This window comes from Callospermophilus lateralis, chromosome 4 (assembly GCF_048772815.1).
Source record: "Callospermophilus lateralis isolate mCalLat2 chromosome 4, mCalLat2.hap1, whole genome shotgun sequence".
Taxonomy (NCBI): domain Eukaryota; kingdom Metazoa; phylum Chordata; class Mammalia; order Rodentia; family Sciuridae; genus Callospermophilus; species Callospermophilus lateralis.
The window spans coordinates 77,267,447-77,322,495 of NC_135308.1; the positions used below are offsets into that span (position 1 = coordinate 77,267,447).

Consider the following 55,049-nt stretch of genomic DNA (forward strand, 5'->3'; position numbering starts at 1 on the left):
ACTATGTGTGGATTAGATATAGAATTATAAGGCAAAATCCTTAGAAAATTAAGAGAATATTTCCACAGCTTTAAGTAAAAGGATTTCTTACACAAGACATTAAAAATAAAATGATAAAATTGCCTTTTTTATATTGAGAACTTTTTATCAAAAAATCATAAAACTATTAAAACCAACAAATCAGAAAATATATTTGCAACACTTAACAATATACAATATACTAGCATCAAGTATATTAAAAAAAAAAACACCAACAAACTACAGGAAGTAGTCAACTCACAAGCAAAATGAGTAAAAACTTGTAGTCTTTCACAAAAAGAGAGTCCAAATGAATAGTGCACATTTTAAAAGATGATTGTCTTCATTCATAATTAGAAAAATATGAAAATTTTAACCAACCTATAATAGCATTAAATACTTTTTGGCACAGTTTAACACATCCTGGTACTACCAAATGTCAATGGAATTGTTGAAGCAATAGGAACAATGGGCCATAATAGTGAGACTAGACAATCATTTTCAAGGACAGTTTAATATCACCTAGTAAAGTAAGAAAGTAGAGAAGAATTTTCAAGAAATATGCAATTCTACTCTTAGGTTGTCTTCTTCTTAGAAATGCTAGAATATGACTAATGATTATATTTACCAGGATACACACATAAGAATGTTATTGTAGTTGTTTCTTTTAAAGACCTGAACAATAGAAAACACCTGATTTATCTATAAAAAGAAGAAGGCTAGAAAACTATTGGAATAATTGAAATTAATCATATATCCAGCTACCTATGATATGGTTGGATCTCATAAACAAAATAATCATGTGAAAGAAGAAAGCTACTGCATAGACAGATAAATGGCAGATCAATAGACAGATATATAATAAGTGCAACCATAATATATAATGAATAAAGTTAAAAATAAATCATTTAAGAGCTGAGTGGTAAAGGGAAATCAGTAGAAGAAAGGAACCAAGTGGTCAGAGATAGGCAGGAAGGAGGTAAATGCTGGAGAGTGATGTTGACCAAATCACATTGTTAATTTTTGTGAATATATAAATATGTCAAAAAAATCCTGTCAATATGTAGAACTATAATGCACCAATAAAAATGTGGAAAAACATAAATAAAATAAAAGAGTTAAGCTGCCAAGCTATACAAAAATCAAGATAAAAAACCTATTAAGATAAGAATAAAATTCAGAAGAGTGCTAAATAAGAGAGGAGGCAGACAGTTTAAGGAACATGTATTAAATTATGGTGGAGTATTTTAGCAGTTCTTAAGTCTGATTTTATTTTTCCTTAATAAGTTACCTTAATATGTAGAGGAGCTCTTCATTGTGTAATTGGAACTGGAAAGAGGTTTCATATATAAACCCAACATTAATAATGTTAATAATATTATTAATAGTTAATAATAATTTATACTATTAACAATATTGTTTATTCTATATGTGGGGAAGAGGAGTTAGTTTTCATCTTAAAAAATACAAAAAAGGGGTTGGGGATGTGGCTTAAGCGATAGCGAGCTCGCCTGGCATGTGCAGGGTGCTGGGTTCAATCCTCAGCACCACATAAAAATAAAATAATAAAAGATGTTGTGTCCACCAAAAACTAAAAAATAAATTTTAAAAAATTCTCTCTCTCTCTCTCTCTTTAAAAAATACAAAAAAATAAAAACAAGTTTATTTTATGCTTAAAATTTAAGATACAATTTTTTTAAATGTAACAATTCTTAGAGAGAAGGAAAAAATGGTGAGATTTTTATGGGGTCATTATTTTTCCATAAATTTTTTAGCACAACAGCAAAACTGTGCTTTGTTTTTGACTTAATTCATCCATCTATGAAACATGTTTCATTCTTTGATTCTTCTTTTGATTTTCTATTTTTGAACTAAACTTCATCAGTGAATGATTTTGTTTCTATTGCTTTTAATGTTTATTGCTTTCTTTTTGAAAAATTGTATTTATTTATTCTAATTTGTTATACCTGATAGCAGAATGCATTTCAATTCATAGTACATCCTAGAGCACAATTTTTCATGTCTATGGTTGTACACAAAGTAGAGTCACATCATTTGTGTCTTCATACATGTACTTAGGGTAATGATGTCCATCTTATTCAACCATCTTTCTGACAACCTTGCCCCCTCCCTTCCCATTCCTACCCTTACCCCTATTTAAAGTTCCTGCCTTCCTCACATGTTCCTCCCCATCCCCATTGTGGATCAGCATCCACATATCAGAGAAAACATTCGACATTTGGTTTTTGGGGATTAGCTTTCTTCACTTTGTATGATATTCTTCTACTCCATCAATTTACCTGCAAATACCATGATTTTAACTGCATATAATCTTCCATGATTCTGTAAATGAAAGTTTGGAGAATAAGAACATTTGGAATGAGAATATGTTGAAGTAGAAGATATTGTAACACAGTTTTTAAGTGATTCTTAAAGTTCTCATGAAATGTAGTCAAGATAGACAGTGTTATTTCCACTTGATACTAATTTAAAAAATTTACTTGATTTGTTTCAAGTCACAGAGTTAATAACATTAAATAAATTTGTACTCAAATCCTTAATGTGTCAAAGTCCTGTTTTCTCTAATGTATTCTGCTTCCCCCAAGTGACATCAACTTATATTTTCGAGTGCCTGAAACATAACTATTTCCCCTTTCTTGGGGATTTAAGAAGATTAAAGACCTATTTATTTCTTCTTCATTAAAGTAGTTTTTTTTTCCTTGTAGGCAATGGTGAACACTAAACCTCTTCAATGCATATGTTGGTAAGAGATACAAACATTAATATCCAAGTGAAGTTAGACTAAATGGGATGACAGTGTTTAAGGAGAATCTGAAAATATTCCTCTTTTCACAAGTGTGGTCATATATGGATCTTTTTTTTATTGGTTGCTCAAAACATTACAATGATCTTGACATATCATATTTCATACATTTGATTCAAGTGGGTAATGAATTCTTATTTTTGCCACGTGTACAGATTGCAGCATCACATTGGTTACACATCCACGTTTATGCATACTTCCATACTAGTGTCTGTTGTATTCTGCTGCCTTTCCTATCCCATTCCTAAACCCCTCCCCTATAATCCCCTCCCATCTTTTCTCTCTACCCCATCTACTGTAATTCATTTCTCTCTTTCTTTCCCTTTCCACTCATATCCTCTTATATGTAATTTTGTATAACAATAAGGGTCTCCTTCCATTTCCATGCAATTCCCCTTCTCTCTCCCTTCCCTCCCACCTCTCATCCCTGCTTAATGGTAATCTTCTTCTCATGCTCTTCCTCTCTGCTGTTTTGAGTCACCCTCCTTATATCAAAGAAGACATTTGGCATTTGTTTTTTAGGGAATGGCTAACTTCACTTAGCATAATCTGCTCTAATGCCATCCATTTCCCTGCAAATGCCATGGTTTTGTTATTTTTTAGTGCTAAGTAATATTCCATTATGTACAAATGCCACATTTTTTTTTATCTATTCATCTATTGATGGGCATTTAGGTTGGTTCCACAATCTAGCTATTGTGAATTGTGCTGCTATGAACAATGATGTAGCTGTATCTCTATAGTATGCTCTTTTTAGGTCTTTGGGGAATAGTCCGAGAAGGGGAATAGCTTTTTTCTCATCAAGGGAAACAATAAGAGAGGTAAATAGGGAGCCTACGTCCTTGGAACAAATTTTTACTCCTTATACTTCAGATAGAGCCCTAATATCTAGAGTATACAAAGAACTCAAAAAATTAAACAATAAGAAAACAAATAACCCAATCAACAAATGGGCCAAGGACCTGAACAGACACTTCTCAGAGAAGGATGTACAATTAATCAACAAATACATGAAAAAATGCTCACCATCTCTAGCAGTCAGAGAAATGCAAATTAAAACCACTCTAGGATACCATCTCACTCCAGTAAGAATGGCAGCCATTATGAAGTCAAACAACAATAAGTGCTGGCGAGGATGTGGGGAAAAGGGTACACTTGTACATTGCTGGTGGGACTGCAAATTGGTGCGGCCAATATGGAAAGCAGTATGGAGATTCCTTGGAAAGCTGGGAATGGAACCACCATTTGACCCAGCTGTTCCCCTTCTCGGACTATATATGGATCTTAATACCTGAGATCAAGTAAATAACTTTAAAGGCAAATGACAGTATACATTTAAAATGACAAAGATTTCCAAAGATTTGCTTACCCTTCAAAACTCTCATTAAAATATATCTCTATACATATTACTTGGGTAAAGTCCATAATGGTATCGTAAATTATAAAATGTGTATATGTCAGAATATGGAAAAAGATTCCTACAGCTGTATTAAAATTGATGGGATAGAATTAAAACATTTTCTTGTAGTCAGTAAGAATTCTACTACTTGTAGGGAATTAAAAAATAACTTTGACCTCTTCTAATGACAGTCTCTAAAATAGGCACTGAGAACAGAAGAAGCAAGGTACAAATGTTAAAGCCATATTAATTTAAGAAACTGCACCAGGAACAGTACAGGCAGACAAAAGGATCCTCTGCTTGAGGTGAGGATTCCTTTCACTTGTGCACACTGGCTGCAACACAACTCTATAAATGGGAAAAAGAAGCTGTAGAATTATAACTAAGGTTAGAAGATAGCCCTCACCTCCATCTAGAGGGCTGGTATTACAAGCTCAGCAAAAAGCCCTATTGCATCACTTTGGGTTTGGAGAATCCACCTTCTTAGAGTCCTGCAAGAGCAGTAATACAAGGATTGGACCTGTTGCCCCACATACCTTCTTGTACTTTAAATTGAGTGGGCTTTGTGGTCCTCTTCCACTGGCCTCCAGAGTTTACATACTGGGTGAAAACAGCAGTATTTGGCAAAACTGACAGGAACTAGAAATTGTAGTATCACCAATCTACCCTCTAGATTTATACTAGAGGTCTGTGTTCTGAAAGTTGCCAGTTCTTTAATGAACATGCCTAGAAACCAAGGACTATGCCTTTAGATTTAATGATAGCTTGTTTCATGTCAGGCTCTATCTCCACTCAAGGATGAGAAGACAAAAAGATATGCATTTTATAAATACACTCCTCTGTGCAAAAGAGAAATGATGTTAGGAGACAAAACAGAAGAAATGTAATCTGAAAAGTTCTTACTTTAGCTAACTCCAAATTTGCAAACAAAGTGAACAAGAAGTATTCATAATAATTGAGATAACAAGAATAAAGAGCAAACATTTAAAAGATAATTCAGGAAGGAATAAGTGAACTAAAAATTCTCATCATGTGTTAAACATATTTTAAAACTTAGACAATTTGTACAATGCAAATCTGAAAAAACAGATGAATGAAACCACATAGGGAATCTATAAATATATAATTTGATGTGAAAGTATTAAATGTTCTTCAACTATGTCATAAAAAGTTAATGAAAAATGAACGTATTGCTCAGTGTATGTATTGAGCTGAGTGTAAATTCTAAGGAATATATTATACACCAAAATGAAATATTTATGTGTGTATGAATCTAAGTGAACACTATGAATACAAATACTGTATGTATATAAACTAAAAAAAAACCAGATTTTAGTGGAAAAAATTCTTAAGTTTAACATATTTAACTCTCTAGATGAAAATCTCTAAATATAAAATATAAATATGTTTTCCACAACTATTTCACAAAATGAACACATTTATTATACAAAGAACTAATATAGGAAACTAGAAGGCTCTGACCATAATGCAGCCAAGTCATTGCTTGCCAAGGTTCATTTTGGCCAGCCTGGATGCCCAAGAAATTGCTCTTTTTATCTATCACTGCTCCACAATATCCTTCTCAAAAACATATGTAGTAAAGATTCTTCTTTAAACTTAATGTTATTTTCTTCTACTTCAGCATTTCCCTGTTGGAACTTGAACACGAGATTCTGATGTTTTAATAGACTTAGAGAAAATAATGTGAGCAAATATTCATAAGTATAAAGATAAGTAATAATTCAATATATGAGGTTCTGCTCAACCAAACCATAAATCAAATAAACTAAAATAATTTCTACAACAAAGGTACATTATTATTTTTTCTTTCTCAGATAGACATAAAAATATTAAGTAGTGTTTTCATACATGTTCTAAAATGCCATTACATAGTTTGTAGTCATGAAAATTTTTTAGAAACAATATGATAGTAGTTAAAAAGCTAACATATCATTTAAGTATTATTTAGGTGATAAAAGGTAACTACTTATTTATATTTTAAAATATTTTAATAATTTGACCAAACAGTTTTATTCCCAAGACTATATATTTTTAAAAATTTGAGTGCAGAAAACACTAGAAATACTATCAGTATCCAACAGTAGAATTTAGTAAACCATGAAAAACTTGAATGATAAAATATGATGTAGCCAATAAGATTATAACTATACTAAAATATGACTTAATTTTTTTTTCATTTGTTAATGGCAAGTAATGAAATTTGAGACAGAATATCCTATGATATAACTTCTGGACCTGCCAAAAGATAACATGTGTCCAAAGATGAGCTGAAACTCACCAACAATTAAATAAAAGTACTTTATTTCTCCTTGTAGTAATAAAGATTCTGTTACTTGGGGAATCACAGGGCTTCTTAGAAAGGGATATTTTAAAAAAGACTACCACATTTGGGCTTATAGAGGTGATTTGGGAGAGGATTCAAGAAAGTGAGGCTTTGTGTTATATTGGGTCCTGTCTGGAAGCAAGGCTAATTCAATGACAGAAATTTAGGAAGCTTCCTTAAAGAAGCTTATCTCAAAATAGGAAAAAGTAAAGTGAGGTTAAAGCTGTTGCTATTATCTGAAAGAAATAGCATCAGTCATATTAGTAGGTATAGGAGGCATGAATGAGGGACAGAAATCAGTATTTTTGAGTTTTGTGATTTGGTTTTGTCTTGTTTTGAGATCATTATGAGACAGTCTTAGCTTTTATTTTGTTGTCTTGTTCTGTTAGGAGGGGCTACTGGTATCACTTTATCATAGTCATAACATGACCTGACATAGTGTTCTCTGATAGTCTTTGTGTTCAACCAGAAAAACTAGCAACATCAAATCTAGCTGTTAGTGCTGGGTCAGTGTCTGGGGTGGTTTGTTTTCCTCCTCCTTCTTCTTCCATTTTATTGGAGCCTTGCTTTGACTGAACTGGATATCCAAATCAAAATTGTGACCCTTTGATTTGAAGATGCAGAAGTTTTCTTTGCCCAGGAAATCAACTTAAACAATCTAAAATAAATCAAAGATCAGGTACACCTAGGAATGCAACTATATTGATTTACAGTGATGTACCATCACAGAAACCAAAAGCACACATCTTCCTTACTGTGAATTCTCTTCCTGTGCTGAATCAGAGGAGGACATAAATGAGGCAAGCTTACTAAAAATCCCCCAAATTCTGTGTACAGAGAAAACCAATGAGGATCAGACAAAATAGTTTAATACTGCTTTACCATTTGTTAAATTTATATTTATTCTTACTTTATCACTAGACTATTACCCTTTTCTGTTTTATATTTCAACTACACAATAGCTTTAGCACAATATTTTTATGAAAAAGTTCAAAAATGCTTACAGCTACATCTGATCACGAGGTTCTTTTTCAAACTACTAGTTATAATTTTTGCTTCTGTTAATAATATTGCCAACACAGTCCAACTCTCAAAGAATAAACTTTTATTTTTTATTTTAATTTTAAAAAGTCATTAGGATTAATCAAAAATAAAAAAAACTATTAATTTGCTTTATCTGGGTAATTAATTACTATAAAATAGGTATTTGAATGTCAAGAAATAGTAATGATATTCATGTTTCGATAGAATTAGATTTTCAACTTGAATGAAGTTAAATGCAAAGTAGCCATTACATATCATTACAGGATTCTGAGTCATCTAGCCAAATACATTAGGCTGGAGTTTAGGCAATGGGCTAGGACTGGAAAATACAAATGTGACTGTCATCAACTATGAGAAGAACCAGGTAAACTAATCTCAAGGGCTAAAGTGCTACATATTTTAGAAACCAGAAAGTAGAAAAGGTATCAGCAGAGGAAGCTGAGAAGCAAACGATGAAAGAAGAATCTACAAAGAAATATATTGGCTTGTAAAGAAAGAATTTCACCAGGTGCAGTGGTGCACACCTATAATCCAGGGGCCCAGGAGACTGAGACATGAGGATAGTGAGTTCAAAGCCAGCCTCAGCAAAAGCAAGGTGCTAAACAACTCAATGAGACCCTGTCTCTAAATAAAACACAAAATAGGGCTAAAATAGGGCTGGGGATGTGACTCAGTTGTTAAGTGCCCCTGAGTTCAATCTCTGGAAGCAAAAAAAAAAAAAATTCAAAGAGGAACTAATTAAGCATGTCAAATGCTGCTGATGGTTGACTAAGTGATCTTTTTTCTTTTCTTAATATCTTGCTTTTGTTAAATCAGAAAGAAACTTTTTCAAAATGGCTTAGTATAATTAAGTAGTTCAGTTCTCAGTAGGTTTAATGAAATCCAACTTAACTGCCCAGCCTGTTTGATCAAAGCTCTGAGATTAAGTAATCAATTCGATCTGCAAGGCATGAACAAGAAGCCAGAATAATTATGAACCAACAAATTAGGATTGTTTTTCTTTATTTTTGTTTTGTTTTCTTTTTCCTTATTTTTTTAAAAAGCTATTTTTAGTTATAGATGGACACGATATCTTTATTTATTTATTTTCATGTTGTGCTGATCATTGAACTCAGTGCTTCAGTCATGTTAAGCAAGCATTCCATCACTGAGCCACAGCCCCATCCCAGGATCATTTTTCTTAACAGTCCTGCCTTTACTGAATGTCTGTAAGTATGTTTCAAAAATCCTGCTTTAAATTCTAATGAAGTGATAAAATAAAATTATTATGTAAGACCAGATGGTAATATTTAAAAAATTATTTTGCAAAACATTTATTTTCTTTGTCCTTCATAATATCTAGATTTGTGCTATTTGCCAGGACTCTCATCTGATGTTCAATGCATATGCACATAATGATTTTATTTTATTATTTTACTAGAATAAGCACCAGAATTTCTGAAACTCCAAATAGTTTTGCATTTTTTTTCATATGGATAAAAATTAATCCTTATTCTTTTCTTCATATCAACTGTGAAATAATTATCATAATATAGTAATGTTCACAAAAATTTCTTTAAGGCTTCTTGACATAGAATTTATGAATAAGAACATCAAATACAGAAAATATTTGTTTAAAATTCAGCTCTTGGACAAGCGTGAGAGCTAAACATAACTGTCTGTAGGTGATAGTTGGTTCATTTTTATAGAAGACAAAAATGTAATTCAAAGTAGTTGAGTAGCATCCCAGGGTCAAAGAGGTAATATGCAGAGAGCTGAGGATTCCCTCCAGGCAGCCTGTGCCCTCCACCATAATTCCCAGGCCTTTGTGCTGGATGTTCTTGGCAAAGTCACTTCCTTTCTGAGCAAAGTCAGAGGAGGCCTGCCAGTCTTAAGTGGAGCTTGTATAATCAACCACCCCCATGACCCTTTCACAGTTTATTGTGCCATTATTTAGGCACCCACTTCAAGTAAACTTCAGGAGCCTATGATTTGCAGGTGTCTTGTCAGATAGTACTGAAGAGAATTGGATCCTTGCTTCCTGTGGACTCTGAGAGTTGGGGGGAAGATCTCTTCTACCCTTGTGGTTTCCTTTGTACAAATGAGACAAAGCACCCCTGGATGCCTGTGTGCATATTGGGAGGGTACTTCTGTAAAATAAGGTACAATCCTATGTTGAATTACAGAAGGTGTCCCTTCTCCTGGATAAAGGCAGCTCCATCTCAATCCACCCAAGAGGCAGACCTCTGTGTTTTCTTAAAAATAGTTTTCTACTATTATAGGGCTAGATTTTTATTTGTTCCATTAGTTTTCATCTTGAAAATTATATTCTCCACTTCAACAGGACAATTTGGTTTAGAAGTAATGGTATTATCTTTACAGCTGACTGCAGATTAACCTTGCAGCTTGATGGATTTTAGGGTATTGTACACACAAAAATATTAAGGGCAGCAGAAGGTTACCTCAGATGGTGGTAGATATGAACCCCTCTTCCCACGAGTAACATCCTTATCGTGCTTCTTTCTGTTCCATGATGAAAGTAGAGGTTTCTGAAAAACAGTCAACTGAAGAAACATTCAGTTTAAGCTGGAGGAAGTGGTGCACAGTTGTAGTTGTTTTTTTTTCTCAGTGCTTCATCTCCCCGCAGCACAAACACAGTGAGCTGTGTGCCCTCGCACGTGTTTTGTCCTACCCCATCCTTACCATCTCAGTGCACTGGCAGTTGGACCATTAGGCCAGGACTAGAATAGAGAAAATGGTATCATCACAGCCCAGTGCCTCCTCCTCACCTGCAAGTGGGGTTTCCCAAGTGTTGAGCTGTGAATTCTTTCCCCAACTCTGACCCATTTTCCTTCCTGGAGTACAGACCTCTTGCTACCTCCTCCCAACCTTCATGGGGAAGTGGTGATGAGGCTGGCTGCATGTCAGTGAGGGAGGCAGAGACCAGAGAGAGGTTGAGATAGGAGGCACTCTGATTCTTATTTTGACTAAATGGAGAACATTGGTGACTTTGACAGGAGTAATTTTGAGGAAGTGGTAGAAAGAAAAAAACACAATTATCCAGGTGGGTTCAACAAAGAATGGAAGGAAGCTGGTGCCGTGGTGAATACCAGTAATCTCAGCAACTTTGGAGACTGAGGCAGGAGTTGGATGCCAGACTCAGCAATTTAGTAAGATCCTGTCTTAAAAAGGACCAGGAATATAGCTCAATGGTAAAGTGGCTATCCTCCCCCAAAACACACACACACACACACACACACACACACACACACACAATGAAAGGAGAGTAAATGAAAAGCAGAATATTATAGACAACTCTTTTGAAGATGTTTGCTGTAAAAGGAGCATAGAAATGGCTGATACTTGAAAACATTGAAATGTAGTTATGACTGAAGCTTGTATATCTTTAACTCAGAGGAATCCTTATCTAGACACTTCTTTATATTGATTTAGTTAGAATTTAAATTATCCTGAAAACCTTGATTGTTTTATTCCCATCAGCTTTTAGATAAAAGGACACAAGACTAGTGAGGTTGGGTGGAATAACTAATGATAAAGAAAAATATGAGATGTGTGACATTGTGAAAAAAGATAAGCCTGGCAGAGGACAACAACAGGTCAGGAGTCTCAGATTTTCAAGTCTGAACCAGGAGGTGGAGAGAACCCCAAAAGGTGGTGGAGAGGGCTGTAGAAACACAACATTCTTTGCAGTTTCACCCAAGGTACACCATGCTGACACCCTTCTCATTGTCTTATTTACCTTTTTCCACCAGAGGTCTCTAGAGCGCAATTTTGTCCAACAGAGATAAAGCCTTATGAGAAGTCCCATAATGATTTTCAAAGAGATGAAATAAAACCCAAGAGCAGAACAATCTGTAAAGAAAAACTTGCAGATGCAATGACTACCTAGCATCCAAATGAGATAGGAGGCACTCTGATTCTTATTTTGACTAAATGGAGAACATTGGTGACTTTGACAGGAGTAATTTTGAGGAAGTGGTAGAAAGAAAAAAAATACAATTGGTAAAGACTTGAATACATGAAAAAAAATGCCCATAATCTTCATTTACTAATTAGAAGAGGAATTTTCTTTGCAATTATATTCTAATGTTATTCCTTTCTGTGACATTAAAAGAACACACATTTTTAAAAGGTATAGGGAGACAGCTTGATATGACTCTAGCCATAGTGGTTATAATCAGCATTTGGCCCTCTAATTGACCCGGGCACATATCCCAAGCCCTACAAAGCAAACAAAGTCATTAAAAGAGTCCAGGAAGCATGATGGTCTAGGCACTAATATCTGAAATGTTTCTTAACTGACTTTTGAATCCATTAATAACTTTTGAAAAAGGCCAGATACATCCTAGTTGGCCAGCTCACCTATGTTTGGCTCAGCTTATAAACTCCTCCCACTTGGCTTGAGGTGCAGAAATCTGCTTGTCTTATCCCATGTCCAGACATGCCTCTCTCTGTAAATCCCCAATAAATTGGACTTTCAGCAGTTCCAGATCTGTCTGCCTCTTTCTTAAGTCATAAAGCACCCTCTGGCTGTGTCAACTGGTTCTTACTCCCCAGGACCATGTTTTTCCTAAAACAGAATGGTGTTTTGAGTCATTCTGTAAGCAATTTATATGCTTGCCACTCTTTTGGTTTTTGGGAAACCAAACAGACAGGTTCCTCCAGCCAACTGAATAATGGCCACAGAATAATTTGTGAGGCAGATCAGGGTGTAGAGGAAGTGGATGAGGGTTTTCTGAGTATAGAAAAGTGAATTTCTGTATTATCACTCATAGTCTGGCTTGAGTAGTTTTTTTAAACATTTTTTTTTAGTTGTAGATGGACACAATACCTTTATTTTATTTTTATGTGGTACTGAGTATCGAGCCCAGTACCTTCTGAATGCTAGGTAAGTGCTCTTTCCTCTGAGCCACAAACCCCCTGCCTTTTTTTTTAATAATGAAAAATTTAAAAAGCTGTGAGAAGAGTCTGGAAGTAATTTTCAGTCAGAAGGAAGTCAAATAGTTTCCAAAAAAAATTCAGCTATGATTTGAGTCTTAAATGTTTCTAAAAGACCCAAGTGCTAAAAGCTTAGTCCTCTTCCTGTGGCTTAATGGGGAAGTGAAGTGGTAGAAACATTAATATGTAGGCCAAATGGAAGAAAGTTAGATCATTGGAGGCACACCCCTGAAGGAGGTTGTGTGATTAGAATCTCATGCTGTCTCTCTTTTACTTCTTGGTTACCATCAGGTGAGCAGCTTTGCTCCACCACAAGCACCCAGCCCCAATGTTTTGCCTCAACAAAAGCCCTAAAGCAAAGAAGCCAACCAACCATAATCTAAAAGCTCTGAAACCATGGATCAAAATAAACTTTTCCCCTCTTAAGGTGATTGTCTCAGGAATCTTGTTAAAGTAATAGAAAGCTAATCCAACTTTCTTTTCCAAATAACCTTACCCATATTCCTCTGCCAAAAATTCCCTATCTCCCTGTCTTATTGCTTTCTCTAGAACTATCTTCTTCATTTCATTTTTTTGACATGAAATTCTTAGGCTTTTTACTCCATAGATGTATTAAACAGAGGTATAATAAAGGTTAATTTCCTAGGTCTTCTAGGGTTCTATTAGCAGGAAGTTAAATGACTTTTACTTTAAAAAAAACTGTCAAAAATTTGCTTTCAAAAAACTGTCAGAAAATCTGTTATTCAAAAGGAAAACAAAGTATCACTTTACTAGGAGATTTTTCTTGTTTGTTTTCTTTCTCAAGCAGGGAGTAACCTGCTTTTCACACAGGGCATATAGCTGTATCTTCTTGGTCCTATGACAAAATACTGACTGAAATTGGTTCTTAACTATTCCTATAAGTAGTTCTTACTTTAACCCTGTGACATCTTTGAAGCAGGACTCAACACCATTCTGATTGCCCATAAAAAATAGATTCATTCCAGAGCATTAGTAGCACATGTGCTCACACACATGCTACATGCTATATCTGGAGAAGTTTGAAGGGGAAGCTCACAGTGCACAGAATGCATCATTTCTCTAAAAATATCTTCCATGTGGCATTCTGTGTTTCTTCACTACAAAGCAACAACTGTTTCCTTAATTTCCCCTCCACCCTCTGGAACTCAGCCTTAGAGATTTCTCTGTCCCCATTTCTGTATCTTCTCCCAGTTTTTCAATTTCTCCCCATTTCCACCAAGAAAAAACTTAGCTTTTTTGAAGCTTTTATTTTTATTCATAAAGAATCCTCCCACATCTCAAACATGAAAGTCTTCAGATAATATTACAAAGATACTGTGTTACCTTGCTTGAGGGCAATGGATATTATGAATAGGAACCATTGTTCTGGATAAAGCAAGCTATTTATTTTCTCTTTTGATTTTCATAATTTTTAGTTCAAAATTTTAAGATGCTTATTTAAATGGCAAGTCATATATTTACTGAAGTGATTTCTCTGACATTTTTCAGAACTTTTTGTTTTCTCTATGACTATTTCTCTTAGCCTATTTTCAGAGATTCAAATGTACTGCAGTTCAAGGTAAACACTGTTTAGATTGAACTTTCTCCTTCATCAGTGAAGACTTGGATCTGAATAAACAGAGCTTACATTCTCTATAGTTGTGAGCATTTCTCAAAAAAATTGACCTTTAATAAAGTATTTCTATCCATACAACCAAAAGCTGGAAATACCCTAGAACTGGCAGCAGGAGAATATTTACAAGGGACTGCCTCAAACCATACTGATATGGGATTGCTAGGGATTCCAAAGGAGAAAGCACTGAACCCCAGGGTGAAAAGCCAGGGCACTTATTAGGGGAACTTAAAGAGCACTGCAGCCTGTACTTGCAATGGATGGCAAGAGAAAACTGATCTTCTGCCTGGCTACACCAAGGGAGTGGAGTATGGAGTTTATATGAAGAAATAAAGAATTTGAGCTCTGGCCAGGAGCAGTGCCTTTCAGTATTTTGGGTAACAACTTAAAGATCTTATCAGTGCCTGGGATGTCCATGACCCCTGGAGAACAGAAAGCCAATTGATGCACTTGCCATAAAGAGGGGGTTATTGGAGAAGGGAAACATTCCTGATGCTTCCAAGGGAAGCCACATGGCCAGCAAGATCTGGACCCATCCTAGAGCAAATGGCACTGGCAGAACTAATAAATTGTTCTCAAGTTCCCCCAAGAGTGACTCCCATGGAAACTCAACTGACTCTTAATAGTATATAGAAATTGAAAGAGAGAGAGAAAGGAAATTGCATGGTAAAGGAAGAAGACCCTCATTGTTATACAAAAATTACATATTAGAGGAAGTGAGGGGAAAGGGGAAAAAAACAAGAGAGAGAAATGAATTACAGTAGATGGGGGTAGAGAAAGAAGATGGGAGTGGAGGGGAGGGGAGGGGAGGGGGGATAGTAGAAGATAGTAAAGGCAGAAGAATACAACATACACTAGTATGGCAGTATGCCAAAAGGTGGATGTGTAACCGATGTGAATCTGCAATATGTGTACGGGGTAAAAATGGAAGTTCATAATCCGTTTGAATCAAATGTATGAAATATGATATGTCAAGAGCTTTGTAATGTTTTGAACAACTAATAAAAAAGTCTTATTTATAAAAAAAAAGAAAGAAAAGTCAGTTTGACTTGCTTCATCCTAAAACCCAGAAAAAACAGTTAAAACAAAAAACCTAGCCACTCCTGGGCATTTAAAGATAAATAATAATAATAAGATATAACTTAATATATACAGTTATGTTAGCCCCCAAAATAAGTAAGACTGGAGGCTACAAAGAGGGGATCTCAGGCAGAAATCCCTTATAATTATCAAAAGAAATTATCAAGAGGAACTGCCAGAGTCAGAAGTTTTTAGGTAATTTAAGGTCTACAGATATTCCTAATTTACCCAGTAGGCTTGATGTTTGCTAGTATGATTATCCATCCCTAATCAACAAAAATAAAGGGATCTCTACTAGACATGGAGGTTATACCAGCAAAATCTTACAAGATCAGATGACATTTTTTGAATAGCTTAAATATATCTCATGGAAATGAACATCTGCAACATTAAAAGTTAAATGTTGTGTTTACAAATAATAACTCTAAAGATCTTGAAGATTTTCATTCCTGTATAAAGGATTTGTCCACTCTGGCCTTATTATGGGGACAGCCGGACAGCTTCTCAATCTTTACACCTCCTGTTAAAAAATAAATAAATAAATAAATAAATGAACTTCTGCCATCTTCATGATATTCATTGACATGTCCCAGAGGTGGCAATATTTATTTAGTACTCATATATTTTGTTTCTCTTTCATAGAAGCACCCATCTGCACAGGACTTTATAACCTGTTTTTCCCCAACCAGACTTCAATCTGACCTGAACTCCCACATTGCCCCCCTCTCAGCTCAAAAGAAGCCTAAATGAGTGCTGCCCCTTTTCTTACAACAATGGAGCCATAAATAGATACACAGTCAATATAAATGAGTAAATTGAGTCAGGTCGGATCAGGGAGACCAGTTTTGGGTGAGTTTGAGAAGTTGGGTACTGTTACCTGAGGGATTAAAATTCCCTCAGTGCTCTTCCCCTATCCTATCAAAGATTTGAAAGGGACACATAAGACAAGGGGGAAATAATAAACCCAGCCTAATTTCCTCTTATGATTGGGAACCATCTCACCACAAAGGTATGAAAAGCTAATTTTGGCTTTAGTATAAATTACTGTGATTTCTAAATTTTCTTGTAGTGCCTGCCCATGACTTGGACTCATCCAGGCTTGGCTTTCCCTGACCAGATAACAACCTTCTCCAAAACTTTAGTGGCACCTCATAAATTCTGGCTTTCCCGGGCCAGATAATGACCCTCTCTGAAGTTCTAATGTCACCTCATGAATTTTGATGTTGGAATCTAATTTACTCCCCAAGTGCTGACAGTAGACCATTAACTAGCCTTGTGTTATACTTGTCAAAATTCTGTTATCTGCAAGTTCTCAAGACACCCGCCCCATTTTGTAACTTGCTGTGCTATAAAGCTATGCTCCTAGAGAGCTGCTGGGCTGTCTTCTGTTTCCGAGGTTTTCGGGAGAGACAGCCCTGGCCAGTCAGAATTACAAGCTTGAATTTTGATTTCAATTGGAGTTGGTAGTCTTTTCTTTGCATCGTGGTGTAACAATGGAAGGGTTGATTTAAAAATGCCTCCCTCTGGCAGCTTAAAGAGAACACAGCACATTTTTAAACATCAGAATGGTAATGGGAAATTTTAAAACAGACTAGTGAAAGTTACCTATGCACATGAGGGGAACCTGGGCACCTTTTTACTAATTTTTCCATGTCTTTCCCTCAGTCCTACAACCTGAATTGCTAGTGTTTCTGGCCAGTGAAGGAAGGAGAGCATCCAGGAGGGAATGGATGCAGCGTTGGGAGTATTGTGTAGCCCACAAGGAGGCAAATGCAACTGGGGCTTTCCCTCAGTGCCACTCATCTATCAATGACCCTAGATACCCCTTAGGGCTGTTGGGAGAGGGTTCGAGGGAAAAGAACCTTAGGCATTCATCTGAGTGTAGCCCAGACCTGAATTCAGCAGTTGTCCCAAACACCTTCTGCCACATACACACACAAAGGCAAATCAGGACTTAGGGACACTGTGTACTCATGCCAATTGTTCACTGGGCCCAAACAAAAAACTGGGAAGTCACTTTGGCAGAACCCAACATGCCTGCTCTGTATCAAACAGGTGATTGAGAGCTGCCTAGGCCAAGAAACCTCTCACATGAGTCTTAAGAGTGGCGGCTGCACTTGTTGTATTTAAATAGCTGTCATGTGCTCACATCATCCTCCAGAAAGAAAGAAATTCACCTCAGACAGATGTGGGGTGCATGGAGGAGAGCTTACCTCGGTGTAGATCTCAGTGGGAACCTCCAATCTGTTACCACTATTTACCAGTGACAAATCCTTGCTTCCCTGAATGCTGAAGTATAACACCAGAGAAGTACACGGAGGCAAGTGTAGAGAGGAAAGTGGAAGGCTTTATTAAAGGGCAGCAGAAAAGACTTCCCCCCCCCAGAGGAAGAAGAGGACCCAGAAGAAGAGGACCCAAAAGGTGGAATCTGTGGAAGAGTGAGGTATTCCCTGTTTTATAGCTAAGATCTTTTAGTCTTCCCACATTCCTGTCCTTTGTTTCCCTTTATTCTGCAGTGATAGAATGCAGGTGTGAATGCCAAAAGGTGGGACATAGGGGGACTGGAGGAGTAGTCTGAGGAGGAAGGTCTAACGTGGTTTGATTAGCACCTCTCTGTTTGCTGGAAGCTGCTTCATTAACAGGTCCTTAGGATGGGTTCCAGGCCTTGGGGACATTAACACTTCAATTTCCCCAAGTGTTGTTCTGATTTCCTGGACTCAGTTCTCCATAATGGTCTCCATTTTCTTTATCTTACTCATATTAGCCCTGATTTACCTAACTACACTAAATATCTATCTTTGAATCTGGCTTCAGTATCCTGGTATCCCAAGAAGCAAGAAGATGTTCTGCCCTTTTTATATGTCCTAGAATTCCTTTATTCTCCTGCTTTACCACCCATATCTTTCTCATTCCTGCATACATGACTAGGCCCAGAAATGCTTGGTGGGATGCCCAAAATGTGGGAAATAGGTGGGTTAAAGGGAGAAGGGCAGGGCAGAGTAGCCAAAGACACATTAACAACCTTATAGCTCCCTGTAGGGAGGGGAAATTCCTGGGACAGTTTACCTTGGCAAGAGATTGGAGCAGGGGCATATTCTTATAAGGTCCCTTTGGGGACAGTCTCCAACTTCACAGAATCACTCAAAATTAGCATCCTTGACCCAATCTGACTCTGTCTACCTATCTACAATGACTGTCTGTTTAATTCTGGCTTCTCTTTCTCCAACTTTCAGCACCACTTGTGGACTGTAGTGGTGGGATTTGTTCTAGACTGGGTTCTCCCTACCCAGGGACAGTCTTGGCCAGACTTTTATAAAAATGCAAATGTCTCTGTGAAAGCCTTGGATAAGTCTTATCTCACTATGATTCTGCAAACATACCTTCACCTGAGAATTCTTTTGGAGAGATTTTTGCTAACAGTCTAAGAACATTTATGGTGAGGGTTTCTGTAGAAGCTTAATTAAAATTTTTTGTGGAGGAGAGGGTGCAACTACACTATCTGTGTAGTTCCTAGCACTGCTGATTCCATTTTCATTCAGGTAGACACATTCTCCAAGTCCTTTGATGGAAAACCTAAAATCAGACACAAAAAATATTATTATTATTTTTTAATTGTTGTGGTGTTTTATATGATATAAAGCTTTTTTATATACATTGTCTCATTAAGCCCTCAGAAAAGCAGTGAGTTTAAGGGACTAACTCAAGGTCATTGCACACAAAATCCAGAACTCAAGTCCAGGTCTTCTCATTCCAAGTCTGTGTTGTTCCCTCATCTTCAGTGATTGAGAAGAGGGCCAGAGACTTCTGAGCAACAAGATCTCCCAGGTTTGACCTAAGTTTGCTGCTTCAAAAAATGAGAGTCAAATCCATTACTAGTTCCTAGCACTGTCTTAGAAGTGCTGGCACTAGCCTTTGTGGATCATAGCCCTCAGTGACAGAGGATGACAGTGGCCTCACTCCTGGTGACCCTTCCTCTCTATATTATTGCATTCAGTGACTTGAAGCAGCTGGTCTTTCTGCTGATTATGGTAACTCCTAGTTGCTCTTGTCAACATCTCTTAGAATGTCATGTGGGTCATTCCAGTCTCTTCTTTCTGGAATAGTTACTTTTCAGGCAGACAGCTCAGTGTCACAATCTCAATAACACCTGAAAGAGCAGATCACAGCTCTAGTGCTCAACTGCTCAACTGCTCTTATTAAAACTTCTTCAGATTGTATGCATATGCTGGACATGCACATTTGCTTCTCCACTACACTGTCCAGCATCAACCCTCCATGTTTTTTAATGTGAACAAGAGATACGTGTCAGTCATTGATAATATATACTATTTCTGCATTCAGTTTTCTTTACATTCTCAAGGTTTTTGCTTGGATAACACAAGTTTATCATTCATCTATCCCAAACCCACTTATTTTATTGATTAGGTATTGAACTAGTGCTTGTTGCTGTCTCCACACTGTTGTCATTAGTGGCCTTTTCTTAAGATTATTTTTAGTTTGATCTCCACTTGTTTCATAAATGTCTGAAAATACTTAAAAATCACTTACTACCAAATTCCTAAGAGTTTAACATTTTTGATGGAAATGATTGTGCCCCTGTATTTTACCTGTTCTGATAGATGATTACTTTACCACCATTGAAACTTTTATAATAATTTAAAGGAGGTAAGATTTCTTTTGGCTCATTGTTTCAGTCCATGGTCAGCTAAGTCCAGTGCTTTGAGCCTGATGTGTGTTAAGAGCCATCCGTGGGCTGTGTAGACTAAATTGCACTCCGCAGACTAGTGAATAGGATAATATGGAGTCTGGAAACTTCCAGTAGACATTTCCTCTGTGTAAGACTTCCCAGACACATTTTGAGCCCTATTCAAGCTCTGTCAAAGATCCCACAGAGCACTGGAGATGGGGTAACCTACTGTAGCCACACAGCCCTTCTGAGATGGGTGTGACCTTCCAAGATGCCAATCAACATGCTGACTATGAGACATCATGAAGCATGGCTCTACTCCTGAAACCTGTTCCTGCCTTTGGTGTACACATGTGAATAAACCTCAGGAATCATTTTCTAATTGTCTAGCTCCAGCTCCTGTGTAGACTGGACCCATCAGAGGCTCCAATTTTATCAAAATAGCTTTCTGACTTTGTCTTTTGTTCTTTATTAATTCTTATAGATTTTCATTTCTTTGGAGGCTTATCCCTCTAAACCAGCAAGAATTCATTGGTGAGGTCTGGGCCACCACAATAGATGTGAGGATGAGCATCATGGTAGAAGAGCATGGCAGAGGTGACCTTTTCAGCTCATGGCACTCAGAAAGCAGGGACAGGCATAGCAGAAGTGACTAGAATCTAGGACGAGTTTCTAAGGGCATACCCCCAGTGTGTGTCATATATATATGTAAGGGTTCTGTGTTTGGGAATGAGGTCTCTAATAGCTTCATGACTGTGGCATGCTGGGTGGCTAGGAAGTTTTTGTGCAAAGACACAGAAGGCCTGGCTGCTGGAAAAACTTCTGTGCAAAGACACAGGATGCCTAGCTACTGTAACAATGCCCTTCAGGAGGAGGTTCTGAGTTAGTGTCTTAGCAGCCTTGACAGTGATCTCAGGCACACAGCTCCTGGGAATAAAGGAACTCTCTTGTTAGACAACTATAATGTTTCACTGTGCCTAAACCTGTCCACATACTAGTAACTTTTATACAATGAACTTTCTTGGGAGCTACACAAAGCTCCCAACATTTCACATTGCAGATTAGTATGTAACTGAGGAATAACAGCATGATGTTGCTGAATCTGTAACCTGCCTAGTAATACAATAATAATATGTACCAGTGATCTAAAGTATCCTATGGATATAAATAAAGCTAGCAGCCTGGGTGAGCAGCTTTTGCTTTTGCCTATTCACTTTGCTTCTGTCTCCTTTTATTTTTCTTACACATCAATATTTTAAAATTTGGGAAAGTATCAGCCTATGTTTGTCATTCCAGCACAATGTTTTTAACGCCCACATTCAATATGCTACATGTGCCATGTGGATGACAAATTATCTGATTACTATATTTCAAAATAGAAGGCGAAGAGTGTATCTGATGTTTCAGGTTATTCTGTCAATGTACCTACTTCCTCTAGCCATGCTCCAACTGACTATAGTTACCAAGAATCCATTAAAATTGTTAACCCATCAAATGAAATTATTCACTGATTTCCTTTTGATAATGAAATGTTGGAAGAGATTTCCAATGTTTCTCTGGAAACTTCGCTTTTATGAACGGATGTAGCAGTGTAAAGAGTGGACATATGAGTCTTACAGACATCAGTCCTTCACTGGCTAGATATTACAGTCTTTGTTTATCAGCAAAGCTCTAAATCAGTGTATGCATGAGATGACAAGAACTAATCTGGATGTCATCATCCTGCTAACGATGTCATGCAAAATCACCATAATATAAGTTCTTTCTAAAGACACAGGTAGTAAATGGAAAAACATAAAAATATTCAGATTTTTGGAGCTGTGTGTAATTTAATGGGGATTGAATCTGTGGCTTTGAGCATACTAAGCACACTGATGACTACAGAGTCCAGGATTCATATTTTTTTGTATCTGCTATTGGAATGCACTTTACATGTGGATAACTTTCTCATCTCAAACACACAAATTACATACATGAATACAATGAAAAAAAAGAACTCTGAAAACTTACCAGGCTTTACATTCAGTGTTCTCTGTCCACTTCCAAATGTGATATGATGCTTCTCTGTTAAGGCCAATCCAATAATCAGAAAGACCATTATGTCTTTTCAGGAAATTCTGCTATACAACACAGAAAGTGAAAACATGTGTTCATGTTTTTAAAAAGATCTTGAGTTTATCTTCCTACAGCCTTCTCTTTTAGAGGTGATATCATGGTATAATTGAGAAGCATAGATTTTGGAGTTAGACCAGTCCTCAATTCTCATTTAAGTCATTTAATATCTGTGATACTAAATTACTTCATAAGGGACCATATATTCTTGGCTGTCATTCCAGCACAATATTTTTAGTGCACACCTTCAATATTCAACATGTGTCAGTGCAGATGACAAATTATCTAATTAGCATATTTCTGAGTAGAAGGAGAAAAATATGTCTAATTTTGCAGGTTACTATGTCAACATATCTGAAATGACTCACAGAATTTCAGGCTAAGTATATACCTCAACAAATGGCACACACTAAAATATGTCTCATGCCCCCAATTCTGTTTGAGATGTGATTCTTTCTCATATTTGAGCTTTAAGTTTATGCAGCCCAAACCACTCAGGGGGCAAAGAATTCTAAAGAGAAAAGTGATCCAAAACCTTTGCTTACCAGTTCCTCCTTGCTGTCAAACTGAGTGAGACTGGCTTCTAAGGTAGCGCAAAAGGTCTGGCTGAATGTCCAATTCCCCATGTCTTCAGCAAAATATAAACATTTGCTTCCAAATATTATCCAATCTTTTGGGCAGGCAGCAAACACAGAGTTCTCTAAGGCCTGCTCCTTATTTTTTTCTAAAATTGAAACAACCAGAAGGAATGCTAATTAGCAAACTTTTTAATCTCTTTTATTTAATTTTTTTCTGTTTAGAATTCTGAGTTCCATTTTGAAGTATGCATATGGATTGTTGCTTTCCTGACTCATTACCAAGTCTTATCCCAAATGTAATCATCATCTGCCCAGTGACCTTCAAGTTAGGTATCTGCTCCCCTTTCAGTGGACAACCTCCATGCTTTTAACAACAGAAAGGGAATCTCTTTACCTGTCCTTGACTTTACTATCATGAATTTCTTGAGGGATGCAAGCTCCAGTATGCACATACAGTGTCTGACACAATTCAAAATACTGTTTTTGATACCAAAAGTATGATCAAGGACTTCCTAAATTTTCTGGGGTGTATGTGTGTGTGTGTGTGTGTGTGTGAATATATGATGTTAAAGGTGTTCAAAAATATTTTGACCTTTGGTCACTGTTAGATGTCCTGAAACAAACAAGATTTCAGAGTATGGCTTATTGGAAGAACACATATTTTTATTCCTTAGCTCTAACATTTCCCTCCCTTAACATCTAAAAATTTTGTATTGCTTTTTGGAATGTTTATTGAAAGCAAAATGAAAAGAGATCAGGCAAAACTATCAAATACAAAGAATGACTTCTTTTCCTCTAGACTAAATATAGGAAATTCTTTATAGCTCTTCCTAACTCTTACCACTAGAATAAGTCATTAGGTAAGAAGATAGAAACAAAGAGCTGTAAAGATTATTATCACTGATTCATTTTAAATTAACAGAATTATTTTCAGAGAATGTTAAATATTTTAGGCAACATTAAATAAAACTCTTTGGTAAAATATTTATCTGACTTTTTAGACTTGTGCATTATTAATTGAGCTAGTTAAAGCTAATTTAATGAAATAATGTTTTTCATATTATGTAGTTTTATGAAACAGTTACTCTAACTATAGTCAATTCTCATCTTATTTCCTCATGTAAAATGCTTAATATATTCTTTTGTTATTACCAAAAATTAAAGTATATGATAAATGCTGGATGAATTAAATGTTGAGGGAGAGAATTAGCAAATTATACAACTCTCATATTTACAGAAAAAAAATTCATCAGAGGATAAGTTTCTTAATGGAAAAGTCTCTGAGTTTTAGAAATCATTTATTTTAATTACTGTGGCAGGCTAAGACCAGAATCAAATACTATGTGCAGGTATTTACTGAAGAATTAGTATTCTTTTTATCATACTCTCCAACTAATACATACTCATAATTTGAGCTACACATAATAGTACATTATGGCAAGTTTTTGAGAGCAGGATATGCATTAAATAACAATTTAAATTTTGATAATAAATAAATTGCATTTCTTTTGATAATTTTCAAAATTAATATTGAATAGCTTTTTTAATATTTTAATTATATTAAATATTGAACATACATGCAGTATCTTTATTGTGGTGCTGAGGATCACACCCAGTGCCTCACACATGGGAGGCAATCACTACTGCTGTGCCACATCCCAACCATCTCTAATTGTTTTTAAATATAAAATATTACTAAAATTATAATTATAAATAACCTGAAACAAATATTTTAAAAGAGGAGTCTTCCATGATTTTTTAAATGAAACTTCAACATATTGAAAATATTAAACATGAAGAAATAAACAACTTTAAACAATACACAAGCATCTCATATTATACTATGATAAAATTCTAGAATAAAAATACATTTGAAGAAACAAATCAACCAAAATTTTCAAACATTAGGAACATTTCGGTTCATGTGCTTTTTATTATTAATTTTTATTAATTATTTAATTCATTCATTTACTCATCCAATCATTCATTCATTTATTGATTTTGTGGTGGGGGAATCAATCCCAAATCTTTATGCAGGCTAGGCAAGCACTCTACCACTGAGTCACACTCCCAGACTCATGGTTCATGCATATAAAAAAAAAAAAACAGTTAATTTGTTTTTTTTTTGGGGGGGGCATTTGGGTTTCAAATCATGACAAAATTTATATTTCAATAGATATATTTAAGATGACAATACAAAGATAAATTTTAATATAACAACATTTTTGATGTGCTAGAAATTACATCATTTATGACTATTTAAATATCTGATGAAAAATGTCAGGTAATATGTAGTTTTTCAAATTATTTTAGGTCATGTTTTAGAAGTGTAGATGGCTTGGGAGGTCAAGGCAGAAGGCCTATGAGTTCAAAGTCAGTCTCAGTAACTAAGCAAGGCCCTAAGAAACTTAGTGAGACCCTACCTCTAAATTAAAATATAAAAAGATCTGGGAATGTGGCTCAGTGGTTAAGCACTCTTGCCTGAGTTCAATCCCCCTTCCAAAAGTGTGGATAGTAGAAGTTGTAGAAACATCAAAAATTTGAAGACCACTTTTATAAATCAAAATACACATATCTTCTCATGAGAAGTCATCTCTACCTGAGCAGTTCTTTAATAGATCCCAAGCAAAGCTGGTGATGTATTGCTTCTATGTACAAAGAATGAATATTTTTAGAGAGATTTGTAGTTCTTCTACACTTTCTTGCAATCGCAATCTTCTTAATTATAAAATATAAAGATTTAAGGTCAAGGATGAGCCTTTACCAGAGCATATTTGAAGTACACACTCTACTTTATTCTTTAATGGGATGACTGACAATTCTGATTGGGACAGGTCAGGAAATAGTTACCTAAGTGGAATTTCTATACCCATAGTTTGCTCATATCAGTGAATAATCGCAATTGTATTCTTTCAAGCTCAAAAGAAAATGCTTAAAATCATCATTGACTTTTCTCTTCCTATTACTCTATATCCCATCTAGTATGAAATACTGTTAGCTTAACTTCCAAAATATCCACCCTGCCCACAACTCCACATTGTTATCATCAGGCCTAGGCATCATCATTTCAAGTTGATTTCTATAAGAATTTTCTAAAAAGTCTTCCTGCTTTTATCCTGGTCTCCTAAAAGTTGATTCTTGGTATGCAAATCAATTATTCAGCCATTAAAGTTCACTGCTTCCACCTCTTTCTTTCTATTGCATTCAGAATGAAAGGCAGCTTTTAAATAGCTTTCTGTTATGTGTTAGTGACACATAAGAGTAGAATATATTTTGACATATCATACACACATGGAGTAGAACTCCCCCTTCTTGTGGTTGTATATGATGTAGAGTTAAAGTGATCAAGAACATAGGAAATGTTCTATGAACATCACAGCTCCTGCTATCCATGGAAAATATCCTCAGTGGATGCATGAAACTGTGGATAATACCAAACCCTATGTATACTATGATTTTTTTTCCTATACATACATGCAACCCACTGATAAAGTTTGACCTTTTTACTTAAAAGGCAGACTTTATGGCTTCTCTTTGTTATATCTGAATTGCCAACATATTACTTTTGTGCTTTGGGGTACTGTTAAGTAAAATAAAAATTATTAGAACACAGATACCATGACAGTCAATCTGATAACGGAGGTAGCTCCAGTATCAGATGAATGGGCAGGTTGTGGATGCATTAGACAAAGGGATGATTCAAATTTGGGGCAGGATGACAAAAAATGACACAAGACTTTGTTACCTTATTCAGAGCAGTGTGTAATTTAAAATTTATAAATTGATAATTTGTAATTTTTATTTAATATATTTGAAAAATAGTTGACCATGTGTAACTGAAACCACAGGTAATGGGGGGATGCTTGTACCTTCCCCTATTATATTCCTCTTCTCCATTCTTACTCGGCTTTATCTACAGCACACTCCCAAAGTCTGAGGGTTTTGCTTTACTTTTTCTGTCTGGAACAGTTCCCCAGAAAACCATGACTTTTCCATTCCCTAAAAAATGTTGCTAAATACCTTCCCAAAGAAGATCACATTGCTACCCTATGTATATTTCAACCTGTTCCACTCTTACCCTTATTTAGTCTTATCTTTATCCACCTGCTAGAAATTAACTTTGAAGACAGCAGGAATTGTTTTGTGTCTGTTTTATTTACTGATATACCTCAAGCACTTTACACAGTACCAGATGCATAATAGAGCTCAAAAATAATTAAATATTTATTGGCAACATAAATTTGTACAAAATATTGTATAGTTTGGAGAAAAAGTAACTTACCTGACAAAATAATGGAAAGTGCAATGACACTTAAAATTAGGACTAAGATAGTGAAGAAGCACAAATAAATTTTGATAGGAGTTACAGGATATATAACTGCTAAAAATGTTCCTTGAAGACTTTTGCCTGCAAAACATAAATACCAAAATACAATCTCATGAAACTCTTAGGGAGGAAAAAATTTAATGAGTCACAGAATCAACTCTATGTTTAGTTTCTATTATCCTACTGCAAGCCTTCTACACAAAGTCCTGTCCATCAATAATATCCATGAAAGAGGGTTACACACAAGGGAACTGAAACATTTCTTCTACAGGATTTTCCAGTTATTGGAAAAAAGAGCAATGGAAGTACTGGACAAAAAAGAGTACAAATCAGGATGAAAAAGAGACATAAACAATCCAGATTTTCCTCCATAATAAATGCCCTGGATAGAAGTACTAAGGGATACATTGGAACATAAACAAATGTAATTTACTTTATTTTCATTTAAAAAGTTGGATTTATTTAAAGAAGCAGAATAAGAAATTTTCTTTCCACATGCCTTTAATTTTAAGTAAAATAACTCATGGCCTAATTTTTTAAATCATCCTAACTTGTTCTTTTTAGTTACACATAACAGTAGAATATATTTGACATATCATGCATAAATGAAGTAGAACTTCCCATTCTAGTAGATGTATATGATGTGCAGTTACAGTGATCATGAAAACAGAAAATTTGTGTCCAATTCATTTTACTGTCTTTCCCATTCTCATCTCCCCTCCCTTCCTGCCATTCCTCTCTGTCCAATTTGGTGAAATTCCACTTCCCACCACCACCTATTGTGGTCATTTGCATATTAGAGAGGACATTTGGCCTTTGTTTTTGAGGGGTTTGGCTTACTTTGCTTAGCATGATATTCTCTAGCTCTAATCATTTACCTGCAAATGCCATAATTTTATTCTCTTTTAATGCTGAGTAATATTCCATTGTGTACACATACCACAGTTTCTTTATCCACTCATCTACTGATGGGCATCTAGGTTGGTTCCACAGTCTAGCTATTGTGAAGGTGGTATAAATATTGATGTGGCTGTGATACTTTAGTATGCTGATTTTAAGTCTTTTGGGTATATGCCAAAGAATAGGATAACTGGGTCAAATGGTAGTTCCATTCCAAGTTTTCTGAGAAATCTCCATTCTGCTTTTCAGAGTGGTTGCACCAGTTTGCAGTCCCACCAGCAATGTATGACTGTACCCTTTTCCCAACATCTTTGCCAACTTTTATTGTTACTTGTATTCTTCATAACTGTCATTCTGACTGGATGTAATGCACCATTTTAACAGAATGAGAAATGAGAGGACATAGGAGAATCCCAAGAAATGCAGCAAAAAAAATATTTAATGAGTAAATTCATCTTAGCAAATATGAAATTGCCACAGAGAGGAAGAGAGGGTGAGGGCTATGGGACTAGTCCCATGTCAGAAAGAGTCAGGAAAGGTTAAAGAGAACCAACTATTTAAGAAATAAGGAGAAACAGGGTGAGTACCAGGGAGGACTAAAGGACCAGTGCTGTGGTCCTGCAAAGGGGTGAGGGCAGGGCACTAAGGGCTAGTCAACAAAATTCAAAATAGTTTGGCCATAAAATATAAACACAGTGTGTTCCTACCTACCATAGGAAAGGGGAGGAGAAAAGGGGTCTAAGGGAGAAAAGGCTATTTTGAGAAGGTCTGTGGGGGTCCTACCTGTCCTGCTGTGCACCCCTCCCAATCCCAATTCATTTCCTCTGTCTGTGTGGGCCTGTGTGCACTTCCTAAGTCCTTTCCTTGCCTAACTTCCCAACACCCCACCCCCCATACTTAATTGCTGTCATTCCATTTTCTGCTGGCTGTCAGGCATTCATTCAACTTTCACTCATCTTCTGAGGGGGACAAGGGGATACAAGTGGAGAGAGAAGCCTCCAGCCTGCCATGCCCTAACCATCCCAGAACACCTCTGCCAGATGTCTCAGCAGTGGTTAAGAGTTGAGGGTCACAATATTTTGGGACAACCACTGAATTGACAAATTTTCAAAGTTCTTGCATGGACTTCTGGCAATCAGACACAGAGTTGAACTCCACAAGGATGCTGCTGAAATCAGGCACCTGGACACCATCTGCAGGCCTGGGATCTCAATGGACTTGAGGAGCTGTACTTGCTGCACTCATCCCATGGGTCCTACACAATCTCTTGTACTCCTCATCAGTCAGGTGATCCTCTGGCAGCACCACATTCATGACGCACAGGACCTCAGTAGGGTGGGCACCTTTCTGCACCAGCAAGCTCATCAGGCCAGGCACCAGCAGCATCACTGGTGTCTGATTGCTGGTGCTCAGCTTGATGTTCTTGGATCCTATGCTGGCCCTCTGGAGGAACAGCTTTTTATCCCCACAGCTGTATCTCATTCAACCTAGCAATGACCTGATCCATGATGATGATATCAAGAAATCTACCATAAGGCTATTAGATATAATAAATTAATCTGTACAAAGCTGTAGGATACAATCCTGATCTTTAAAAATAACTTCTGTTTTCATATGCTAGAATTACCAAATGCAAATTAAAATACAAGAACAGGTCCATTTATAGTAACACCAGTTAAGATAAAATACTTAACTATAAACCTATAAAAATATACTCAAAAAACTATATGCAGAAACAATAAACATCTCAAAGAAGATCTAACTCAACAGAGAAATAAAAAATATTCATGGATTGGAATATTCAATTCATGGATTACATATTCAAACTATTTCCAAACAGGTTTATAAATCTAGTGCTATTCCAGTAACATTGCAGTCCGATTTATTTTATTTTATTTTTGGTAGAAATCAAGAAGGTCACTTTTTAATTATGTGAAAAGATAAAAGAAGTAAAGTAGCCAAAATAACTTTGGAAAAAAAAGATCAGTTTTGGAGAAATCAGAGTTTTAGATTTCATGACTTACAAAGTAACAATAATAAAACAATACCATAATGGTAAATAAACACATAAAATATGCTTGATGTTCACAGACTCTTGAGAAATACAAATTAAAACCATATTGGTAATCACCATATGATTATTAGAGTAGCAAACAAAACTAAACAAAGTCACACCAGCACATGTTGGTGAAGAACAGACACAAATGAAATGTTCTTGTATTGTGTTTAGCAAGGAAAAATGGTAAACATACATATGCCATATGCCCTGTTCAGGTGCCCCTAGGTATTCTACACAAAGGGAAAAAACTTGAGTTTATATTAAAACATGTACATGAACATTTATAGTTGTTTTATTTTTTATTGTTAATTATTAAAAATAAAAAATTGCAAAAATTCAAATATTCTACAGTTGAAGAATTGGTTAAAAAACAAAAACAAAAACACTACTCAGGACTTATGAAAAAACAAAAAAAGAGGAAAAGTTAAAAAATGGAGAGGAGGTAAGAAAGAGCAATGAAAATGAAAAAAAAAAAGTTTTTACAAACTTCTTACAAGTTTGTACAGATTTTGACCAAATCTGTGTCTAATTTCAAGTTTCTCTCCCAGGATCCCCTAAACAGAGACTTGCTCAAAAGAATAAATAATTGCCAGAATCCCAACTCTCAAAAGCTCCTCTATAGCTCATTTTGATCATCTTGCCCACAAAGAATCTGCAAACTCGAAGTCCCAGTTTCTGCAGGGTAAATTTTCTTAGTAGGTATATTACAGAGTCATTGGCATTGGAGTCTGCCATTACCCCAGAATATAAACAATATATTACTGAAAGTCACAGTATGACCTACAAGTGTGCAAATTGCTAGAGACAAAGACAAAAGAGAGTAATAGTGCTCTGAACACAAGGAACAGTTTTCTTTCTCCTCCTCTTGCAACCAAATTCACTATTCCTTTGTCTTGCTCCATAAATATTTAAGTAACATATATCATAATACAATAACTAATGTAGCAATTCTATATCTATCCTCATACCTAGTCTATTCCCCTCTCTCCAAACTTCTTCAGAGATTGTAAGGTACTAACATGTCTAAATTCAGCTCCCTTTGCAATTCAGGGGCTGGGGAGTAAAAATTCTCCCCTTATAATTTTTCTAATTTCATCAATTACTTTACCAGGTTCAGCTTTTTCCAGGACATCTGTGAATCTAAGGTCTGTCTTTAACATTTCCACTGAAGTCTCTGCAGCTGTCATCTTGGTGCTCAGACAGTGGAGGAGTTCTCTGGTGATCTCTAGTTCTCTAGTGAAGATGGTTTGCTGGTGGAGCACAGCTCCTCACCTCCTGGCTGAGCAGGAAGCTGAAAAGCACTGTGAAACCTAAAACCCGCCCTGGGAGGAACTTTGAAACCACTTATTCAAGCAAATTATCAGAATGATTTACTGACTGACAAGATTCTTGCCCTAAGAGAAGGAACATTTCAAAATAGAGGTATTAAAGAACCAAATTAAGGGGAGCATAAACAAAATAAGTTAAGATTTAAAAATGCTTTTTAAACTTTTCTATAATGTTATTTTTAATTTAAATTTTATTTTTTAACTTAAGAGACCTCTCTCCTTCCAAGATGAAACAAAAAAGGCCAGTTTTAATCTTCTACTGAAATCAGCTTTTAGAGGAAAGGATAAAATGTATTTAAATATCCTTTCAAGCTCAGATATCATGCAATCAAGGAAGGTGATCTTCACACACAGGGGGAGTAGGTAAGCCTAAGGTGTCCAAGTCACTCATCCTGACCTTTCTCTTGGTCCACACTCCTGCTACAGGTCTCTGAGAAGGTTATGCATGGATTTCTGGCAGTCACACAGAAGTGAACTCCACAAGGATCTTGATGCAGTCAGGCACCTGGATACCATCTGTAGGCAGGGGACCTCGATGGACTTGAGGAGCTGTACTTGCTGCACTCATCCTGCAGGTCCCCCACAACCTCCTGTACTCCTGGTTGGCCAGGCCGCCTCTGGCAGCACCATGTTCAGGAGGCATAGGACCTCAGTAGGGTGGCCGCCCATCTGCACCTGGGAGCTCATCAGGCCCCGCACCTGCAGCACCATGGGTGTCTGGTTAATGGTGCTCATCATGGCCCTCTGCAAGAGCAGCATTTTTTTCCCTGCAGCTGTATCCCATTCAGCCTGGTCTGTGACGATGACGTCAAGGAATCGAACAAAATGCTATTAGATGTAATAAATGAAATTTATTACATTGTATCCAAAACTGTAGGATACAATGCCAATCTTTAAAAAATATTTCAATTTTCGTATACTAGCAATTTTCAAATGCAAATTAAAATACAAAATTAGTACCATTTGTAGTGACACCAGTTAAGATAAAATACTTAATTGTAAGCCTATCAAAATATGTTCATAATCAGTATAATAAAAACTATATTAAAAAATAATAAACAGCTCAAAGAAGATCTAAATCAATAAAGAAATAAAAGATGTTCATAGATTGGAATATTCAACTCATGGATGGAATATTCAAACTATTTCCAAACAGGTTTATAAATCCAGTGCAATTCCAGTAAACACTTCAGCATGATTTACTTTATTTTTCGTAGAAATCAAGAAGGTCACTTTTTAATTATGTGAAAAGGTAAAAGAACCAATAGCCAAATTATTTTGAAAAAAAAAAAAAAGATCAAATTTGCAGAAATCAGAGTTCTAGATTTCATGACTTACAAAGTAACAACAATGAAGACAATATCATAGTGGTAAATAAACACATAAAATATGATTGATGTTAAGACTTTTGAGAAATGCTTGATGAAAGACTTTTGAGAATCACCACATGATTCTCAGAGTGGCAAACAAAACTAAACAAAGTCACAACAGCAAGTGTTGGTGAAGAACAGATGCAAATGGAATGTCCTTCTACTGTGTTTAGAAAGGCAAAATGGTAAACAGTCATTTGCCATATGCCCTGTGCAGCTTGCCCCTAGGTATTCTACACAAGGGGAAAAAACTTGACTTTACATAAAAACCTATATATAAATATTTATTGAAGTTTTATTATTTTATTGATAATCATTAAAAACTGAAAAATTTGCAATGATTCAAATATTTTTCAGCTGCAGAGAGATAAAAAAAATCACCAGGATTTATGGGGAAAAAATGAGGAAAAGTTAAAAATAAAGGGGGGAGGGCGGTAAGAAAAAGCAAAGAAAAAAAAAAACTTTATTACAACCTTGTACAGACTTGACCAAATCTGTGTCAAGTTTCAAGTTTCTTTCCCAGGGGCTCCTAAAGTCAGACTTGCTCAAGAGATTAAACAAGCACCAGAGCCGCAATGTGCAAAATCCTTTAGAAGCTCACTTGGATGATCTTAACCACAAAGCTGCTCTTTTTCATCTCATGCTCTCTCCCACACATTTTTTTTGCTAACATTTTTAACCTCTTTTATAAAACCAAGGCCTCTTCCTGTTTGATTATTGAGACACTGCATGTTTTGAAATAAGAGTATTATTCCTATATCATTGATCCTTTTGATTAAAGTCCCTCCTTTTCTAAATACAAATTTGTTTGTAGATGACAAACTATCCATCCATACCATAGTGTGGATCAATCTCAAATGCATTACTACAGACTCTACTGCAGGATTCTATTTATGTAACATTCTGGAAAAGCAAACAGAAAACAGACCAGCAGTTGGTAAGGACTGGAAGTAGAGGAGGGGAATGTCTATAAAGGGGCCTGAGGGAATTGGGAGTGGATGATGGATCTTTACCTTGATTGTGACAGTGACTTCATGATTATATGTGTTTGTCAAAACTCAAAATCCATACACCAAAAAAGTTAGTTTTACTGAATATAAGTCATGCTTTTAGAAAAGTTCCTAATGAGTTCCATTTCTCTATTACATTATACTCATTCTGTAAACATCTCCAAAGAAACCAGGGATCCTCAGCTTAAACCATACACAAGGACAAAGATATGTAGGATATCTGATTTTAAGCATGGTGTTATGTCATTTGGATTTTAGGTTGACATAAAAATCTCAACATTCATTATTTTTAGTTCTATAGTAAAAGTATCTTAACAACTCAGTGCATCCTAATTTTTGTATATTTTTCATTGTCATTAAGATAGTATAAAAATCCCTTGAATTTCCATAAAGCTCCAGCTTGCCCCTCTGACTAGTCTTCTAAAAGTTCCTCCTTTCTCTTCTCCTTTTCCTTATAACGTATCTCTTCTTGCTTTTTTTACTTACTTTTTTGACATTAAAAAAAACCTCAAGCATATACAAAAAGAAAAAAATAATAAGTGCCTAAGTATCTATTACCTTTTCAACAATTTTCAAAATTATCAACATATAAGCAAACTTGTTTCATATGCATTTCTTATTCACCCCATCATCCCCCCCCACAAACATAGTCCTTGAATTAATTTAACGCAACTCATTCAAATTTGAAAAGAATGGAGTTGATTATGACTGCTGGGTTTTGCATTGTGTTTAAATATTCTCTCCAAATCCAAGAAAGTAATACTGGCTCTTAATTTTTTTTCTAGCTAGTCCTTGTATCATCCATTTCTTTGGTTGTAATCTAAAGAGTTTAAAGTCTATTATTTTAAAATACAAAACTTCCATGATATTACACATATGTTCAAAGTCTTGCAGTGTTTATCTTCCTGGGCTTGACATTTCACATAAAATAATGTTTTCTAGGTTCCTCTATGTTGTCACCAATTACATTATTTCATCCTTTTTGTTGGTGTATAGTTGTGTATATGTCACATTTTCTTTAACAGTTCATCCCTTGATGTATGTTTAAGCTGATTCCATATCTGAGCTATTGTGAATAATGCTGCAATAACTTTGAAATGCTCATGTCTCTTACCAGAGACTGGGGAGAGTGGTGGGAAGAAGATGGAAAATGTACAGTGTTACAGATAGGAGCAAGAACTGCTGGTGTTCAATGGCAGAGCAGAGGGGATATAGTTAACAAAAACACAGTATATGTCTCAATAGCTAGAAGAGAGAACTTTTAATATATTCATCACAAAGAACACAAAAGTTTAAAGTGATGGGTATGCTAATTGTGCTGACTTTATTATTACCAATGTATACAAGAATTAAACAACACAGTGCACCTTGTAAGTGCATATAATTATTATGGATCAATCAAAAAGCTAAAAGTAAAAAAGCTGGAGACTTTGAGGGTAATGCTAAAAAACAGGTACCTGAAATGTCTTCTACCAGATATTTCAAATATCCAATAGGACTCAACACTAGAACTTTCTTACATATTACTAACAGCTGGAAAGTGATAATCTTCAAATTCTTAGTTAGAAAACAGAAAATAATTTATCTCTCAGAGGAAAAAAATGAACCATATTACTGGTTTAATTTTAACTTTATAGTTTTATGATCCAAACAACTTACTTAGCTTATAAAAACAGTTAAGTTTTAGTAATGGGGAAATTACAAATTAGTAGCAATTTTGTAACATTTGTATTTATAAACATAAGTTTCACATTTGAAATAGATAATACTGGTCAATATTTGACCAATTTGATAGTTAATGAAATACTTAGTTCTACTTATGGAAACACTTATGGGCTTAGCTGATAAACATTAATATTCCTCAAGAATTTTTTTTTTTTTGTTAAGTTTGAACCCACCTCATTTTCCAGGAAATCCAAAATCCTGTGCACTCAAACAAAAGAAGAAAATAAACTAATAAACTAACAGGAGGGAAGGGACTACATATGTTTAGTTCATTTTCTTCTTTTAGAAAAACAGGTATTTTACTTAATTTTTTGCTAGGTTCACTTCCCTTTTTCTGGACTGCAATAGAAGTATCCATTATGTTGTTCTTCTTTCTCTATACATCTCATATATTTTACCATAAAGTGAAAATGACAAAGATTTTTTTGTTGGAACATTTCAGATTCCCTCCCTCACCCTGAAATCCCTACATTTCTCTTTAATTATAATGCATCAGCAAACTTAATGTCCCAGCTTTCGCAGGGTAAATTGTCTTGGTAAGTGTATTACAGTCATTGGCATTGGAGTCTGCCATCACCCTGGGATATAAAGAGCATATTACTGAAAGTCACAGTGTGACTTGACAGTGTGTAAATTGCCAGAGACATAGGCAAACGTGAATACTAGAGATCTGAACACAAGGAACAGTTTCCTCCTCCTCTTGTAATCAACTTCACTCTTCATTTATCTTGCTTCAGAAATATTTAAGTAACATATACCATGATACACTAACTAATGTAACAATTCTATATCTATCTTCCCACCCACCCTGTCCCCCCTGCAACCTATCACCTTCTATGGAGTCTGTAAAGTACTAACATGCCTGAGGTTCAGCTCCCTTTGTGATTTGGAGGCTGGAGAGTAAAAATAACCCCGTTAGTATTTTTCAAATGTCATCTATTACTTTACCAGGTCCTGCTTTCTCCAGGCCATCCGTGAATCTAAGGTCTGTCTTTAACATTTCCACTGAAGCCTCTGCAGTTTTCATCTTGGTGCTCAGACAGGGGAGGAGATCTCTAGTGATCTCTTGGTGAAGACAGTATGCTGGTGGAGCACAGCTGCTCAGAGCAGGAACTGAAGAGCATTGTGAAACCTAAAGCCCGCCCTGGGAGGAACTTTGAAACCAGTTATTCAAGCAAATTATCAGAATAATTTACTAACTGACAAGTTTCTGGCTCTGAGAGAAGGAAAATTTCAAAAGAGAGGAACTAGGGAACCAAATTAAGAGGAACATAAACAAAATAAGTTAAACTGATGAAGGCTTTAAGATTTTAAAATGCTTTTTTAACTTTTCTAAAATGTTTTTTTTAAATTTTTATTTATTTATTTATTTTAACTTTAGAGACCTCTCTCCTTCCAAGATTAAATAAAAAGGGCCAGTTTTAATCTTCTGAAATCAGCTTTTAGAGAAAGGATAAGATGTATCTAAATATCCTTTAAGCTCAGGTATCATGCAATCAAGGAAAGTGATCTTCAGACACAGGGGGAATAGGTAAGCCTAAGGTGTCCAAGTCACTCATCCTGACCTTTCTCTTGGTCCACACTCCTGCTACAGGTCTCTGCCCTCTGGGCTGAACCTGCCAGTCTCACCAGCACTGTGGTGGGTTTGCTTTCGGTTTCCATATTTTTGTGTTTCATGCCTCTGGATGAGGAGAAAACCCTGGAAACTGGAAAACAAGGAGGCAAGGCTTTGTAGGCTGGCCAAGGACACTTAACCCTCCTCTGTCTGGCAGCTCCTGTTCCTAGATCTGCTGGACCCCTAAGTCTGTGATGAGGAATGGTGGGGGGACACCCCTGACCCAATTTGGGGGCAGACCCTGGGGAATCAGGGAAACCAAGCAGAGGCTTGGATCCAGGCTGGATTTCTGAACTGGTAGCAGAGAAAGATGTGTATGTGGAGCACAAGGGATTACATTTTAGACGGTGAAGCTATTCATCTAAAGGAGGAAAATTTTATTTTAGCTTAGGTTTTCAGAGGTTTCAGTCTGTGGTCACTTACCCCCATGACTGTGGGCCTTTGATGAAGCCAGACTGCTGGTGGAGCACAGCTATTCACCTTGAGACTGAGAGAGAGAGCCACCAATGGTCATCTCTTCTATGGTTTTACCCACTTCTTAATAGCATTAACTGATCACTGATCCGATGAGGTCAGAGCCCTCATGATCCAATCACTTCCTGGACTCTGAAAATTGCTGCCCTAGGGACAATTTGACACAGGAGCCTGTCTGTATCCAAATTGTAGCACTACTCTAAAATAAAGCCTAATACACTTTTAAAAAAGAAAGAAAAGCAGATGTCTTTCAGTGAGTTGTTTTCAGCCCAGTGACATAGGAACCTCTAATCATCTTCCACTTTGTAGTTTGCTGCTGCTTGTAAATAGAAAAGACAGATGTCCTCTGCCATAGGATACAGTCAGACTACAATTTCATTCAGTGGCAATGCACTGGTTTCTGTCACATTTCAGAAGTAGCACCTCAATGACTTGCTGTAATTTTTTATTCTCTTGGGAGGTAAAGGAAAGTAAATATGATGTTAAAAACTAAATTTATTAGTTTATTCCCTATGAAATATTTTACTATTTATATGTATGTATAATATCAATTTTATCCAATAGTTGAACTCATTAGCTATTTGGAACATAGACTTTTGTCCCCATTTTTGAAAATCTAAGGATCTAAGATAATACAAGGAGCTAATGAACCTTATGCTGAATTTGTAGATAGGCTTATTCAAACAGCTACCAGAGTTTTTGGGGACACAGAACAAGCAATGCCATTAATTAAACAGCTAGCCTTTGAGCAAGCAAACAGATGTGCAAGGAGGCCATTAGACCATGGAAACATGGAGATTTAAACACATATATTAAATTATGTAGAGACATTAACGAACAAGGGCAAGTCTTGGCAGCTGCAGTACAACAAGCTTTAGATGCCAGGCTGAAAATATGCTACAATTGTGAAAAAACAGAACATTTTAAAAGGAGTTGCCCCATAGGAGGAGGGTTTAACAAAGCTAGGTATCAAAGGAGTAGAATACCGGGTATTTGCCCACGATGAAGAAGCTACAAATTTTCATAAAATGTTCCATGTCAATGCTAATACTTTACAAAAGCATTTTAAAATAACTAAGGAACAAGCTAGACAAATAATAAAACAATGTCAAAATTGTGTGACCTTTTTACCACAAGTTAATCTTGGAGTCAATCCTAGAGGACTGATACCTAACCATATTTGGCAGATGGACATCACACACTTGCCAGTAATTGGAAAACTAAAATATTTGCATGTTACAGTTGATACTTCTTCCGTGTTTTCGATGGGCTCCCTTCATGCTGGAGAAAAACCTAAAGATATTATAGTTCATTGCTTACAAAATTTTGCCACTGTGGGCATTCCAAAACAGTTAAAAACAGATAATTCCCCTGGCTATACCTCTATTTTGTTCATCATTTGGCATTACTCATGTAACAGGAATCCCATACAATCCACAGGGACAAGGCATAGTTGAAAGAGCTCATCAAACTATTAAAATGTACTTATTAAAGCAAAAAGAGGGAATTGGGAAGGGGTATATATCCCCTAAAGATAAACTTAAAATAACCCTTTTTACTCTAAACTTTTTAAATTTGGATTCATCAGGGCTTAGTGCTGCGGAAAGGCATATGTATCCAAAAAATGTACATAAACCTAAGGTATTTGGAAGGATATTTTAACAGGACAATGGAAAGGTCCTGACTCAGTGATTGTATGGAGTCGGGGGTCTGTTTGTGTGTTTCCACAGGGAGAACAGCAGCCGATTTGGATTCCAGAGAGATTAACTAAAGCGATTTCTTCAGACCAAAAAAAAGATGACTTCGCTCAAATCCATAACAGCTGATATCCAGAGCTCCAGCTTGGCTATTCTTATATCTGCGACAGTGTTTCTCCCATACCTGGAGGCTAATCAATAATGAACACCATTAAGGCCTATTTCAAATGTAAAAAACCTTGAGGCTTGCTTGTGGGAATACCTTCAGACCCATATGCAAGTTACAGGAAGATGGTGGAAAAGGCATACAACAGCAGTTATAGACATTTCTATTCAAATTTGGGTGGGGAGATAAAAAGAAAAGAGGAGTTAACCAGTCACAAGCAATTTTTAAATCACAGCAGGCAGACTCCACTAGGTTTCAAAGGCACTTTCCTGTTCTTTATCTTCCACTTCTGAGACAGCACCTCAATGACTGACTGCTCTAAATTTTCTTGGACTTCACTTTCTTTACTGGGGACTGGAGCCATCTTCTATGGGAATATATTCTGGAACCTCAACTGTGACTGCTTCTTTTACTTCCTTTTCTAGGTCTGCTTTCTGTGGACCTGGAGAGCCAGGAGTGGTCCAGGAGGGTGTCTCCTTCTTGATGGAATTGTTTTCTTCTTCATCTTCATCCTGTGTTCTCTGGGCTTCCTTGCTTCCATTTCTGCCCAAGGCTGCCTGCTCCTCACCCTCCTCCCCCAGTGAGCATGTGTATAGAGTATCTCCAGCCTCATAGAGCCCAGAGTCCTGGATGAGGAGAAGGCTGCAGTGTCCTGGGACTTCTTTTCTTTTTTGTGTGTTTTGAGCTTCCTCCCAACTCTGGTCACCACCTCACCCTTTCTGGTGTCTGGGGAGCCATGGGAGCTGTATGGTTCATTGGGGAAGATGCCATAGAGCCATGGGAGGTAAGGACTTCCTTTTGTATTTCTTCTCTTTGCTGAAGGATTCTGAGTTGCTAAAATCCTGCTTCTTGGGGCTGGGCAACTTTTCTCTTTACCTGGCATACAACATGGGCTCAGAATATAGATGCTCCTCATGAAGGATAGTGTGGCCCTTCATTTTTTTTCCTTCTTCACTAGAGGCATCTCATGTGCTCTTCTCAGCCCATATTCTTAGAGGGAGATGTGGCCCTAATAACAAAAAAGAGATGAGTATAGTTAGTCCTCTGTGGTTTGTGGCTCTGATCTCTGAGCTCACAGCTCACCGTTTGAAGTCACCCCTCCTTTCCCATGAAGAGTAACACAGGCCTGCAGATGAGGGTTTTTTTTTTAAGACTTTCCTGCCTAGATAGTTTTGGGAATCTATCAGCCTCGTTTCATTTTATCCTCTCTTTGTCCCTTTCTGTCCAAGCTGTCAGTGTTTCTGCTACTATAATTTAATTCCCAGAAACTTGTGGATCTCAAGTGTGTAGCAAGAATTTCATTCTATTAGGAAGAGGATCCTCCACATAAATTTACTGGGTAATCACATTTCTTATTTTGGCTTCTACTGAGAGGTTTTAAAAGAGGATTTATCAGTTAACTCACATGCCTAACTTTTCCAGAGTCTTCTGCATGATTGTCTAGTGTATTGTCCATAAAGAAAAGGGAGATGATAAAATACTGTGGGCCTGTATCTCCCTTTCTGTTCCTCAATCCTAGTTAACTTAAGGAAACAATGAGAGCAAGCCTGGGCTGGAAGCCCAGATCCATATTATGTTGAAGAACAGTAGCTTTTTTTTTTAATGAACACTTGAATCTAGGACAGGTTAGTATTATGTAGAGAAAACTACTTTCTTGCATGTACACCAGGATGTTTGCTCTTTGGGTGCTGGTCAGACCAGCAAACTAAGCAAGCTAATGCTGATGATGTCACCGTTTCTACAGCCTAACATACAAAACCCCTGTCTAAATGGGGAGAGGCATGGAAATGCACGAGGGAAAGGATATTTGTTGCTTGTTCAGCAAACCACCACTGGGCAAAACACCATAAGGGAGAGGAGGCACTGGGTGGCAAATCACTATGAAGGATGGAGATGCTGTCAGCATGTCACCCATGAACTCTTTTTGGAGCCATCTCTGATCTCTTATAAGATTTCCCCATAAACTATTTGGCTTTCACGCTGTCTCTACACACTTTCTTCGACTTCTACATGACCTACCCCACTGCCTTGCCTCAACTGAGTTGTGAACAAGACACAGAGTCTGAACTTTTTGATATTTCTATGGCACTAACAAAAGGCTATCCAGACATATCCTTGATTTTCCCTCTAAAATATGGTTTATTATAATTTTCCAATTTTAGTTTATTTTGCAATAAAAAGAGATTGGGAATTTCCCAAAACATTTGATTGCCTGTCCCTTTTTCACTTAATAGTTCTTCTTTCAATTTGTCTCTTTCCTCTAGCATTTTACAATAAGAGGGAAGGAAAAAACAGGTAACAATATTCTGCTTGGAAATCTCCTCAGCTAAATATTCAAGTTTCAAGTTTTTTTCTTTCAAGTTCTGTTTTCACACAAATGAAGGACACAATACAGCTACATTTCTGTTGCCATGTAACAGAATCTCTTTTCCTTTAGTTTCCAATAACTAGTTTATCATTTCTTTCTGAGCACAACTAGCAGTGCCTTTAACATTTATGTTTCTGCTGACTTTCTTTCTATGACATTGCATTTATTCTGAGAAACACAGGCTCTCTACCATACCCATCACTTTCTCCTGAGCCCTCACTAGCAGCAATTTAACATCCACACTTCTATCAACAGTCCATTCAGAGAAGCAGCAGATGTCAGACTGGAGAGAAGGTGCTAGCTAGATTGCTGACTTAGGAGAGGATCAGGCTCTGAGCTAAGAGTGTATATGCTCCCTGGAAGCTGGAAAAGTTGAGAAACAGATTCTCTCCACAAACCACAGATGGAATAAACCTCTGTCAACCCCTTGTTTTTTGCCAAATGAAACTCAGTTCAAATGTATGACCTCCATAAATGCAAGATAACAAATTTATATATCTACATATATTTTTTTAAAGAGAGAGGGAGAGAATTTTTTAATTTTTTTTTTTTTTTTTTTTTTTTTTAGTTTTCAGTGGACACAACATCTTTATTTTATTTTTATGTGGTGTTGAGGATCGAACCTAGCACCCTGTGCATGCCAGGCGAGCACATTACCACTTGAGCCACATCCCCAGCCCAATACATATATTTTTATACACACACACACACACACACACACACACATACACATTTCCCTCTGACAGCCAACAGACTCTTGATAAATGGTTCTTAGAGTCCCTTATACAATTAGAAGTGAAAGTGAGGAAAGATAAAATAGAATAATGATGAGTTAAATAATAGCATAGGCTCAAGAAACAGATTTCCTGTGTTTGAATTTAAAATCTTTTTTATCTCGCAATGCAGTTACATAGTTTCTTTATGTTTCAGTTGCCATATGTAAAATAGAGATAATAATTGCAACTACTTTATGGCCTTATTTTGAGTATAAATGAGAATATATGTAAACTATTTAACACTGATTGAATAAATAATAACTAAAGAAAGTTTCAGCATTTTTGTTCCACCTAGTACTTGTTTTTTTTTTCAAAATTAAAAACTTATTCCATAAGATATAGTCATAAAATATGTACCCTAGCACAAAGCTGAAGTTGTGTGGGGAGTCAAAATAAGAATGGGTAGGAGAGATAACTAATTGGTGTGACTGTGTTGGTAAGTGTATAACATATTATTATAAACCTGTTTTAGGTGGAAGGAATTGAAAAATTGGAGTTATTGTAATATTCAAAGGCAGCAGAACTGTGGAACATAGAATAGACAGGAAAACAAAAAACATTTCAGAGAGATTTAAATGACTTTTAAAAGTTTGTAGGATTTCCCAGACCCTTCTGATTCTTGTCCTGACAAAGAATATATAGCAAAGATATTTCTTTTGTAAGTGAATAGATTGATGAAACACAAATTTGTAAGTATGCTAATTACATATTACGTCGGACAGAATCAATCTAACCAGTTATGCTTTATGAATGTCAACAAAAGACAGTGGACACTTATTATTAAATACCAGACACTTTTAGTTTTTTTTATTTGTTACTGCATCTTTCTAACATAAGAATTACTACCTTGATGCTAAATTTGATGAAATGAAAGCCCTTGATATACATATGTAAGCTCAGATATCCCCTCTAAAGACTGTATTGGATTTCTATGATACAATATTAATATTTTGCCATCTTTTAGAAGCTCCTAGATTTTCATTGAAAAATTCTTTGTCTTCTTCCTAAGCTCTTTAGAAAGACAATGAAGTCTACCTTAGATACAGTGATCACAATAAAAATTTTAAAACTCCACAAACCATTTATGTTGAGAACTGCACTTATAAAAATTTTCAGACATCTTGTCAAGACTTATATATTTAACTATAAAGGGAGAAGGAATTATGGAGCACTTGAATTTTAAAGTACATACAGATGAGAAGAACCCAGAATCACAAAATTAGAATGTACCCTTGAACCTGGGCCTGGGTGTTGTCAATTCTGCTAAAAGACCTTTTAGCCTATCTCATCCCCTCAAAATTGTTCACTTATCACTGGAGAAGAAAACTCAGAGTAAGAAACTTATTTCAAATAGAAGAAGGATTATTAGCTCTTTTCCATTTTACATAAATGGAATCCAGAAGTGAATCCAGAAGTTATCAATGAAATAGAAAAGATTTATTTTGATATGAAATAGAAATTAGAGTTATATCTGGTTATGAAGATCAAAGAGTGGAAACATAAATAAGAGGTAGGGATTGATTCCTTGAATGCAGGTCATATTTATGGCAAAAAGACAGTTTAAAAGTATGTAAATAATCAACAGATGCCATTGTCCAATGTTGCTATGACAGGTCTCTTTTGCATGGCATATGATCATCTCTGGGTACACAAGTCTGCAGTCTTCAATTTCACTCTGAAGCTGTCAGCAAACCACTTCAAATACTAAGTCTCTTGGGTCCTTTTAAGTTTTTATAATTTTATGTAATTTGTTTACCAATGAATTTGATTTTAGTAGGTATATAAAAGGGTAATAATAATACTTTTCTCTCCAATCACTATATTTAATTTTGATTTATTTTTACTACTGTTTTTGCTACTAAGCATCTTATAAACTCTTTTTACTCTTTTGTTTGATTAGTTCTTAAAACTCCAATCCAGCTTATTTCAGGTTATTATTTCAATTTCAAATCCACTTGTAGCGTTCTGTTTTTAAACTAGCTCTGGAAAGTGTTCACATCCTTTTTAGGTGAACTCTAATATAAGATGTGCCAGTCTTGAAGAGTTTATGGTTGGATTCCTACAGAGCTCCAGAGTAAATTCGCTGCTCTCAGCTACTAGAATAGGAAGAGTCAAGAAACAAAAATTTCTTATACCTTTCACCTTTCTCTGGCAATATCCTACAACTTCCATCTCCTTTCAGAGAAGCATAATAAAAGAGTTATTTGTGTAAAATCTGCCAGATGGGAGAACCTGTGCTAATACTGTCATCTCCTGCTCAGTCTACTGTTGTGGGGATCTCCCTAATCAGGAGGCAGTTTTGGGGGGGTATGTCCTAGGAAGATGGTATGAATCCAGTTGCTTTTCACAGAAACCTGTTAACCTAAAGAAAACACTTTAGATCTGCTAAACTAAACAGGAAGGTAAATGCTAGTCCACTATTCCTTATTACATTCTCATGATCCCCTGATAGTCAGAGAAAGCACATCACCAAGTCTTGGGCCTGAGTGGTCTTAAAGCAACTTCCTCTCTTTACAAATGATTTCCCAGGAGAAACCAACCCTCAACTTGTACTTACAGAAAGAAGCTCTTCCTATTCAGGGATAGTATTTGAGAAATCAATTGGGACCAAGAACACATTAAAAAAGACAGAAAACTGTAATTTGGGAAAAATGTGAGGTGGGAAGATGTACTTCAAAGTCCCGTAGACTTGGATTTGAATACTTGGCCCTTCACTTTCTGTGTCATGATGATCAGATCATTCAGCTTCCAAGGGTTTTCATTTCTCCTTGTGTGGATGGGATTGCCTGCCTCAGGGGGAGCCAATGGAAGGCTCCAGTGTAAACCATCTGTGAAAAGGACCAGAATACTTCATGGCAATACAAATAGATAGAGCTTCTTCCTTTATAATTATCCTCAACCTTCCTTTGCAGTTCTGTGTCCTGAGTCTGCTTTCTCTCCAGATTTCCCAAGGAGCTATTCTATATTTATCCACTTTCCTATATCTTCAACTTTACTAATCAAAACCATCTGAGCAGAGAAAGCAGCATGTCAGATGTTTATCTCTCAACTCCCTATCTTGCTACAAAATAGAATCTAATGTACATTATTTTAAAATTGTTTTTTCCTTCTATTTCCTTCCATTCAAAAGTGAATCTGGAAAGCAGTTTTAAGAGGGAAATTCATTTCCTGGAGTTCATTCCTCAAAAAAAAGAAAAAAACAACAAATAAATGAACTCACACTACATCTTAAAACCTTAGAAAAGGAAGAACAAAACAACAGCAAATATAGCAGAAGACAAGAAATAATTAAAATCAGAGCAGAAATCAACGAAATTGAAACAAAAAAAAACCATTGAAAAATTTGATAAAACTAAAAGTTGGTTCTTTGAAAAAATAAATAAGATCGACAGACCCTTAGCCATGCTAATGAAGAGAAGAAGAGAGAGAACGCAAATTACTAACATACAGGATGAAAAAGGCAATATCACAACAGACACTACAGAAATACAGAAGATAATTAAAAAGTATTTTGAAATCCTATATTCCAATAAAATAGAAGATAGTGAAGATATTGATAAATTTCTCAAGTCATATGATCTGCCCAGATTGAGTCAGGAAGACACACACAATTTAAACAGACCAATAACAAAAGAAGAAATTGAAGAGGCCATCAAAAGACTACCAACTAAGAAAAGCCCGGGACAGGATGGGTATACAGCAGAGTTTTACAAAACCTTCAAAGAAGAATTAATACCAATACTTTTCAAGCTATTTCAAGAAATAGAAAAAGAAGGAGCTCTTCCAAATTCATTCTATGAGGCCAACATAACCCTGATCCCAAAACCAGACAAAGACACTTCAAAGAAAGAAAACTATAGACCAATATCTCTAATGAACTTAGATGCAAAAATTCTCAATAAAATCCTGGCGGATCGAATGCAAAAGCATATCAAAAAAATTGTGCATCATGATCAAGTAGGATTCATCCCTGGGATGCAAGGCTGGTTCAATATACGGAAACCAATAAATGTTATTCACCACATCAATAGACTTAAAGAAAAGAACCATATGATCATCTTGATAGATGCAGAAAAAGCATTTGACAAAGTACAGCATCCTTTATGTTCAAAACACTAGAAAAACTAGGGATAACAGGAACTTACCTCAACATTGTAAAGCTATATATGCTAAGCCTCAGGCTAACATCATTCTAAATGGAGAAAAACTGAAGGCATTCTCTCTAAAATCTGGAACTAGACAGGGATGCCCTCTCTCACCACTTCTATTCAATTTAGTTCTTGAAATACTAGCCACAGCAATTAGACAGACAAAAGAAATTAAAGGCATAAAAATAGGAAAAGAAGAACTTAAATTATCGCTATTTGCGGATGACATGATAATATACTTAACAGACCCAAAGGGGTCTACAAAGAAACTGCTAGAGTTAATAAATAAATTCAGCAAAGTGGCAGGATATAAAATCAACACTCATAAATCAAAGGCATTCCTGTATATCAGCAACAAAACTTCTGAAATGGAAATGAGGAAAACCATTCCATTCACAATATCCTCAAAAAAAAAAAATAAAATACTTGGGAATCAACCTAACAAAAGAGGTGAAAGATTTATACAATGAAAACTATAGAACCCTAAAGAGAGAGATAGAAGAAGATCTTAGAAGATGGAAAAATGTACCCTGTTCATGGATAGGCAGAACTAATATTATCAAAATAGCAATATTACCCAAAGTTCTCTACAGGTTTAATGTGATGCCAATCAAAATCCCAACAGCATTTCTTGTAGAAATAGATAAAGCAATCATGAAATTCATATGGAATAACAAAAGACCCAGAACAGCAAAAACAATTCTAAGCAGGAAGTGTGAATGTGGAGGTATAGCGATACCAGAGTTCAAACTGTACTAGAAAGCAATAGTAACAAAAACAGCGTGGTACTGGTACCAAAACAGGCAGGTGGATCAATGGTACAGAATAGAGGACACAGAAACCAATCCACAAAATTACAACTTTCTTCTATTTGATAAAGGGGCTAAAAACATGCAATGGAGGAAGGATAGCATCTTCAACAAATGGTGCTGGGAAAATTGGAAATCCATATGCAACAAAATGAAACTGAATCCCTTTCTCTCGCCATGCACAAAAGTTAACTCAAAATGGATCAAGGAGCTTGATATCAAATCAGAGACCCTGCACCTGATAGAAGAAAAAGTTGGCTCCGATCTACAAATTGTGGGGTCAGGCTCCAAATTCCTTAATAGGACGCCCATAGCCCAAGAGTTAATAACAAGAATAAACAAATGGGACTTACTTAAACTAAAAAGTTTTTCTCAGCAAGAGAAACAATAAGAGAAGTAAATAGGGAGCCTACATCCTGGGAACAAATCTTTACTCCTCACACTTCAGATAGAGCCCTAATTTCCAGAATATACAAAGAACTCAAAAAATTAAACAATAAGAAAACAAATAACCCAATCAACAAATGGGCCAAGGACCTGAACAGACACTTCTCAGAAGAGGACATACAATCAATCAATAAGTACATGAAAAAATGCTCACTATCTCTAGCAGTCAGAGAAATGCAAATCAAAACCACCCTAAGATACCATCTCACTCCAGTAAGATTGGCAGCCATTAGGAAGTCAAACAACAACAAGTGCTGGCGAGGATGTGGGGAAAAGGGTACACTTGTACATTGCTGGTGGGACTGCAAATTGGTGCAGCCAATATGGAAAGCAGTATGGAGATTCCTAGGAAAGCTGGGAATGGAACCACCATTTGACCCAGCTATCACCCTCCTCGGACTATTCCCTGAGGACCTTAAAAGAGCATACTATAGGGATACTGCCACATCAATGATCATAGCACCACAATTCACAATAGCTAGACTGTGGAACCAACCTAGATGCCCTTGAATAGATGAATGGATAAAAAAATGTGGCATCTATACACAATGGAGTATTATGCAGCACTAAAAAATGACAAAATCATGGAATTTGCAGGGAAATGGATGGCATTAGAGCAGATTATGCTAAATGAAGCTAGCCAATCCTTAAAAAATAAATGCCAAATGTCTTCTTTGATTTAAGGAGAGCAACTAAGAACTGAACAGAGGGAAAGAGCATGAGGAAAAGATTAACATTAAACTGAGGTGAGTGATGGGAGAGAAAGGGAGAGAGAAGGGAAATTGTAAGGAAACGGAAGGAAACCCTCATCGTTATACGAAGTCACATATAGGAGGTTGTGAGGGGAAAGGGGGGGAGGGAGAGAACGGAAGAACAACAGATGAGATAGAGAGGGAAGATGGGAGGGGAGAGGAGGGGGGATAGTAGGGGATAGGAAAGACAGCAGAATACAACAGTCACTAATATGTCATTATGTAAACATTGTGAATGTGTAACTGATGTGATTCTGCAATTTGTATTTGGGGTAAAAATGGAAATGCATAACTCACTTGAATCAAATGTATGAAAGATGAAAAAAATTTTAAAAAAGAGACTAATCAAATGAGAATATTACTTGAGCTGATTATGCAACTTCTGTATGTAAACATAGAAAAGGTTTAGAGAAAAGAAGGGATGTGTTTAGTTGTTTGGTTTCACAGGATTTTAGAGACATAGCTTGGAGCTACAGATTGGCAAATGTTAAATCTGAATGCTTATTGGTAATAAGAGGATTCCTGAGCCCAGATTAAAGAGCTACCGATACCTATTAAAAAAAAAAAAAAGTGAATCTGATCCCCAACCCACTCAACACCTATGTATTTAATTTTTTCTTCTCTCAACCTATAAAAGTGCTGACACCTTTTCCATCCTAAAAACAAAAGCAAAGACACAGTAAAAAAGTAAAAGCAAATAAAAATTTCTTAAAGCCTGTCAGTTTTCTCTGGCAATATCCTACAACTTCCATCTCCTTTCAGAGAAGCATCATAAAAGAGTTATTTGTGTAAAATCTCTTAACTCACAATTTTTTCCACAACTTCAAGTTTGATTTCTAATTTCTCCTACCTCATTGAAATGTATTATTATCACAGGGAGAAAAAATGTAGCATTTTCAAAACTACTTATTTTCAAAGTCCCTCTTCTTTCCTGTTTTAAGGTATTTGAGGTGAATAAATAAAGAAAGAAAGACTTATCCTGTAATGTTCCTCAGTGAATAGGCTTATATTGACTCAATTGTTGAAGCCCAGAACTTTGGAATCACCCCCAATTCCTCTTCCTCATTCACTTGTCTTCAACATGCACATAAACATTCACTCCAATAACTGGTTATTGCTGAATAACTCCCAAATCTAATTTCTATTCTTTTGTTCTTTCTCATTAACTATGTTATCCATTCCTATTGCTATTTCTATATTTCCTGTCACAGTCGACTTTCTGACAATACAACAAATACCTGAGGTAATCAATGTATTTTAAAAACATAAATTTTTTAAAAAGTAAAAACTTTGGCTCACAGTTGTAAAGGTTCCAGTCCATGATCAGTTAACCTCATTGATTTGGTACCTGTGGTGGGGCAGGGCTTCATGGCAGGAACACATGACAGAACAAGAGAACTCAGCTCATGGTCAGGAAGCGAGAGAGGAAAAGGAAGGGCCCAGGGTCCACTATCCCTTCAAGAGCATGTTCTCAATGTCCTAAAGACCTCCCATAGTTATCAGCTCTTAAAGGCTCCACCATTTCCAAACAGCACCTCCTTGGAGACTAATGTCCTAACATGGGCTTTGGGGGGACACTCAAGATCCAAATCACATTCCTCTTCTCATCTTTACTCCTGCTTCTCTCTTCTTGTAGACTCTACTTTCCTTGTAAGGTATAATCAAGTCATCATAGCAACCTATCTTTTTCACAGTCTACTCTTTAATTACATTCTCTCAATTTCCCATTCTTTCAGACTTCTGTGGTATAACATTGTCCTTTCCCCTTCCAATGTGATTTTGTAACCACTCCCATATAGAGGTAAAATCTATTTCCACTCTCCTTAATAGAGGTAAAATCTATTTCCACTCTCCTTAAACACAGAATAAACTTGTGACTTGCTTTAGTCACAAGTGATCAATGTATCAGTTCCCCATTTATTCCAGAAAATGCTTTGCATGCTTCATCTCCCTTTCTTGTTACCTGTTATTCCTGTGAGTAATCCTAGAGGATGAGAAAACATATGGAGCAGAGAGCAGTAATCCCCACTGTGGCTTTCCTGAACCAAAAAGCTCATTTACCAGCCAAATGCCATTGCATGATGGCCCAGATTAATAGAAATGATCTGATGACCCAAAATCATGTGAGCTCTACAAATGCTTTTTGTTTTAAACCACTTATTTTCCATTGGTTTGCTATTCAGATGAATACTAATAGATACATCTATCTCTTTCAGCAGACTGCAAACTTTCAAAAGTCAAGGAACATGCCAGGGTCATACTGGTGCTGAAAATTGTCTTATTGAATAGTTAATGTGCCAGAGTTGCTTATTTTCTATTTAACTTTTGCATACTAAAAATATTTTCCTGGCAAACACTTTCCATTTCTGGAGTTATCATGTTTATTTCTTAAATCACTACAAAAATGTCAGGACTGGTATCACCTTCTGTTTTCATTCATATTCATTCTACAGTTAAAATTATTTATGCAACTTTAAGATAATCTCTGTTGGCAACCAGTATGTGTTGCTTCTTTGATTTTAATCACTCTCTTTTCTGTCAAAAACTCCATCATCAGGTTCCTTTTCTGGTCACTGTTTGGTCTGCTAGATTTTAAAATGTATTCAGTTTCTTGCCTGGTATTTCTTATCTTGCATATTTCACAAATCTAGTTTTTATTTATTTTACTTTACTGATGTCCTGGTAAGCAATATCATATGTTCGTTTTGTCTTTCCCACTTACTGATCTTTTCCCTACATTCACAACAGACATTGTTCCATTTTCTCTAAATTTGCCTGTTGAAAGACTAGATCTTCTTCTAATGCTCCTTGAAAAATGTGTCTTCAATGAAAATATTTATCTTATACAGAACACGTGAGATCTGATTTTTATCTTTCAGCTATCTTAGTCCTCTTGTGAATTTTGTATGGGTTGTGTTATCTGAGTACTAGCTTACAACTGCATAACTCAGATTCTATTTCTCTATCCATTTCATGACTCTGCTCGCATTCAATCACTGAAAAGAAAAGCTACATTGCACACCTACTATTTATACTTACAAAGTCAGATTCATATGAATTAAAGACTCATGTAACATTGACAATTCACAATATGAAGTGGGGGGCAGGCATAATGCTGCATGTTGTAATTCCCTATTAACTTTGTTCATGTTCTTTCCCCCTGCTGAAGGTAACATTAGGTGCAACACAATTCATATTTATTAGTCAGCAGATACCCCTCCCCCAAAACATTAAGCGCTCAAAGGCTCTGGTTATTATATAATAGAGAAAAATGAGGGTGTATAGTCGGCTGTTCTTTATATAATGCTGTACAAAGAGAATAGTGACCCAAGAAGGCAGTTTGGATACTACAAAATTTATAGTGACCTATGGGAAAACACTGAAGAGAAGAAAAAATCTATGGACAATTATGGTGACTCCTGTTGCCAAGGAAATCCTGGGAATAATTGTTATTGTAGCATCTTTTCAACAGGAGCAATTATGTCAGTGAGTTTTGTGTCCCAGAGGCTGAGGAAGAGATAACTTTTGGTCCTGATTACCAGGACATTTTGATGGAAGGCACTATGGGGATTTTGGATGAAAATGACTAGCAAAGGCTCTAATTCTTTTTACCTGATGGGTTATCAACAAAGATCTTGCAGGCTGGCTTTTCAGTTGTGCTCTGCAGAGTGGGTTAGTGGAGGGGGTCTAGGGAAGTAGGTGGCTGCCTGAATGGTCTCAATTCTCAGATAAGAATGACTCTTGCCATGTATATTACTTTATGGAGTAATTTACAATAAGTAAAGTCATTTCTTTTGAGAAAGTACTAGAGTTGAACAATATTTTTTACTTATTCTTACATGTTTCTCATTCATAACTATGAAATCTAACTAATATAGTAAACATGCTACATTAAAATTCCAGGGAAAAAGTAGTGAATTAAAATTCAGTTTATGCAAATAAATACCAATACTTATTATTTTCTAGTCATGAAAAGAGCTTCAATCAAATCCTAGGTGGAGAATGATTTTTGTTGATTTCAGAGTTGAAAATATTACTGGGATGAGTATTGATTCACAAATAAAAAGGCTTTTATTATCTTTAAATCATGGTGTGTTTACCTCAAGGTTCAAATTAAAGTTACTCTGAAGTAGATGAGTTGAGGTGTAGTGCAATTGCTCTTAGTAAAAAAAAAAATAATAAAGCCCCTATCATCATAATAATCTAAATTTGAGTATATAAAATCAGGAATGAATATTCCATTTCTATGTAATAATTAGAGCTTCTACATTTTTACTAATTGGGGTAAAACTGAAAGCAAAGAGTGGCGCAACTTGGGGAAAAACTAGAAAAAAATGCACAAAAATTAAATAAGCCTGAAAAATAGTATAGGTAAGTATCAGTTTCTGTTTTTTAGGTTTTGATTCTCTTGACCTCCAAGTCTGTTTTCCTTCAGTCCCTCCCTAGCCACCCCTCCTCACCCCTAGTCCCAGTGATGCTTTAAACCTTGTAGGGTCCCTTCTCAATGTCTTGACTATGTAGAGCCCCTTTTCCCCTCCTACCTTAGTGAGTATAAAGAAGTTGATCTCTTTTCTCTGCTCAGGGAATACATTTTAATTTTAGCATGTGTCTTTTTATGAAACAATTTCTTAACCCAAAGAAATAACAAGTTTGTTGATAAAATATGAAGGTTTCATGCAGAGTAATGAAATAAATGTGTTTTTGTTGTTGTTGTTAAGTGAGGCCTTGAGATGTCTCTGAAATTATACCTTGTTGAAGTAAATACTGCACTTCAATCAGATCAGGGTTGCTTCTATAATGTCTCTAGGTGAATTGACCTCAGAGATATGCAGCAGAAGTCTTCAGAGTTCAGATAATGTCAGATGGTGTAGATGACCTAAAATTTAGTATATACTATGATGTAATTTAAAGCCTAGTAAAAACAAATCCAAACGACATATTCAAGACTAAACAGGGATCTATAGGATATATTCAGAAATATACAAAGTGATTTAATAGATTGATTTAGACTAGACAAGTGGTCTTTTCCAAATGTAAAGTAATATCAAACAATGTGCAATATGAACTGTGCTGCCTTAACTTCTTGACCTGCAAGTCTTTTTTCCTAACAGCAGTTTGATTTAGGGACTAGACTGTGACAGAGGAGTTTTAAAAATTATTTATTTATTCTAATTTGTTATAAATGATAACAGAATACATTTTAATTCATAGTACACATATAGAGCACAATTTTTTATGCATGTGGTTGTACACAAGGTAGAGTCACCATTTATGTCTTCATACATGTCCTTAGGGTAATGTTGTCCATCTCATTCCACCATCTCTCCTACCCCCATCCCCCCTCTTTTCTCCTTGCTCCCCTTTGCTCTATCTAAAGTTCCTTCATTCCTCCCATGCTACCCTACACCCTCATTATGGATCAGCATTCACATATCAGAGGAAACATTCGGCTTTTGGTTTTTGGGGATTGGTGTACTTCACTTAGTATAACATTTTCCAACTCCATCCATTTACCCACAAATGCCATGACTTTATTCTCTTTTAATGTTGAGTAATATTCCATTGTGTATATATACCACACTTTTAGAAGCACTGTGATACACTTTTGTGTTAATAGTTTGCGGGGAGCATTCAGAAGATTCCTGTTTCTAGGTGGTTACTGATTCTTTTCTGGTCTCTACCTTTTCAATATGTGAAAAATGTGTTAATTCACCAATTATTTTCATGTTTGTAGAAGTAGACAAGGTAGTGAAACTCAACTTGAGAGTAATACCTAAATTCTGGTGATGAACAAAATTGGCAATATAGTTGTTTACATAGGCATAGGATTTATGTTAATATAAGTTAATAATTTTCACTTCAAATAAAAGTTATTGTTACCTTGAAAAAACTAATTAAATATTGTCTCATTTTTCTAAAAGGATCACATATATAAAGGCCATATTACATCCCCTGGAAATTTAAATGCTTAAAAATGAATAGGTGCTACTGTTGGTGTTCATGCAGGACCCAATAAATTAACTACATTGTTAAAATACATCAGTGTTTAAAACAAACATCTAAGTTGAAGTATTTATACGTTCTGCTGATGAGTTTAGCAATGCTTCAAATATTCATGTTTAACATCTGTGATATTAACCAAGGTTTACAAAATCATTCTTTTCAAACACTGTGATGTAAAACAAGACTTCCTTTTCTGTCAATCAAATGGTTCTATTATCCATATCACAATTATTTTGAAGTATATTCTGCTTTAAGAAAATTAAGACAAATATATTAATTGCAAGCTAATTGTTCACATTTTAAAAAGTTGCTTCATAAAAAGATTCATGATTACATTTTTGGAAATAACATGCTCTTAGCACACCTAAGTGCTGGTTTATACATCATTAACTACTTGACAGAGAGGAAAAGGTTGGGA

At 36.0% G+C, this 55,049-nt stretch overlaps 1 protein-coding gene across 2 annotated transcripts; it reads right to left on the bottom strand.

Annotated features, from left to right (window-relative positions):
* Positions 1 to 17,678: 17,678 nt before the first annotated feature.
* Positions 17,679 to 36,437, bottom strand: LOC143396689 (C-type lectin domain family 2 member H-like). 2 transcript variants are annotated; one of them, XM_076852637.1, is made up of 5 exons: positions 36,325 to 36,437; positions 26,940 to 27,065; positions 22,625 to 22,803; positions 21,978 to 22,084; positions 17,679 to 18,853 (listed from the first exon to the last, which is right to left on the bottom strand). In XM_076852637.1, the coding sequence occupies exons 1-5, from the start codon at positions 36,401 to 36,403 to the stop codon at positions 18,712 to 18,714; spliced, it is 633 nt and encodes a 210-aa protein (XP_076708752.1). In that variant the 5' UTR covers positions 36,404 to 36,437; the 3' UTR covers positions 17,679 to 18,711. The 2 variants fall into 2 exon arrangements, with proteins under 2 accessions (XP_076708752.1, XP_076708751.1); XM_076852636.1 differs by having other exon boundaries at positions 21,978 to 22,087.
* Positions 36,438 to 55,049: the final 18,612 nt, after the last annotated feature.

Excerpts from the sequence above, each read along its gene's own strand:
- LOC143396689 (XM_076852636.1), bottom strand. The coding sequence starts at position 36,403 with ATGAAAACTGCAGAGGCTTCAGTGGAAATGTTAAAGACAGACCTTAGA. Across the intron at positions 27,066-36,324 it reads CCTGGAGAAAGCAGGACCTG|GCAAAAGTCTTCAAGGAACA; the intron begins GTAAAGTAATAG and ends TATGTTTTGCAG. Across the intron at positions 18,854-21,977 it reads AACACTGAATGTAAAGCCTG|GTTTTCCATCAAAGGACTTG; the intron begins GTAAGTTTTCAG and ends GTCTGATTTTAG.